A 72,089-nucleotide genomic window follows, 5' to 3' on the forward strand; every position below is an offset into this window, starting at 1 on the left:
AAGATGTAATACTGAGAGAATGATGCATCATTCAGTAGGAAAATGATCCAAAGCACAAGGCCAGAGCTACAATGTTGTGGTTTAATAGAAACAAAGTGAAAGCCTTCTGTTAGTTCAAACAATCAATCAAATCAATCAATCCAAGTTTATTTATCAAATGCACAACAATAAAGAGTGCAGCAGTAGTTGCTGGCAATGAAATGTCTTCTCTATGAACTTACAAAATTAGGTTACGTAATAATAGATAAGAATGCAATAGAAATTGAATAAAATAAACTCAGACAAAACTCTATATAAATAAAGCTGCTATGTGTCCAGGGTGTATGCAATATATTGTAACGCATATGGCCATCAGGGTGTGTAACAGCCGGCTTACCAGAGCGGTGACGTCACCGCCCTTCCCTGTAATAGCAGGACTACAGCCACTGGGCTGTAGAGAAATCTCTCTTTAGCTCACCGGGCTGGGTCCCTGTTGAGTGACGCGGGAGTCCCGGGTTCGAGCCCCCGACGGTGCGGGGCCGACCTAATGCGGCAAGGGCGCCCGCCTGAGCCCCGTTGTGTTACAATATTATGTCCAAGTCGTAACTTCAGTCAAAGTCCTGCCTTGAATCCTATTGAGAATACTTGAAAAATATGAATACTGCTTTCCACCAAGACGCTTGAAAGACTCAAAAACATTTGAGACTGTAATTGCTGCCAAAGGTATTTTCACCAAATATTGAGTACTTGGATCTGAATACGTACAAGTATGCAATCAACATATTTCACCATGTTTATTTTTAGTTTTTGTTGACATTGATTGTAACGTATTTCACCCTTAGCCGTCTTCAGTCTGATCATGAGTGTTTTGAATAAAATATTTAGCTTAAAAATGTGTTGATTACTTTTGCAGCTTCACAAAATGGGATGCTATAGGAAGTATTAGAATACTTTTGCAAGGCACTGTACATGTACCGCATAATGCCCCAATATCACCGTAAGTTAGATAAAACACATCTTGAACACAACCTGAATGTGATCTGAATATCAGTAAAGCAAACTCTATACAAGTACATCTATGACCAGTATCTCATTTGCATTAAATTACCCATCAGTCCAATATGAAGTCTGTTGTAACTGCACCTGTCGCTCACAGTATAATGTTAATTCACTGCTGAGTCACTTTTGGTCACAAGCCAATGCCAAGTCACTGGTCAATGTCAGACACCTCTGCAAAAGCATCAGTCCACAATAAACCATTTATTCTTCATGATTTTACATATCTACCTTAGCTAGAAATGAGGAGGCATACATTTTTCGACTACATTTTTACTATTTTCGTTTTTTTTAAATTAAGAGTATGCTGTGCGGAAAGATCAGAATAGAACACAATCATGGAGTGCACACATGCCTGCTACATGTTGGAATTCTGCATGTTTGGTTGAACAGCATGGTCTTCATATTCGTGACTGTTCGGTGCAGAGAACCATCCAAAATAGCCAAAACAAAGTCCACCTCCATACCTTCATACTGTATAATGTACAGCAGTCTATACGGTAATATGTATTGTTAAAAGACAATACTGTCCTGTATATGATACCTAAAGTACTAAAGCATTGGCTTTAATTAAAATAAATTAAAATTTAATTAAAATAACATTAATCAATAAAATAAAAAGAGCAGTAATCACAAACTTATAGCAATCAGCTAAAGTAAATAACATGTATCTCTCTTCTGTAGATGCCTGTGTTATGTTGCACACAGTTTCTGCTTGTGTTTACGACACTGCTGCACGTATGTTTGGGGTTTGCTGCATTATGGCACTTAGGTGCCTTCGCGGGTTTTTGCTATTCTCTGTTAGTTCTAAATCCCTGGTTTTCCACAGTGCAACAGCCTGAAGTTTCTCTCTGCTTTCGCAGCTATTTCCCTGCTTTGTGATTAGCTGTTCTGTAATGAAAAAAGCAATAAAACAGTCAAGGAGCCTGTAAGGTTGTCTCCGGCCTGTCATTTACCACACAACTGACAGAACTAAGAGCGTTTGTTACAATACAGAAAGACCACGTTGAGAAGTGAATTTTGAGTGGATACTTGGTACTTGGGCAGGGGACAGGGAGAGGCTCACTCAATAGTTACAGAAGGTTTTTCTCAAGGTCCTAGTATGCTATACAGTTAATTTGAAAGTCGCACTTTACAACCTTCAGCTTGGTTTCAGCCCACTCTGCTCTTCTGCCATCCTAGACCCTGTCAGCCAGACCAAATCACAAATAAGCAAAACAACTAATGTTAAATTTGCAGATGTCAAGACTCTGCTGTAAAACAGTAAATCATAGAAGGCAGTGAGTGTATTGCACAATTAAGCTGTATTTGCAACACTTGCTCATGCAAGATCTCCGTGAGATGCCCTAGTGTTTCTTACTTACATCACCTCATCCACCACCATAAATACATGCTTTGGTGGAAAATCAATACCACCTGCTCATAATTAGGAACACTTACCAACGGATATTTAAGACCAGTTTACTCTGGTGCTTTACTATGTGATCACCTGGTTTCTGAATTCACCTGGCTTTGTACCTGCTACTGGAATTTCTTTTGATTTTTTTTCTTGTGCTTCTCTCAGCTGCACCTAGGCTCAATCTACTACATGGACTTCTGCTCTACTTAAGGTAAGGGAAGCACATTCCAGCAATATCACTTAAATTAACACATTATTTGAGTGGAAAATAACATGCTTTAAAGCATTGTTACTAAACTACAGTAGTTCACAAAAGCTCTCGTTTTTAGACTTTTATTTCATACACATTGATATTATGTTTCATTTTAAGGTCTTACTACAGTACCTCAACTCCAAATATATATATATACCTGTATTTAATCTCTGCTTCTTTGTTCACAAAGAACAATGTTGCAATCAATTAATATCAATCAATCATTTATAGTAGAGTATAGTATAGTAAGACTTTCTTTACATGTCCCTTAGAATGTCTTGCAAAGCACAGATCACATTGACTGCAATGCATTTCTTCTGGCCTGCTAAGGGATTCTCAATGTGAACATACAGCGTGGTGATGGAAGTAAATTAAAAGTCAGAGTAATAACACTGCCATGTGCATTTGCTATTTCCCCACATACTTGCCTATTGCAAGCAAGGGTGCTTCACTATTCAAAGGTTCCAATGCTGTTTTTTTCAGCTAGATTAGTTCAGTTACAATAATTCAGTGATATGCTTGGTCTGAGCGGTATCTGCTACAGTAACCATTCTTCTGTTTTCATGCCCGTTTCAGTTAATATGCCTTTGAATCTAGGAATATCTACATTCCTCATTCATACAACACCAGGATGTGTTTTTTTTCAGAAGCCCAGAAAGGTCACAGAGGAGAGAAGACCATTCAGCCTATCAAGCTCATCTGGTTCCTTTTTTCTATTGTATCTTAGACAGTATTGATCGCACTGGGAACATAGCTGCCCAAGAAAGAAAGAAACAACCCCTTTCTTCTGCAAGAAAGTAAATGCTAAAGGACTGGATCAGGGACTCAGCGCTAGTTGTTAACAATGGTAGAAAATATTGCCATCTTTTAGAAAAGGATGAAATCCTTTGATTGATAAATTAATAGTCAACAAATGATCATGATGGGTAGAATGTCTTAGTTAAGATGCAACAAGGGCTTAAAATAAACTAAATACTATTGGGTACTCATCATATATGTCTTTATATCTATATTTGTATACAGTATGTATATTCTATTGTTTTTTCAATTCAATTCAAAATACTTTAGAATCCCCTATTACTAATACTAATTCACCCCTGTAAGATAAACTATGACAATGATACAGTGATAAGCCTCACAGATCATTGAACCTCTTTTAATATATCTATCCATTTTTTCACTGCTTTATCCAATTCAGGGTTCAGAAGGGAGCTCGAGCTTATCTCGGCAAGTGACGGACACAAGGCAGGATACAGATACGCCAGTCCATTGAAGGGCAGGCACATAGATTCAAACACACATCCAATTGCTGGTTTTCTTGCCAGTCCTGGATTATCAAGATGCGCTGTGCAGAACTGTTAGTCCTGTGTCAAGTTAAACACAACCAAAACAGCTTGCATGTGAGAAACATCCATCAAGTGCTTATCTAGTTGGTTGGTCCTTCTTTCTCCCAGGTGAGACAGCTTTTAAATAAGCAAGCAGAACAAAGTAAAATTAACTGCTAGAGTGAAACATAGCCAATTGACTTAAAAGTGATTTTATCACAAACATTTTTGCTGTTTTGGTCTTGTTTTGTGTTTTTTGTGATGTGCTTTACTTGCGAGAGCTTACAGTAGCTAGCATTTCACCAATGAGTCATATACTATTAAAAGCACATCTTTCAGGATTGCTTCTTTCTACCAGCAAATGATGTATTAAGTTACAGCATTAAAAATGTATAACTGAAAAACAGCACTTTTATAATCATAATGTTTCTTGAACCAGATGGCGTATTAAATTGCTTTCAGCAAAAGGTTCCCTTAAGAAAGTCACCAGAAATCTAACAAAGAAAACTACATGTTGTTAATTTGCTATATGGTACAGATGTACTTTGATCAACATAAATTGTTGTTGTTTTTTGAGTTAATACTTCAAATAACTTCCTTATTCTCTATCGTATTTGGTCTGATTTTCTTTTTTGATTTATTCTTGGAACGGTAGATTCCATACAGACAAAGTACTAATAGCTGAATAGGGGCAGGGCATGTGAATCCATCTGTATCCCAGTTTAGTTGGCTATTTTAAAGTATATACTTGATAGACACTATAATGAGGAGCTGGGATGGAGATAATGGAAATACAGAGGGACTTAAATAATATTCAGTATTAGGCACACACTTCCTGGCAATCAAATCTTTTCTTAATCTCTTTTGCTGAAATAGATCATTAGCATAGCAAATAATCTAAACACTAGGCACAAACAGAAAACCCCACAGAACATATAAATGTATAATAGACTATTCTGTTAATTAGGAATGAAACACTAAGCAAAAGCAAATGAAAGCACATCTTTACAAAACCTGCTGTATTAAGAAGTATGCCTTGATTAATGGACCAAGCTGGCTTTGGCACTTCTGTAGGTCTAATAGATTTCTTTCTCTCTTAATAACATTGTTCACCTCCAGTCACCAAAGCCCAGAGATGAGCCCAGTCGTCTGTATCTTCTTTCTTTATCTGAAAAATTCTAGGAGCTGAAACATTTACTTGAAACTCAAAGATGACTTTTATAGGATATTGGTCTATTTTTATTTTAGTTCCAATGGATCCTTCCTGTTTTTTAAGTGGTCCAATTATTTCATGAAGTGGAAAAACACAATACTTTTCTCCAGGGCTTGGAAGGGGTTACAGCCCATACTGGGTTTTTCGTATATCATCACAATTGAATTCAACTGAATAAAACTAGCTGAAAGTTTAAATTGCTAGCAAAAGCAGAAGATTCCCAGCATCTCTGGACACGGGATTTGAGACACTGACTTAAATTTTACAAAATTAAATCTTTGCTCCTATGAAATGAGGAATCTTTCCTTTTTTCTTTAATTCCACTGCACTGAGCACCACACTTCTCTTCTGTCTCCCAGGAGCATGACTGTTACTTCATGCTAACCATGCATGAGAAAGCTCATGTGCAATTTAAGCAAGGTACAGATATCTTGAAAGCCAGGCAGGAGTGCTTCTTAATGCAGTGTGACAGGAGAGGGTGTTGTTCAACTGCTGTGAAGCACTCAGTGTCTTTGCTCCTTGCTTTTATCTAGGATCAAATCCCATATATCCTTAAGTCTTGTTGTACAATTTATTAAGACTGGTGTGAAATAACATGTGAGGAGAAAGAGAGAAGAGGTATATGTCAGCTTGCAAAATTAGCATTGTATTGAGGTTTGAAAATATAAATGTGAATGAGTGAGTGGCCCATTTCTGATGTCATTTGCAGCATTAACACTATACAGTTTGATGAGTTTGATGTGTTCCTTAACGTTTTGAAATGTTTACAGATTACTTTCTTCCCATTTTTGGGAACAATCACCTTTGGTTAAGGTTGTAATGAGGTAATGGAGTGTGGTATTGAACCGCAGATTAAATGGGTTATACCTGCTTTCTACAGTACTGAGATTTGGGGGTAGCAATGACCAGGTTAGGTGTTGGAAGACTATTTCATGCTCTGCAAGCCTTCCTTTGTCTGCCACTGAGAATTTCTATTCATTTAGGGGGAGTTCCTGATCATTTTGCCTGAGTATATCAAAGGTCTATTTAAAAAGCAAGAGGGGAGCATCGCTTTTGTTTTACAGTTTAGAAGAGATTTAATAGTGTTTCTTTTTTTCCTGTATAAATGCCAGGGAATCACTATACTGTACCTACAAAAGGGTATTTCTGAAACAGTGAAGAAAAAAGTTTTAAAAGTTTGCTTAAGGAAAAAGATCATATAGGAAAAATCAGTATAAATAATTAAGAATGAATAACTTAACATTACAAAAGAAATTGGTCTGGGGAACTGTTCAGTAACCTCAATATATTCAATAAAGTGCAATAAAGTGTTCAAACATAAGTCTCATTTTAAAATGGATTTTAAATCTCAGGACATCTGTTTCTTTCCACATTTACACTCCATTATCCATTTCTGTCTTATTTTGAAGGAATCTCAATTAGTACTACTACTTGTAATTATTATTATTGGCTCCAAATACATAACTTTATGGCAGTGGAATCATTAATTTCTTCTACGTGTGAAGTGATTGTTTCCTCTCAAGGTTAATGTACTGGGTTGTTTCGGATCCAAGAGAAAGCTCAATGCCTCAGCTGGTCACACATCTCTGAAAGGGAGAGTCAGCTAGCCTGAGGCCAGCCCTATGCTTTATTAAAGAAACAGTGACAGAAAACCTTATGTTTTTACCTCTGCAGAAATTGGTTTCAGTTTCTTAATGGCAAGGGGATATTGAGTTTAAATACTCAAATGGATTTCTTGTTATTCCAAGTTTGAGAAGTTGATCAAAACTTTACCACTTTCAATTCACTGCAAATTCAAAATGAACATTTCAACAGCGCAGAGAAAACCCTGAGCTCCTAATTTACTGTACTTATTTGAGTTCTAAAGTTCTTTAAAGGTATAGGCATTAGTAGTAGAGTTGTTGTTAAAATGAATGAAAACAATATGTACAGTAGTACATACTATCAACATCAAATGTCAAGTGAAAGAATATACGATAAGATACTCAAGTGTCTGTCCTTTGGTATTTGGTTAGAAAATTTATCATGTCTAAGGAATTAAATAATGGGAAATATATTGAGGTTTATATTAAATTCTTCAGACTTTAGGAATTTCAAATTAATGTGATCCGATATCAGTGAGAGTAAGGAACAGGCTGTCCATGAAATAGCATGAGATTCTACTATATAATAAAGTCAGCATTCTGCTTGTCTGCATTTCAAAACACTATGGAAATGATTGTCAATAACCAATGTGTGAAAGATTCCCCTTTCTGATAGCTCGGCAAGGGCTTCTACACATGAGCCACAATAATAATCCGTATAGCAGTGGCAGGAGCCTCACTTGGTCAATCCCAGTTAACCAGGTCATTAACCATTTTCCTGACCCAGAAAACAACCCAGGCTACTAACAATATTGCCCAGCTATGACCCTTCTGCAATTTGATGTACAAGATCTCACTAAGCACTGCATCTTCGTTTAAATACTCACTGTTTTTTCTTAACTACTAGGCCTGTGTAAAGACAACTTCTTACTGCTTCAGAAACTGCTTTTATAGGACGCTAGAGACTCCAGGTGCGGCCAATTCAGTGATTTCCTCATGAGAATTTGAAGAATGTAGCTCACCTAAATAAGATGACCCCACCTCTTGTTGATTTGCCTGTGTTCCTAACACATGTTCTTCTACACAATGTAAGCAAACCTAAATGTGCCCATAAAAGTAGCTCCACAGTGTAGGCCTTGTTGCCACTATGAAATGTCCACAGTAGCCATTTTAATATCATAAAAACAGAGAAGAATCTAGTAAAATGTAAAGAGTTTCTCAATTTGCAAGTTGTAAGGGGCATTCAGAGCTTGCATTTCACATAGCTCTTTGAGGACATATGGTAAGTTACAGCCCACAAAATGGAGTGAGATGAAGGAGTCTGCCTACACTTTCTCATGTCCCCAAGTGAGCAGACATGAAAACACGTGTGGCTATTCTGAAATCAGTTGGGTATACCAAAAACAAATGTTGATTCTACTGTACATTCATCCAATGTGACACCAAGCATTTACAGTAGTTTATTTCATCTATGTTCTCCACTGTGGGAAAATTGACAGTTAATACTGTATATTCTATGATCTTAAAGAGTGCACATAAAAACACATGACTATTTCTTCACCAATACCATAAGTAAGAAAAGGAGGAGAAAAACAAATAAGACAGGGATCCAGAGTGACTGGTCTGACTTAGCAATGCTAATCATTGCGCCACTATGCTTTATATTTAGTATACAGTACAGTGTGTAAGACCCATGTGTGCTTTAATGCATACAGTATCACCAAGTACTCACACTCCTCGAAGGCTTTAAAATACTGAGTTAAACCATTTCCTTCATAACTACTAAGAATTCAAACAATTTAAGGCAGGTTACAAATAGAAGGAGCCACATGGTCCTTCTACCCTGCTTGGTAGCTAGAGATCTGAGGATCTCATCCAGCTGCATCTTAGAAGAACCTAATTTGACAACATGACAAGCACCAGTAAAAGGCAGTTGATAATGAGCATCATATATGTCATTGTGTTAATGACTCATCTTTCTGTATGTTTATATAACTGGTAAATCCTAACTGTGTTTAATACATAACTCTGAGTATTAAATTCAGTATTAAACTCAGAGTTCAAGAACATCTTTGCTCTATGAGCTGTGTGCGATAGGCTTTCCTTACAACATGTCTTGTAAATAGGACCATGATGGTGCTTTTTCCCCTCTGTCAATACCAGCTATCAGATCTGATGTCCTCTCCCATCATTGGGAGCAGAGCAGATTGTAATCTGTGTAAACAATCCCCTTGAGAGGTATTTGTTGAGATTTTGGTTGGGGAAGTCTGCAGTGAAGCTAAGAGATCTAGATGTATTGTTGAGACTGTTGAGATTGGTGGTCTGTTACAATATTCCCCAAGGGAAGTGACAAGGCAGAAAGTAGACTGCACTGTTCATGGAAGAATGCTATGCTGTTTTTCTTGACACTCTGGAATGCATATTGCAAAAACAAATAGACATGCAAGCTGTGAACAGAATTTGCAATACAAGCTGCATGGACCTTTCTGAAGATCTGATATTTTTATTTTATGGTCAGTTAAAAATGTGGTTACAGGACCATACTATACTAGCACACACCTGAAGAAGGCTCCACGGCCAAAACGTTGTGTTTTCTTTCTTCTTTTTTTTCAGCATGGAATAAACCTATTACTTGTTCCTATATAAGTTGTGATTTATATGCTGCTTCCATCACTAACCTCAAACTTCAAACACACAACTGACTTTTTATTATATGTTCTCTTTTTTCATCTCAGGTTTTTATGAAAACCAATTGTTCATCAGCACAGCTCACTGTTGCATCACCTGTATTGTCCCCGGAGAGAAGAAAACAGGAAACACAGATCTGCCCAGCCTCTTGGGTTACCCATTTCTTTTCATGCCAAACCCTGCGCAATGTAGTATGAAAGAGCTAGTGTTCAACATGGAGGACTGATTCAGAAACCAGAACCGATAAAACTGCAAATCTGTAGGCCAGCCAGCAACAGGAGATACGTGACAAAATGTGGATTTCCATCTCCAAGCCCATCCATTCTCACTGCTGCTCTACGACCTGTGTCGATCAGTGACAGAGCTATATGTCGAGATATTGTTATAGGACTCTGTCCAGAATATAAAGCACCAAATGGAGGCATTTACTAAATGTGTTATGAGTGAGCCAGTATTGGCTGTCTTTAACAGAACAGGCAATGTTATGAGGTAATGAATGATGTGACAGCTCAGGTCCAGCACAGATCATTCAGCTTGATTAAACTCCTTCATTCTATGGCGCTTTTGATACAGTAAGTAGAATACAGTTTTAGCCGTTTTTTTATTTCCTTATTTTTTTAAATAAGAGAAGTGTTCAATATGACCTTTTTCCACCATTATATGACTTGCCTGCATAGAACATTATATACACTGAACCATGTATCTAATTAGAAGTTTCTTCATTTCAGTATTTACAATGGAATATTGTTAAACTCTTAACACACATTCCCATTCTGCATTTCAAGGAAACACTTGTTGGGGAATGATTACTTTAGGTTTCATTCAATCAGTTGTCTAGATCTTCTGTCAGGAAAAAAATGGTATGTTGTATTGTGCATTGTTATCTTTAAATCTGTGGTGTTGTTCTGATTGTATGAACAGTAATGCTGCTGGAATGTACTTTAACTTTTATTCTAGTACAATATTCTTTCTAAATGCATGTACTGTACCTGTACAGCTGGGGCTGCAAATTGTAGGCACTGATTTACAGTAACAGTTTTCAGTATCAGTTTAAAAAACCAAGTTATGTTGACTAGGGTATGTCAGTTATAGTATGTGATTTTGTCATTGAGTTGGTCCTGGAGAGAGTTTTAACATTTTTTAGTGGATGCAGGTCAAGAAACCTTAATTATCCATATCAAAATTTCATTAATGCCGTAACATGTCTGAATGTAATCTGTGTACTCATGTGAAACAAGGGCAACACTGAGCCAGAATGAGCTATGAAATAACCACACTTTTCATTTAAGAGTTATGATATTGTGCCATGTTTTATAAATACTCAGGGTTATAACATTAATATTTGTTTTAATAATGTGAGTAGGAAGAACTGGATTTATAACTGTCAAAAAGTGTAGAGTATTATTGCTGCTTAGTATGCATAATTCAGAAGAATGGCTGTCAGAACCTGTCTGAATTATTCCAATGACAAATGTTAGCTAAAACTGTCAAATTATGTGATTGAATATTTTTTAAATCTGTCTGCAATGTAGCATTGAATAAGCTAATCAGCAGTAATACGTAATGATTAGACAACAGTGTCAGCAGATTTCTTCATTTCTGATCTTTTTAAAAGAGGTGTCTGCAATTATGGCTTGTATTTCACCATTACACATTACAGATGACTGCTTCTATCTGATAGAACTTGCAATTACAGAAGTCTGGGAGCTTCTCTGTTTGCTTGCAGTCATTACCCTGTGATAAAAAAAAGATTAAAGCTAAATCACAGAAAGTAAAAACACAATTAGAAAAATTTGATTCAAATGATCAGAGATAATGTCACACCAATTTTCTGAATCTAGCTGTTGGTGAAGATGTCCTGCAACACAACATCTACAACACAAAGTGAGTATAAAATGATCAATGACTTTAAAGCACTGTGGCCCTCATCAGGGTAATAATAATAATAATAATAATAATTGCTTACACTTATATAGCGCTTTTCTGGACACTCCACTCAAAGCGCTTTACAGGTAATGGGGTCTCCCCTCCACCACCACCAATGTGCAGCATCCACCTGGATGATGCGACGGCAGCCATAGTGCGCCAGAACGCTCACCATACATCAGCTATTAGTGGGGAGGAGAGCAGAGAGTAATTAAGCCAATTCATAGATGGGGATTATTAGGAGGCCATGATTGGTAAAGGCCAATGGGAAATTTGGCCAGGACGCCGGGGTTACACCCCTACTCTTTTCAAGAAACGCCCTGGGATTTTTAATGACCACAGAGAGTCAGGACCTCGGTTTTACGTCTCATCCGAAGGACGGCACCTGTTTACAGTATAGTGTCCCCATCACTATACTGGGGCATTAGGACCCACATGGACCACAGGGTGAGCGCCCCCTGCTGGCCCCACTAACACCTCTTCCAGCAGCAACCTTAGTTTTTCCCAGGAGGTCTCCCATCCAGGTACTGACCAGGCTCACACCTGCTTAGCTTCAGTGGGTTGCCAGTTGTGAGTTGCAGGGTGACATGGCTGCTGGTAAGTAAACTAAAAAAAGAAGTGTGGATTTACTAGCGTAATGTACTATTCTAAAATAGTTACACTGTGTATCTTGCATAAATCTGGCCAACTTCTGCAGCACTATGAGAAGCAGCAAAACACGGCTTAGATTTCAGTGTGAATTAGTCTCAAACTGGCATCTTTTCTTTGCAAATTTGAAACTGTGCTTAAAATAATTTTTAAACCCATGTTTGTTTGGTAGAACCAAGAAATATGGATAAAAAATTGTACATCCTTTAGTTTTATTGCTCCAACTCAGTGTAACATCCCAAAGGCAAATTTTGTGTTCCTGTCATGCAGAATAAAAGAGACATAAAAACGAAAAGGAAGCATACAGAGACAATGGGAAGGAATTTCACTTAAAGGCAGGAAATGAACATGCAAGTCAGGCCAAAGAAAAATTTTTTGAAAGGGGATGAGGGATTTTTCCATGATGGCTGATATTTACAGGCAAAGGAGAAGATGAAATGTAAATTTCACTTTCAAACCTGTAGAAGAATGTTAGTGATTTGTAAACCAAACACAGCAGTATCCAAGAGAAGATAAATAATTAAGCATATTCTACATTTGACATCAAACAAACAATATACAGTATGCTCAAAGACTGAAGAAAGAAATAAGTTAAATTGCATCAAAATATTTTAACAGTGAGCACCTGAATGCTAGTTTCTCTCAACTCTGTTGTTCCCCTCATTGGTTGAACTAAAACAAAAAAAAAAGCTTCTGTGGTTTTCAAACAAGGTATACAATACACAAACAAACTTTTTTAAACCCATTTCTTCATCTATGCCTTCCATCCCAATGTAAGGGCATTTTACTGAGAACACTGAATATGCAGCATAAACTGTAGTGTGGATGGCCTTTAAAATAACATGCTTTGGAATCAGTATTAAAATTATTTTAGAGTTAACAGTGATCATAATCTGAACACACTCACTTGGATAAAAAAATATTCTATTTAGGCCTTTTTGGAAGGGAAAAGTGGGAATTTCCCTGTGATGCACACTTGGAAATAATATTAATTTATCACCACAAAGTGCAACCAAACTGGGTGAATGTGAAAAGCTTTGTGCTCTGTAATATTTATTGTGTACACAGGATCCAAGTATTGTGCCTCCCGGTTTTCATTTCACAGTTTAGTTATTAACTTCACTTGAAAGGCAAATCTTAGTAATCCACCATAAAATAAACCAGAGGTCCTTCTGCCACTGACAAATGAATGACATGCCAATTGCAGACCTGGACAGCAAATATATTACCTTTTTTAGGAGGGACTGACAAAGTGCACTTTTTCCAGCAGTTTTCCATTGTTTGTCAGACCACATTAAAGGTTGCAGGGGGAAAGGGGAGAAGAAAAGGAAAAAGTGACAGGTACAGAAAGTTATTGACTTCTAGCTGGATTAAATTTGAGGAACAACAAAACTGCTGTCAAAGGCCAGCACCTGTTTGCTCTGCCATTTCTCGCTTGTGCCTCAACAGAGCTGTGGTCACTGTGTTGGAGCCACACCATTATTAACCAGCCTCATCTGTCATCTGCCACTCATTCTGGGATGTGGAATTTATATTGTACAACAAACAGGATAATGATATTTGTCTAGGAGACAACTACTTTTATTGTTAAACTTTACTGATGGGTAGATTTTTTCATTAATTTTGCTGTATATCCAGAATAGAAAACCTGTAAATCAGATATTTATTTTTATTTTCTGTATTTACAGAGGGAACGAGTGGCTCCTGTTATACTAACTCATTTGAACTCTTTGTTCTTTCTCTTCATTGCTAACTACTTTACTTGATACGTGATTATAGACATATACAGTACTATCATGGGATGAGTTAATTTCTGGAAAAATCCTACTTTAAAAAATACATAAAGTGTCTGAAATGTCAGAAGTTTCTAATTAGTGTGTAGTGGGTCCTATAGTTTAGAAAACACTAGATCATTTCTTGGCTGTACAATAAGCCTGCTGTTACCCAGCAATGAATCTCTCAAATGAAGAGAAACTATATATTTGGATACTCTATTATAAATTTTGATTAACACTGCTGAATTCAGATGCACCCCTTCCTTCACAATACAAATTTAGAATTTGTCAGTTATTGTTTGTGATACCCATCTAATTTGAAACATCCAGGAGTGTGTTATTTTTTCAAATCAATAATGTCTTGGTTGCCATCAATATTAACATCAATAAAGTGTTTCCAGCTATGAACCCAGTGACTACACACTGGGGAGATAAGGAAATCTATTGAGAAATTCCACCAAACCCACCCACCTTCGAGCTATACATACATCTTTTAACGTCACAGGCACGTGGCGAGTCACATTGCCAGAAGCAATGCATACAAAGAAGCCCAGGTCACTGTGTTGATAAGAGTTCAGACAGACTCGGCTGACTAATATTAGCCTAACCTTGGCAACACTCAAGTACTGGCTTGAACGAGCAAACATAGAACTCAGATACACCTTTTACCAACTGAGGCACTGGGGAGGCCCCTCAAGTGTATTTCAATTGTCTTCTGCTCAGGAGCCCCATGCCAAGCACATGTTAAAACTTCTTAATAATACTTCACCCTTTTCAGTGGGTCTTTTTTTCTTTGATTTCCTTTTAACGCTGTCAATGAAGTTTAAATTAAACATCTGATCCTGCACTTCACACCTCTCTTCCAGTTCATCCATGAGTGTCGATACTCCTTTCCCACTTCCGCCTTTACTCAACTCCCATCTTTTGTTCTCCCACACTTTATCAACTGCCGGTTTTCCCCTCTCCCTCACACTTGAAGAAGGCACCACAGCCAAAAAGTTGTGTCTCCTCTTTTCTTTTCAGCATGTTCCTTTGCAGTCTACGCATGCTGATGCAGCTACCTACAGTACCTACAGTACTTGGATGTGATCGTGCAGACTCACAGAATTGCTTAAGGCGTTGTCTTCTGAAAGTTTGAGAAAAAAAGGCATACTTGATTAAAATTAACCAGTGGACAAAGGTGAAAGATGAGTGAAGCAGTCGCTAATGAGACAGTATGATAGGAATGAAAAAAGGCTGCTGTAATTCTAAACATGATGAACAACTTCAGACAGTGACTCCAAAATGCTGTTTATTAATTAAATTTATTTAACAATTCCCCAACAAAAAATAAAAATTAACATTACAGAGTTTATTTATAAGCAGCTGACCTCTTTCTGTATTCAAAGAGGCCCCCTTTGCAATTTCATGGGCTGATTACTGTATAGTATCTTTGTTTTAAGTTTTAGTATTCCCTTTTCCTTGAAACAAAGGTAATAATGGCATGCATATGAATGCACATGAGATTTTGTGTCATTCCAATTAGGTTTTCATTAATTCATGTCTTCTGGTTGTGAAGGTTAAAGGTCTTTCACGGATCGAAAGGAAGTGGAAGAGCTAAAGAGGTATCGTGTAAAGCAGTGGCTTTTTCTCAAGATATTTCTGCCTTAAAAAAATTCTGAACACCTTACTTAATTACAGTTCAACACATCAGTCTCACTCCATTAGATTTTATTTTGCACTCCCAAGAGCATAAATAGCAACATTCTCAAAAGGTTTTTTCTCATTTGTGACTGCATACAGCCAGTAAAGATAGCAACTGTCTGGCCATATATTAATGTCTTGAAAAGAGCAGGTTTACAGTGATACTGTACACTTGGATAACCTCTTAAACAGAGCTCATACAGTATAGGTATTATTGATAATGATAATGATAATAATTATTGATAATTCCAAGACTGGAACCACTCTTGGGCTCATGTTAGTGTCAGTGTGTTCCTTTCGATGGACAGGAGACCCATACAGGGTGTAACCTGCCTTGTGCCCATGGCTTGCTGGGATGAACTCCCCTGCAACCCTGTATTGGATAAAGTGGGTAGAAAACGGATGCATGGAGTCCCAGGTATTGGGGTTGGTAAACCCTTGGCTAATGAGCAGCAGTGACTCATCATCAGAAGTGCTGCCATTTTGAGCCTCAATGTACTTTCTACTTTTTTAAATGGAGTGTAGGATCTTCTTGTGTATTTCTTGCTTGGGTCAGGGGGATTATTTTTGCATATATTTAGTTTTTTTAGGAGAATCTGGGGCCAAGGCATCAGTGTCCCCCCCCCACTCTCTTGCATCTCACAGCGAGCCCCCATCTAGGCTGGGCTAGGCTGTAGCAGCCAGCCTCCATCCTGAATAAATCCACTCCCAGCCCTACTTGAGATTAGTCTTTTAACATGGTGGGTATGGCCCTCATTTCGTTTTATTGATTAGGTCTTCAGAGGTTTTTCTCTGTGACAGCAGTTTGAACCCAGAGTTTGAATGTGCCGCACTCTATCCACTTTAACCTGCAGTGGGAACAGTGGCTGTCATCTCCAGTGCTGAAGTGTGATTACTTTTCCTGGACCCTATTCCGGGATTACAAAGGCAAGTGAGTGACAAATAAAAGTCACCATCATCTAGGTCAGATATAAAACAAAGAGCGTTATAAAATGAGAATTTAAAATTGCCTATTGAACTTTAAATTTGACTAATGGACCTCAATCAGGTCCATTAATAAATGTCACAAAGTGATATTTACAAAAAATTCAGGAAGACACCTTCCTTGAGCTTAAACAGAAGAAGACTTTCCACTAAGGAGCGTTCTTGGGTGATGTACAGTATATGCCAAAAAGGAAAATGGTCCTTTACTGTCCTTGGTTCTTTTGGCCAGGATTTCTCACTCACAGAAATCAAATTCCTTATCAAGGTCCTGATATTTCTCTCAGTTTTCTTTATGTACTGTATGCCATCACTACCTTTGTTATAAATTGTTATTTTTTAGCTTATAGTGTTAAGGACTGGTAAGTAAAAACTACAAAAGTCAATTCTTGATTCCATATTCCATATCACATTAAGGTGTGTTGTGTAGGTAATAGAAGAGTTACACCACATGTAAACTACCATAAAACTGATACAGTAGTCCATAATCCTTACTGGAAAGACAGAGCTGGGAAAAGGAATGCTGTCCAACCAGGTGATTTCCCCTTCTGAGCGACAAACATACAGAAAAAGTGGGCAGCTCAATATTGTTTTCTTTAAGACATGTCCTGCATCAACAACAGGCTCAAATAGCGGTTTGTGCTTACAGAAGACATCACATTCAGCAAAAAACTTCAATGACTGCATAGCCACCAGATGAAACTGTGTCCTATGCAAAAAATCAAAACAGCTTGTTAGAGAATGTCAGCATTTCTTTAAGGGGGCTTCAACCTTACTGTTGCTTAACTTTAAGGTTGAACCCTTTCCATTCCTCAATCAGATACTGTTGCCCCAACCACCAAATACATCTTTATTATGATTAAAAGAAATCAAGGACAGGGACGTACTGTAGGAGCAAGTGATTTTTTTCACAATATGTTCTACCTGTTTTGGACAAAGGAAAACTGTTGGACAAGTATGGGGTGGGAAGAGATGAAGATTCTTAAACATCAATCAAGCGTGAATCGGAACACCACAGTCCTTATTTGGGAGGCTGGCTTTTTAACGTAGTAGTCCTAGAAGCTCTGGTTAATGGTGTGACTCACTTCTTTTAAAACCCCATTGTGGTAGTCAGTGTCGTACAGGCCACCCCAGCACCCTCACAATGAAGCAGAGTTTGATTTAGAGAGAGAAAAACAGAGAGAAGCAGAGAAGAAGCACTCGTCTTGAGCCTCCCTCCCCTACCAATTCTTCCCCTTCAGTCGGCATAGATGATGAACCCAGAAAAGGTGCTGTACTTGTTGTTATTGCCCCCATGGGCTTTGCCTCCATCTAGCTTGATATAAACCTCGTCTCCCGCGTCCAGATGCAAGATGACACTGTTGCTGGCGTAGTCGTAGTTCTGGTCTGCATCCTGGGCGATGGCACTGGCTCGTACCTGAGGAGGAGAAAAGACTCAGTCAAGAGTCAAAGAAATTTCCTAGTATGCTGGGGGTGTAAAGTACTTTTTGCACTGGTGCCCTATTCATCCAAATGTGATAGATTTAGTGAATTTTCTTTGCTCACCAGCTTAAATATTTGACAATCCTATTTCCTGTATTTTACTAGTAACTCATAGTATCATAGTATCATAGCATGACTCATTTCAGTCTTTACTTTGTACTCTTTACTTAGGTATTATGCAATTTCTGGACCTTGGAACTGTGGTTAAATCAATGTCAATGAAAACTGTTCATAAAATCTGTTAAAATTAATTAGCTATTTTAGGGAATGCAAATCACACATTAAAAATTCATAAATGTTTAAGACTGCTGTAGCCATTAATAAAAAATTCATACATTACTTTTTAAATTAGTGTTACCTACTATAAAACAAGATATTTGGCACAATATTACTGTTTTCATCAGCATTATTGGTTATAATGGGCTTATACAACACCCATTTTGAAGTGTTACAGGAATTTGAAAACACCATGGGGAATTTGCCTGTAAAATTCTATATACATTTTTACCTCTGTCTAATCAGCAGGCTTCTCCATCTTCCTTTATTTTGGAATCTAGTATGCATGAAGTATCAAAGGTCAAATAATTATTATTTATGAAGCTACTGTACAGCGTCCAAGCAATGTGATGCCATACAACTCTATTTTTTTCATGCTGTAGAAAAATGAAAGCAATTGCATCGACAGTGGTTATATTTACTGTCAATTAATTTTAGAACATACAGTAAGCTTATCATAGAGCATAAATCAGTTAAACATCAATTAAACCCTTTTTATCTCCTTTAAAATAGCTTTCACAACTTTTTGATCTTTCAAATAATGCACAATTGTTACTACAAGACTGACAATTTTTTTTAAATCTCCTGTACTGTTTAGATTGTGTTCCAAAGTGTTCCACTGGGTTACCTTTGTTGATGTATTGCCTCTAACTTTCCATGTGAGCGAACTATGGGCAAAATGCCTAATTCATTTCTAAAGGAGTAGACAGTTTGCCCACAAGGGGGAAAAAGGCCATTGTCTCTTTTCTTTCTCACCTTATTTCAACATGCGGAACCTGTGCTGAATATGCATTTACCTCTTTTGGGTATTCTTTGCATATATACAGTGCAATAACTCTATATAAAGAAATCAAAGACTATTTTCTGTTCGTCTCTCATTTTGTAAATTTTTTAAAGTACACCAAAAAGTTTTTTTTTCCTTTAAAGACAACAAAGTTTGTGAATGATAGGATCGCATCTTCTTCGTTTGGTTTATAATTGTTCTGAGGATCTCATTCAGTCATTCAGGAGCAAAGATACTGTCTTCAACTATGGGACAGAGTACAGTACATGGTTCCACACTCACACAACCAGTTGAGCAAAAAAAATGCCTTGTTCCTGTGTTCTCTGTTGAGTTACACAATAAACAGCATTGTTTTTCTTTACTATATTATGTGAGGTGCAAAGACTAACCATACAATTTGTTTTGCATTTCTCTAACTGAACCTATGCATCATCAATTTCTAAATAACATGAGCTTCATGAGGCAAAAGTTACTCTATAAAATTTATATACAGTATATATACTGTACATATGTAACTATCAGACAAGACAAGCTTGCAGTTTGTGAGTATCTCATGATTGTTATGCAGATGAGAAGTGTGAAAGGAAGGGATCTCACAGTTATTTTTTTTCAGAACCTGAGAAATTGGTTATTTTTGGGCTGCATGATCTTGGTGTTTTTCCCTGACACTTATACTCTTTTGTAACAATTCGGCTCATCTACAGTACATTTTTCAATTGTGTTTTAATGTTAAAGCACAAGGTAAGACTAGGCTGAATTTACAGAAAAAAATGTGTTTAACATATTAAGATGTTTCATAGTTGTAACTGAGATATACAAAAGTATTAAATATGCATTAAAGGAATTATTTGAGCAGAAAACCTTCAGTTGCCACTGTTTGCTTCCTTTTTATAGTTCACTTCCAAAGAGCAACATTTTATTGAATTGATTTGATCATTATCTGATGATACCATGTACCAAATACCATGAAAAAAATTTGTGAAGTAAAATAAATATTTGTATGGGACTTTATTAAACCCAGCATGGCTAATCTAAGAACTCATGATAATATAATGCATTTTGTTTTATCCCCAATCACCTCAGAGAGTCACAAAAAATGAAAATACTCTTTTAAATTGATCTTTCTGTATTAATTGTATCACTAAACAAATAAAAATGAGCTAACAGATATCAATTCAGTGTACCTGAAGCCCAATCTACACATTAAACTATGATTAAGCGAACACTTTGCATTGGACTATGTTCAATTTCATGGCTTTAATCATTTCCACTATAAGGCACAGACGCCGATATTGAGGTGGAACATGATAAATATGCATCTTTATAAAGGGAGCATCAAGTAAAACATTTGCATATTGCATGTGATGAAGGGCTTCTGCTTCTATACAACCTATTTACCTTGTCCTAGTAATGATGACTTTGCCCACATTAATTTTGGCAAGCACACTCCATCATAGGAAAAGCATGAGTGCATGCAGGCACTCATATTTGGCATCCCTTCTTTTGCATAATTATTCTTGATCCCACCTCCCTATACACTCTTTTATTAAAACCTACATTTTCTCAGCTTCTCCTATAAAGATTACCCCCCTACTTTCTCTACCTTATTTACTATTTTAGTTTTTTTTTAAAGTTGTTTTTCGGTTGATTGTATTTGTTCCCAGTGATCAACGTTTCGCAGCTCACTGAGTTGTTGTTGTTTCCAGAAATAGATTCAAGAGGAAAGCAGGAGAGGTCTATGGAAAGGTCCACAGAGGTCAACAAAGAGGAAGGGAAAGAGATGTTTGGCTTATTATGTGGCATCCACTCTCTTTCCATATGCTAATTCTCATTCATCTTAATCCTCTCTTTTTGTGACTGATCCTGTTTGGGTCAAGGACACTCATCTGCAACATCTGCATCTGTGACATACAGTAGCAACAGCCAGTTCGCTGATTACTTATCTTGTCTCTGTCTTTGAGACCTCCCATTTGTCTGCAGCTCTTAAGACACAGGGTGCACTTATGAGTCACTTTGTGCTGCCTAGACTCCTTCTCTCTCATCTGTGATGAAAAGCCACATTGCTACCTTGCCAGGCAATGCCCTACTCCTCCAGTTGCATATACCTCCTGTCAGCCCTGGTCCAGCAGACCATCCCTGTAGCTCAGCAGTGTACATCTACACTGGTAGCCTGGGGGAGATTTTCACGTGTCCAGACTTGTTACTGTATGTACCTCACCATTTACAGTATCGTCTTCGAATCATCCCAACTTGTGCAGTACCATACTCTTGTTTGACAGCCCAATCTGTGTCTAGGGAGTCCTCATTGACTCAATGGCTGGAGCACAGATGAAAACTAATTTCCTTTCTCCCTGACTGGTCAGATAGACCCATGGGAAGGGATCAGAAGGAAGTTGAAGAAAGAATAGTAGGGAACCAAGGACAGAACTTTGGGGGACACCAGCTTGGAATGATTAAGCAGAAAAGTGTGCTCGGAGGCCTAATGTGTGAATCATTGAGGTAGCAGCTGGTAGTGTTCCATAGCATCAGCCTCATGATGCGCAGTTGAGGAATTAATAAATCAGTTCAGACTATAAACCTTTATTTTCTGCTCCCAAAGGCAGAATTCTCTCCCTTGTGATGTACCCAAACCGTTGCAATCTAAAGGGGGGGGGGGGCAATACCTGTTAAGACATCGTGCGTGGATAAAAGGGTCTGAGAGTTCCCTGGATTTTTAAATTTTATGCAGCTTAGATGCCTTTCAGTCTTTTTTTCCTTCAGTGTACCATGGGCGTCACCTTGCCCTCCCATCCATTGCTGATCGAGTCACCAAAAAGTTGTCTAATCTCTCTTTGATATTACTTTTGTTGTTTGAAAATAATCCCACACTGGAGGAATCTACCTCTACATTTGACAAAGAGCTACATAGATAGTTGGATGGTAGTCCTCACTGGGATGCAGTCTTGGACAATACAGTTGGTTTTCTTCTCCAATAGTATTTTTGGATGTGAATGGTGTTTCTGTGCCTCTAAACAAGCAAATATTCAGCGACGAATCCCAAGTTGTCATCAAAATTAAGGCACAGCTGTTTTTGTCACAGGTTTTTCAAAATGAAAAGATGTATTCACTGTCTTCTATGTGAACTTATTTTTACAGGATGTCCTTATTCCTAGTCATTTAAGCAACACAGAACATTTGCTCTACTGTCATATGAATGATAGAAATTTTATACACAATCTGATGCTATCATTGCTCTTAAGAAGAGTCATCAAAGGCTACAACATTGTTTATATGGGGTCCTACCTATCTTGGGGGTTTTAACATTTTTGTACTTGAGGCCGGTATATTGTTGCCTCAAAAAGTGGGTTAAACTGTCTGTCTTTTTTTTTACCTCATTCCATCCCATCATAACCCTTTCTTCAACTCTTTAGATCATTCTGCCTAGAAAACAGAAAGGTTCTTATTGCTTTAACCCTATGGCTGGGTTGTGGTTGCCTCAACATTGAGTAATGACAATGTATACAATGCAACACGTTGTACATATATAAGTGATTCCAATATTATTTGGTTTGAAAGAAGCCACACCACAACCTACTTGTTATGCACTTTTAATTAAAAAATGTTTATTAGGAGTTGTTAAAGGTTGTAAAGGAAGCTATTTAGAAACATTTACCCTAAGCCAGTACCTAATGTGACAGGTAATCCCTATAACACACAGTCACAAAGAGGGCCTAATATTTTATGGTATGTTTTATTCTGTGGGATTTATAGCATAAGTAATTTAGGCACAATCCCAAGGGCAAGAGAGACCACATATGCAAGTCTCAGTAAGTACTGCCAGACTATCCACCACTTATCATCCAGCATGCCTATTGCACTAACTGGATCTTAAAAGGGATAATTTTGGGAAGCTCTCATTACAATTAGTGCTCATAGCCATAGGCTGGTTACAGGAGTCACTATAGCATGGAAAGCCCAGTAAAACCTGGCAAACTTTAAATTGCCTGTCTCCTGGCAATATTTTACTGCCAGTTGGGAGCTTCTGGTTATAGTTGGCTATTGCTATAATATAGCTCTGCACCAGCTGGCTGTAAAAATCTGTATTCTGAGTGCTTGAACCACTTGGGAGTCCAGTGTCACAAAACATTTCTCACACTGTTATGAGTCAGAAGCTTATCTTTAACTATTTCAGTGGAAAATCATTTTTTTCCTCTTTTAATTCAGATGCAGATGGAAAATGACAGAGCTATTATGAATTTAACAGTTTGCATAAGTCACGAGATCTAGCAATAAATCACTAGGACTGACAATCTAACAGGTTTTGATTACTGGTAACACTTTTGCCCTCCAAGCCCTCAGTCAAGGGAGAATCACCATATAAATGGTGCAGCATTATTTCTCTTTGAAGAGGCTATTTACTGTATATGAAATAAAAAACTGACAGGAACAATTAATAGGTATTTTCGCTCTTTGTAACTGTTTTTTTCATGAAATTTCAACCTGAATAATTAAAAAGCATTGCTAAGGAAAGTTGAGTACTCTGTTGTGAATACACCTGCATACACCTGTGCTGCAGCAGGATCACCGTTAACTGACTCTATTCTATTTACAGGTAGCCCCAGATTAAATCAAAGCCTTGAACTCATACGTTCTACATGAGGTACTATGTATTCACTTTATAGGCAGGGAACGTTGTGATTTAACCTGGGTCTTCATTCACACATTTCACACCTTTCCCAAAGCCCTCATGTACTTCATATTGAGACCCAAGTAATTGTGTGGTATTTACAGTTGACAAATGACTCCATATTCACTGGACACTTTGAGAGGGGATTGGTTTTGCATATTCCTTCCAAATTAAACTCAATTATCATGGCAAATGAGAACAATTAAATAATTTACTCTGTTTTCTACAAGAGAGCTAACACCTGTTAAAAGCTCTGAACAAAATATCTATGTTAATTAGGAAGATGTGCAGTTTACAGTATATCAAATAATAGAGAACAACACTGAATTCCTAATATTTATAAATAAATAGAACAAATGCAAAATTGATTATTCAGCTTTGAATTAAAGTAATGAGCTTCTCCTGTCTGCTTGCTGGTTAAACAGAACCAAGCATTGTTGAGTAGAGTGGAATTTTCTATGCCTGGTAACAAGACTCAGCAGGACGAATCTAGATACAATCAGAACACATACAAAAGGAGTGCGAAAAACAAATGACAATAAAGAAAATCATGTATAAAATGTGTCTTAAACCATTAAACTTTTATAGAACTAAAGCATTTTACATGTAACTAACTTTCTTGGCTTTATGTCACACCATTATTTTGTATGCCAGTTTCTTGGCATCTTGGTGCAGTCAAAAAAATCCATGACCAGCATACGAAACAACACAACCCTAGCGGCATAACCATACTGTATAGATAAACCATCCTGGAATTGTTTGTTTTGGAGAACAAAATGCAAAAAACAAGTTAAACAAGTTAATTGCACTTATAAATCTCAGGAGAACATCATAGTCTTATGACTTTATTATATCATGTAAGTCACAGCCATGGGCAATGTTACAACGTAGCTGTTGTCCTTTGTGTATGAGTGTACAACATCTGCAGTTCCAGCTGAATGCACATTCCATGTTTTCCTTGATGCAGGACCCAGAGTTGCAGCCTCATCAGTGTGGTTCAAGTTAAGAATAAAACCCCAGCAAATACTTGTTTAACCTATTCGCTGAAGAAGAGTGTATCATTTAAACTTTATGATATTATTAAATATGAATGGGAAACCGTCCATGGCTCTGTGAAATCCATTTTGAATTAGATGTTAGATGGTATTATTAATTTAGTTTTGGAGATTCTGCTAAAGTTTTCTGAAAAGAGCCAGGGCAAGTGCTGTAGTAAGATATTACATATTAAATTTAGACATGTTGGCCGATTTTCAAAACTGCTTTTTTATAGGATTTTATGTTTCTCATGAAACATAATGGTGTAATGAAGAGTGTCAGAGTGAGGTTATCACTATTTGTTTGTGCTGACCCAGACTATTTGTACATTCCTTTGCATTGACTGATGATAATAATAACGCAACTGTATTTCTGTAAGCTTTTCAAGAAAATGAAAGCACTGAACGATATTGTAAGCTCTATACACATGAGAGGGAAAAAGAGAAATATCAACATTACATAGAAAAAAAACTATGAGTAAAACTAAAAATATATTAACAGATATAGAGATAGGACAGGCTTTTTAACTGAGAATTAAAAACTTTGACAGTTGCAGAGTGTGTAATGGCTTTGAGCTACAGTACCACAGAATACAGCTGCACGTGAGATTACTCATTTTGAGAGCCTGCTCCTTAGCAATGATTACATCTGAATTCCAAACAATATACTTACAGTACATGGACATTTACTGTTCATTTACAATGCTATTGTGCAAATAATAGTTTGAACATAAAGTTGTTTCCAAAAAATCTTAATATCAAACTGCTATGGTATGCTTTTTTTTCCCAACTGGTCACATACACAAGAAACACATCTGCCCACGGCAACGTTTACTGTCTTATCATTTTCTAATTTTTGTTTGCCCTGAAGGTAGGACATAGGCATACAGATATGGGAGTGCCATCAACAGGATGGAAGCCACTCTCACTGATGCTTTGTGCTGACAAGTGACAGAGGTTGTTATTGCACAGCTAGTCAAGGGTCTTCCATCATGTATCTGATGAAGCATTGCAATACTTGGCTGGAGTTGGGTTTCTTAGTGACCCCTGACAATGAGGACTTGAACTACTTGAATTGGAACCAGTGAGATCCATGATAAACGACTCATCATGATTTCCAGGCAGAGGCCTTTAATGTATGAGCTGTACACTAACCCCGTAGGCACTTCATCTGCACTTCTTTCAAGAGAATTTTTTATTCCTAATGAAGAAATAGGAGACAATATACATTAGATTTAAATCTAAGCAACATACATTTATAGTGGTTTAATGTTTCCTGACAATATGCAGTCATCTGTTCATTATGACTATAATTTCCAGCTGTGTTATAATAAGTTCAAACAGTAATTAATTTTATTTTGGGTGACACAACCTAATCTGTCTGCTCTAGAAAGAATCTTTGGGTGATAAAATAGGCAATTAAGAGCAGAGCATTTCTTCATTTTAATGTCTGCCTCACAGGCTTACATATTTGCTGTAAAGCAGATATTTGGGCGGAGCAGTGGCTCTGTGGCTCAGGATCTGCACCTGTGACTGGAAGGTTGCCAGTTCAAATCCCGCGGCTGATAAATCCTACTCCGTTGGGCCCCTGAGCAAGGCCCTTAACCCTGACTGCTCCAGGGCCGCCGTACAATGGCAGATCCTGCGCTCTGACCCCAAGCTTCTCTCCCTGTCTGTGTCTCCATGGAGAAAAGCTGGGGTATGTGAAAAGATGAAATCCTAATGCAAGAAATTGTACATTGTAAAGAAACATTAACATTAATGGAGCAGATCAAAGTGATGTTACCTATATACTATATGTACAGTATGTGCTGACCAATCATTTGTCTAAATTGTTTTATATTGATTGATGATAGCTGTACTTCATTTTAAAATTGATCACACTACAGTGTTAGACCCGCTGGGATTCAACTAGGATATTAAGTTAAGTTCCCATTTTTTCTGTGGCATTTAATCCTTGAGCAAAAGGGTGATGTCTGCACCAGGAATAATTTTTAAATCTTAATATGGAGTGTAAATAATTGATAAATATGTTATGATTTTTCAAATGAGTTTAGGAATGAATTGTTTCAAAGAAAACATCATAAATCTCTTCAGGGTGTCAATCTTTAATGAGGATGGATTGCTCAAGTGGAGAGTCCCCTGTGATTGTTTTTTAATAGGAGCAATGCAATGTGTAAACAAAGCATTGTGCTTAGTGCGCAATAAAATCAATTAAATCAAAGCAAAAGATTTCAACACAGTTATCTTTCTTGCTAAGCAAAATGCAAAATACCTTTTTTATTTTTCAGAGGGCGTTGAAATCAAGAGGGCGGTGGAGCACTTCACCGTAATGTATGGTGGGAAGAGTTTATAAGGATGGATATGGACAAAGACTGGAGATGAATATTTAGTTTCCTACCCCCAGGATGACAGTCTGAGTTTTAGAATGGTATAGGACTTCTAACTACAGCCTAAAAACAAAAACTACTGCTGCAATTTGAAATGTCTCCAAGATTGTGCACATGAACAGTGAACCAGTGAACAGCTGTGCTAATGGCTGAACAGTTGTACTAATGTATCTAGCACTTTGGGCTATCGACAGTGCAGTCCTGATGTGTGTATTAATTAAACACACAAAAGAAAAGGCCCGAAACTCTTGAACTGCATCCAAGCACCTTGTGGAGTCAATGCCTTGTAGTGTTTTGGCTGTGATGAGGTAAGAAGTAAAGCAGCCAAAACATTTGGTATGATACCCATTCAGCTACTGTTTGTTAGCCAGAATGTACAGTGCCTCCCAAAAGTATTGAGACCTTATTTTTGCTTTACAGTTAAGGATTTTTTTGTTTGTGATTGTTATATAAATTATAAGTATATGTTATATATGTGTTATATAACTTTATGTTTAGTTATGCTCCTTCTGTCTGAAGCATTTTCTTTTTCTTTACTCCTTTCCATCATTTTGTTATTATTTTATCTCAGTCTCATTTGCCCATTAAACTTTTTTTTCCCCAAAACTCTCCTGGCACATTTTGTACTTCAGAATTTATTTTTATCTGTCTTTTTTTGTTACTGGAGCTTTAAATCTTGCTGTGTAGCCTTGGTAATTTGCTATCTCATCCATGAACTGTGGATTTTGATACCTTCCCTCTACACTTTGGAGGTTGTGGGCAATTTCACTGACAGTTGTATTAAGGTTTTTTTGGCAGTTCCAATCATATACAGTATACTGTATGTATACTGTGTTATCAATTGCAGATATTTATATTTCTAAGAGCTTTTTGGGTGTACACCCAAGAGCCTATTTCAAACAGTAAAATCAAAGCAAGAGCTTGATTGGATGTACACAGTTCTTTTATGAGCCTAATAACCCAACAACAAACATGTGTCCATCAATATACACCTGTCACCTAATTGTTCCAATACTTTTTCTCCTACAAAATAGGCTTAGCACTATCAATGCGTTTAATTGACCTAAGAGGATAAAATGGATTTTTTTTGTCTAAATAAGCATTATAATTAATAGCTAGGTTTTTCTTTGAGAAATAATAAAATTAGAGTTTATAGTGAAAATCTTAATTTAGACTTTACTGCCCCAATACTTTTGGAAGGCACTGCAATATATTGTTTTTTTAGAAACATATTTCTATGCAGTGTATTTTTCCCCTACAAAGGTCTCTCTAGCTCTCTACCAATGAATTTGTCTTTTCTGTTGTAGTTGAGAATGAGCACATATCCACCCTGTAGTTAAAAATAATTAAGGTTACAAAGCTCTGACAGTTTCTTTGCCTTTGGTACACTAGTTCTGATCATTATCCTGATTTATATCAGCTCCCGAGACGGTGACTCAGAACCTTCATTTGCTGGGGAGGGTCTGATTTCACATCCTATACCACTCCCTTCATCTGCCTTATTAGAAATGCCCTGACATCTTGATACACTAGAGAAGAAAAGACATTCATTAGAATAAACCCTTGTATAGCACAGCACAGGAGTCCTTACCAAGAGAAAGCAGTGGGACACATGTGCAAGACACACAAAAACTGTAGGTGCAAAATAAGGTTACAAAGTGTGTAGAATTAAATGGGCTATTGTACATGTTCCTGGAACTCTGGAAAGTCAGAAATAACATATAGAAAAACAATATGAAGCAATATGTGAAAGCAAAAATGTGTGAGAAGCCAGCTTACTTAATTTATAAATGTTACTAGTCCCATCACAAGTGTGCATTTCCTATAACTGATAGGTAGAGAAAAGACAGGTACTTTGTCATTACAAATTAATGGGCTATGGAATGTTCCATATGTTCCTACAGCCTTGGGCATAATTTTGCATATTGTCAACAAATCATAAGAAACAATAAAAAAAGTTTATAACTGGATTCTAAGCTTGCATAAAACAATGCAAAATGTTTTATCAAAGCACAACAGCCATTATAATAGTTCTGAAACAGCTAAGGCTCATTATCCTTATATAACTGTGAAATGGAAGACAGTTTTCATACCCTTTTTGTCCAAAATATTTCTTCATTACTTTATACTGTACACAGTGTTGTCTTTTTTATATGTTGTGGAGGGGTTGTTTGGACTATTGTTTTGCTGCCTACAACTTTTAAAACTATAATTGTTAGTTCAAGAAGCCTATTAAAATTTACACAGACAAAAAAGATGAGAGAAGTTCATTTTTTTCTAAACTGCTGTTTGTCTGAATCCAAATTCATGTCAACTACGGTTGCCTTATATAACGTTCCCTCAGTTTAGAGAATACATCCAACCCGTTTGTTACCTAATACGGAAATTGTATATGGCTAATAAAGTGATCTTAATATAGGTCTCAAATGAATTTGTTTGAAAAGTTTAATATTATTCATATACAATAACTTCAGTAAGCCATATGATTTCTACTAGTAATTATATCATTATTTTGAAGCTATGTATAGAATAGTTAGATTTGAATTCATGGAAAGGGTAAGTACTGTATGCATGAGTACTATATATCCTTATTTTTCATTATCATATTGTTTTAACAAATTGGTACGCTACACAAAAAGTACTGAGTGAACCTGACTGAAAAAGCGGGTGGTTTAGGGAAATTGTGGAAAGAAACAGTGACCTTAAAGTAAACCTGGGAAAAAGCAGAGTGAGCTTCTTCTGTTTACCATCCTGATTAAATCTTGCAGTCTAATATCAGCAGGCAAACAAACCCTGATATTCTTAGCAATATCTCAAGGCAATGGGTGCATATTAATTTTAATATCAATATTAACAAGCCAATAAGTACACCGCATCATGGCACTTTCATTATAACATGTCCCTGCGCGCGTAGAGGCTTCAGTTTCTTTAAATCAAACTTCAAACAGCAACAACAACACAATTATGACTTTAGAGCACAAGTGCTATAGCATTCCCAAACATTTCCCAATAAAGCCCCACTTTAGACAGGCAGTGGAGGCTTTTCAGTTCTAATGAGAAGACTGACACCCATCCTGAACTTGCAAAGCTAAATAATGTCATTTGAAAGGTTTAAGTCAGTGAAATGCCGTAGAATTTAGGATAAAAGGAAACTGAGTACCCCACGGAAAAAAACAATCCCAACAGAAATTGACAAAAGACAGAAAGAAGCTCAGAGAGTGGCACTTTTGCTTTGGATTGAAAACCCAGAGTCTTGGTGAGGGAAATTCCATGAGTTCCACTCAAGCACTGACTCACTGACACCTGCTTCCATGCTTGAGTTTATGTGTTCTGGACACGAGGTGCACAAATAGTTACAAATAGCACTACGTTTTAGATCAGGAAAAGTGTTGATCCCTAGTCCCTATCTTTGAGGACTCTTGGAGTCCTGTCTCAGGTGGTTCAGACTACTTGAGGTTTCCCAATACACTGAGCTTTGTTATAGAGTTTGCACTGAATCTCAGCTCTAACTTTGCAGACTCTTGATCCTGCTTTGTCCCGACCACGACTTTTGGATTTTCCCTTTGAGCTTCACTATAGTGCATTTTTTCGATTACAGGCATACCTGCTTGCCTCGACATTTACTGTGGATTCCACTTTGTGCTGTGACTCTGTGTTCTCTGCCTGGCTGCAGACTCGGATTGCCCACATGACTTCACCTGGGATTCCTTCGATGCCTTATTACAGTGTCTACATGGTCACTTTGCTTTGCCCCTTGCCTGCACCAAACCTGTCTGCAGCTCAACACTGAGCTGCCTGCTGCTTTCCTGTTTTGTCTCTCCTGCCCCACACTTGGGTTCACCTTATGACCCATGGCCACTACTTGGCTCCAACTTGAGCAGTGGGTGGCTCAATGTGACAATAGGATAACGAAAAAGAAAACACTTTTCTGTCCAGGTGTTAGTTCTGAAATCAGAACTATTAGGCCAATTTATATGACCTCTGCCCCCAAACATGACAAAGTTTTTAGCCACTCATAACAACATTTACCTTCAGCCAAAGCCACATTACTTGTATTATACATGCTGTAGCAACAATATACTGTATAAATGCAGAAGCTTTGTGATTAAACAAGATTTTAATTAAAAAATTAAATTTACTCAAAAGTGAGTAAGAAACAGTACATAATGACCTTGATATAAATAATAAGTTAAACTTAGCGGGAGACTAGAAAGTGTTATCAAACCGGAATAAAGACGTAAATGACAGCTTTAGTTGATGCATCAGCTCATTGCTTGCTGACACACAGGCCACGATTCATACAGCCTCCGGACCCTGTCATCTCCTGTAAACATGTCTAACAACCTATTTCGCTGCAGGTGATGAATATATTGTGATGTACTGTTAAATGTTAAGCACGAGCACAAAAACAAAATGTACATGCTTTCCAAATATGACCTTTCAGCTCATTCGTGTTTTTTTTAAATGATGTTTGCATTTTGTCTTTCCCTGAATTTCTCCAGGCTTTTAACAAGTATCACCATCTGTTAGATTTTAACAGGAATTAACAGAAAAAATATTAATTAGTAATTCAGCGGATGTAAATTAAGAACTGCTGCTGCTGGATTCTCTTACAACCTTGGATGACTGTCTTATCCAAACATCAGAGCACAAAGAGGTTGAGTAAGTGAGGTAAACGCACAGTGAGTCGGGGTCCGAGCTTAAAGCTGAACTACAAAGAAACAATCTGGTAAAAAAGCCATAACCAGCACACCACCTTTTCTTTGATTTACCACAGCCTGGGCACTGGCAAGCACAAAGAGTGGTCTCACCACAATTTACAAAAATACATTGGTACTACCTGGGGAGACTTCACTCCCTCTCTTCTCTCTGCTGGAATCACTGCCTCCTCTCCTATTTGGACATCGTTTATTGGGAGATTTCAGCCTCAGGGGGGTGAGGGTAGGGACAGGGAAGGTTTGGACTGCCAGAGCTAGAATGGTAAGATCTTTATACCAAAATGCCTCTTGGGCTCAGTTATCTGGGTGGATTCCTGGAGAGGGTAACCAATTTTGTTATAGCATGAGTGTTGTGTTATCCTGTTCTGTGCTTATTTGGTTCTATTTCCAAACATTTAGAATGAATAGAAATTAGGTCCCCTCAGAAATACAAAAGCACTCTAAATATTGCTTGTTTGATGGACTATTTAAAGAGACTGAGTCACATTACAGCCTTATATTACAAAAGCTCTAGTGGTATCATTAACACAAGGCTGTTTTGGCACACATACCTTGTCTAATAGTAATAACCATTTAGCAGGAAAAAAGTGGAGCAAACTATAAAACAGGTCGATTTCCTCCTGTAGCACCATCTGCTTTTTAGTGTTAGAGAATCAATAAAGTGAGAAGAAACCTAGATGTTGTCAGAAAACACATAGCCAAAGAAGAAGCACATTCATTAGCTGTTCTCTGGTCATTAACTTGTTTTTTTTTGTCTTGACTTGATTCTACAGAAACTTTTGTTTCATTCTTTTTCTTAGATTTGTGCTTTTCAGTTCTTTTCTTGTTGGATATTCAGAAGTCAATAACATCCATCTCTCAACTGCTGATCCATTAATTAAAAAAAATGAAAATGCAGCAATTACTGCATAGAAAGTGCGAGCTCAATTAAGGAAGAAATTTCCACCATCTGCTTGACAGTCGAAGGAGAGAATTAACCTTCAGTTTTTAACTAGTTTAGAGACTAAAATGCAAGAAACATTAAAACGCAAGAGTAGAGTGACTTAATTGTGTTTGAACAAAAATCTGTCTAATGCATACAGAGAGGGCTCACTGGTGTTCATTATTTATCACATTAGCGGTGAATCTTCCCCAGTGTTTATTTAATTGAAGAACAAAAATGTCTGACCTATACTGGTGCTTATTTTCCAATGTTTTGACACCTCAACTGTATTACTATTTCAACTGGGGTTTATTGACAGCGCTAAAACCTTAAAAGGCAAGTAAAGGATGTTCTCAAAAATCCATCGCTAGTCATCATTAATTTGCTGCACCTGCTTCAGAAAGTCGCTGATTTTTTTTTACTGGTTACATCCTTTCTGGTGTTTAGAGACCACCATGCCTGCATAAAAACGTGCATTTTTGGAGTTGTGTCCTATAAGCTTGTTGTACCATTCTTTCAGTTTTTTCATTTAAGAGAAATACTTAATTCCTCTTTTTCCCATTTACTTGTAGTGATGTGTGATAAACCCTGACATTATATGACTGCCATCCTTCTATCCATCTCGGTGGAGGTGGGGGGGGGGCAGAAGCCTATCTTGGCGAGCAATAGGTAGAAGGTGGTGTACATCTTGAACAGGATGCTTCAGTGCACCGCAGATCACACACAGACAGAGGCACAAGCATGCACACACATCAGCTTTCCCAGAAGCCAATTAACCTACAAGTACTGTATGTCTTTGGACAGTGGGAGGAAACTGAATCACCCAGCACTGTCAGGCTGCATTGCTAACCACTGCACCACTGTGCTGCCCATATGACTGCCATGTCCCTTCAATATTTGAATTTATTGTGGCTTAACTGAGAATACACAACATTTAATTAAAGAGTAATGTGTTATTCTGTTTGCTACTTCAATAAAATAATATTGTTCCAAGTGTGAAAAACTGTTGTAGATTACATATGAAATTTAAGTATTCTACAAAAATATATGATCACCTTCAGAGATTTTCCACATATTAAAATATGGTAAAAACACACAAACCGTAAATAAATTATAGTTGTTGCTCAATTGGTTCAATTATTATACAAATACAATCTTCACTATCACATCTACTGTACAGTATGTGAACTATTATTTTCAGTGTTGCACCAAGATTCTTGTGAGTTTTCCTTAAAACAGCCTGCTGGAATTGGAGATAGAGGAACCAATAGAGAGGAACACAGTGCTGGAGGGATATGCACCTCTGAGGTCTGTGCAGAACTGATAAACTTCTCCTTCTCTTTTCTTCACATACAGCCTAGAGGAAGCTTTTCACAGGTGATCTGGTCTGAAAAATGCACAAGACTGGAACATCTTAGAATCATCAAGAACACCCACAAAACAAGACAGCACTGTTAAGACTTGACAGAAGATTTTTGTTTTCAAATTGCATTTTTCAAGTTGACTATTTTTTCAGCCTAAGGAGAAGCTGAGCCCCAGAGAGAAACTTTTCACACCTGACTGGTCTCTAAACTCAAAGGCCAACACTGTCTCCTGTGATTCACAGAGGTCATGGCCTGACTGCTGACAGCACAATACCTGTCTATCAGCATGAAAATATGACTCTTCTTCATTCTACACCTGTTATGTTTCTCATGTTTCTTAGCGCCTAGGAAGTTGAAAGAGCAGTTTACATCACCTGCATTTTCCATTATTTCATTTCTTTTTAGCTGAATGTGTAATGTGTGATCTAATGTTGTTTCCTCTCACGTTATTGTTTGCCATGCTTAGTAACTATTGCAACTAAAGACACCTCTTGAACAGAATTGTACTGCTTATTAACAAGCTGTATAACTTACAGAGGAAGCAAATTAGTATGATTTCATTCTCAGTAATTTCCTGTTATTCACCTTGGGGAAATGTTTGTAGAAGCTTCATGAGTATCTTGGTAAGCCTGGCAAACACAATGTACAATCCTAGCAGAAACAACAAAAAAGAGTACATACTACAGAATGCTATATTGTAGTACCATCAAAGGAAATGCAAAAAGGATTTGGTGGATTCCAAGTAAATTATGTAGGCAACTGAAAATTATTACATGCAGGCAGAAAGAATGTACTTTGAAATGTCAAATACATGAACTTGAAGTATAGAGTCTGATATGGGACTTGTGTATTAATGTGGATTTTGCCTGTTCTTTGGTAAATCTTAATTTCATATCGATTAGAATAATTAAAAACGTGATCATTATAACTAAAATTAAATTATACATGAGCAGCCAGTGTGAGCTGTTGTAATGCCATTTCCATCACAATAACCAGTCAAATCTCATTTACTTCAGATTCACTCTTTGTCAGGTGCTCTTCTTGCTCCTCTCTACACATCCATGCAGCTAAAAGACTACCTTTTGTGCCTTTCAATGGTAATGATAATGATGGCAAATGACTTTTACCATCATTTAAATTATCACATATTCAGCCTATACCTACATGTAAATAGCCTTATGAATGAGAAAACTTTAAGGTTGTTCTCTTCCTTTCCTGCATAATATGTAAGTCACTGTCTGTGTTTGTTGCAGCAATGTAGTAAAATCTGGGAGTAATCTTCATTTAATAAAGATTATTACCATCTGTACAAATGGTACCATAGGTACAAATCTGTTTGACTGCAATAGCTAGCAAAGGATGTTTTCAGGACAAAGGGGATTTGTCAAAATATTCTGCTAGATTATGTCGTCCAACCTTTAAACTACAAAATTATAAAGCCTGTTTCTCTCTTTCTGATCATGACACAAGAACATCAGCTCATAGTGCTCAACAGAGAAATAAAGAACAAATCCTTGTGGAATTGTACAGCTCCTGTTCTTGCAAAATTACACTGAATCATTACATTAATGTGTGGGATTAAGCACACATTCTGGGATAAGTATATTGCTAATGGTTTGTATTAAGATTTTATGTTTTTAATGCTTAAGTGATAGAGTTTGCCATCTGACTTTATTAAGAAGCTGGGTATTAGCTATATAGCTATTTGCTCTTTCAACTTTATTAATTTATATTTTAATATTGCTTATAGCTGAGAATAACTTTCAAAAGTGTTCTTTGAAATCTATCATACAATGACTGGTTTATTATGCAGCAGTGGTGTCCAAGGTGTATGGATTCTGCTAAACCTCTGTGCTGAAGACGCTTGCTTATATTTTTCTATAGCTACAATCCCTGCTTTAGGACTGAAGAATACCGCTGTCTTTACTGCAGCAGCCCATGCTATAGTGTAGACTGTATATTTTTGTCTTCCTATCCTCAGGGCTTAAGGACAGCATTGATACTACAACAGCTGCTACACCACAGAGCAGACTCTTTATTTTCAATCCAACCCCTTGGCTGTTTTTCCTTGGACATCCTTGGACAGGATGACCTTATACAGTATGTGCTGTGTCACATATAAGCCAGATTCTATACGTTTCAACCAATAAAACAGTGATCAACTTTAAAATTTGTGCATGGGATGAGTCTGTCTTTGGGGCCTCATCTAGATCCTGTTACCACTCCATGTGGCATCACAGATATTTTAAATGAATAATATGCGGGGGAAACCACAACAGGTTTAAGGTCAAATAAAAGCAAGGAGAGTGGTATGATCTAGCAGAGAAAAAGAAGAACGATAATTATCCAGGAAGGAATGCTTATTTCTCCACTTTTAGGAAGGATGCCACTGATTATTAAACACAGAGATACTGTGATAATTCATTCTTGGACCCTTGGGGACATTGCAGCTGAAGTCAAGGGTTTTAATTAAGTCTGAAACAACTTTTGGATTAATAATATTAAAAAAAAAAACAGAAAAAAGAAGCAAGAACACAAACATGTTTTGGGTCACATTCAAGATTTTTAATTAAGCTTTAAGCAGCTTTTTGGCTTTGTATGACTTCTGTGCATGAAAACAAACTTGCTTTTATTGCATTGACATTTCCCTCGAGTTTTCTACACTGGAAAGGCAAGGTGAATTGAAATAAAAACCAACTGGGGCCATGGAAATTGTCAAAATACAGTCAAACAGCTGAGGGAAAAGAATGAGAGGCTTAAGTGTGCCTGTGCTGTGGTTAAAGAGACATGCTGGTTTATAAGAAAAAAACACTCAAGATTTGTGGTAAAATTCTAAGTTAATGTAATACCCAGAGCTCCTAATCCAGACTCTTGCAGTGGATTGCAAAGATGAAAAAGACTTGTGTTTTTATCACTGTAAAAGAAATCACTCAAAATGCAAACACTGGGGAAACTTAAAAGAGTTTTAGTTCAGTTCATGATTTTCTGTCAGGTTTGCATATTTTGCTGTATTTTGCTGTTTCTTTCTCCTCACTTTTTAAATATTTGACAGATTTAGATTTTCTCAACACACAATCAAATGTACTGTATAATAAATATAGGATGGTTTAGTTCCTTTTAATGTTAGGAAACCAAACCTTTTGTTACCCCCCATCAACATAAAACATTCTCTCCTCAGGAAGTACAGGATGCCTTGAGGAACCTGGGACTGATTTCCACCAACAATCTCTACATCCTAATATTATCAAATACTGTTGGAACTGGTGGAATGTGAAGTTCCACACACTTTTACCCTAATTTTAATCTTAATTGAGGGAAATTCTGGCAGCAAACACGTCAGAAACTGAACCCAGCAGTTACCAGTTATATACCCAGTATTTTATAGTTTCTTTTCTACATTCATTCAATAGAAACATATTATCAAGTACACGGTTTGTAATATTGGTATTTGGATTGAGTCTTAATCTGCCTCCTAATGTCTGGACCGTTCCAGTTGCTCAGCTTTCAGAGAACTAAACTTAACATGAGTAAACTCCTCTTGCCTTTCTGAAACACAAGGTCTCCTTTGATTGTGTTACTGTGTCACTGAGAATCTGTCATGATTTTCTAATTAAAATCAAACCATTTTCTTTCTGAATATGCTAATCTAACCTGATCTGTCACAAACTAATTCCATTCATCTTTTTTTTAGATTCCTAAGTCACACTCCTTTTCCCCAAACTTAAAAAAATGTACCAATCAAATCAAATCAAAGTTTATTTATCAAATTCACAACAATACAGCGTGCAGCAGTAGTTGCTGGCAATGAAATGTCTTTTCTGCGAGCTCACAATCACTTTTGAGGGATAATTATTTTTCATATTCTTCTTGTTTAAAATGTACCTAATCAATATATTCGTCATACATTTTGATTCCCATACTTTTCGAGTTTAATTAGGAAAATGTCTAATTTTCAACAATGTCCTGGATTCCCATTTATAGAGAAGGAATTTACTGAGGCAATTTGCATGAAGTACCTTGCTCAAGGGTATAACTGCAGCATCCCACCCACGATTTGATCCCACAACCCTCCATTGTAGAGACAGGAGCCTCTGATCACTACCCCGCTCTGCTGTCTAAATCCTTAGGTTTCCATTATATCAGTTTCCCATTCCTTTAGACTGCCACCATTTTATTATTTACAAGAGAAAACTCTCAGCAGCAGAGGTCACATTTACAATGCTGGAGCTGGCTAAGGAATAAAACAATACCGTTTTTATATACTGTATATAGATATTGTGGTTAAATATTGTTACTGTTGTGCAGAATCTGGATTATGATATTAGATTGTAAAACAGAATTATATAAAGCTGCAACAAAAAGAACACGGAGGACTGTCAATTCTTCAGTCAGGATCATATAATTAAGGAACACTGTATTTATTAAAATAAATCATTAAAAGACACATTAGATAAATAAATACATTATGTAATTAAACATAGAAACCAGTCAACAATAACCATACTTCCCGATACAAGTGTGTAAAATAAAATATTGCTTTAGAATGGATTTTCATCGCAACATACTTTATCATGACTCGAGACACTCCCTGTCTCAACGCACCTGTATCGCCACACAGATCCCATATTAGAACAGATTATTAATTATTTCAGGATCTGAAACTGTGCGTCTTTTTCAAATTGTACAGTAGGCAATGTTGTGATAGCAAGCAACCTTATTAGAAAACTCGAAAATTTGCTATTTATAGTTTTGCCCAAAACATTAGTTAGTTACACTTTTGTTGGAAAATCCCTCCTGTAAGAAAATAATTGAGGAAACTAAAACCACAATATACAGTATGTTGCTTGAAAGCTGGTTATGTATTGTCTGCGTCTGGTAAAAGCCCAGTCAGCTTGTTGCCACATGTGATTGCGTCTTAGATGTAAGTTCTGATCCCACTCAGTATTACGTATTTTGTGTTGTCATTCTGTGAAATATGTAGTATTAGCTTAAAGAAAGGTAGAATCTACTTCTCTATGTTACTGTGACAGACAGTCAACTGATTTACCATCTGAGAGCAGGCAGCTGTTAATACTTATGACCCTGATGCCTGACAGATGCGCTCCTCTCTATTTAAACATGTGCTCCCTAGCCAGCAGGTGTATGAGGTAACCTGGAAGACTGAGGGGCCATGCGTAAGAGCACCAGGTTTGAGGAGAAGGAGAGTGACTGGACAATAAGACTTACAATCGTTGCTATGGAAACATACTGTACAGACACACCTAGAATTTTGGGGGGTTTTGTAAGAATATAAAGTTCTTCCATTCTGTTGAAGGACCACCTCGCATTGTCATTATTCTCTACAAAAAAGTGTGCATTTCAGGTGATGTTTCACAGTACATCTTACCTTTCTACATGTTTGAATGTACAGTATTATCTTCTAATGAATAATATAATGATAATAATGAAGTAAAGTGCATACTGATCCATGATTCCAGCTGTTTTGTGTCGGTAACTGACTTCAGTGTTACAAGAAAGCCATGCATTTTACTGTTTGTAATTTCACTGTCTTCAAACAAATGATTGATAGCATGATACAGAAAATTGTTCATTTTTACCTGTTCTGACAGTACTCTAAGATTTTCAGTTCTGAATGGCATATTGCCTGCTCTCAAAAATTGGGGTCACCTTCACAATATGGTTAATGGGTATGGATTGTCCCAATTTGAAGAGCACACAGAAAGTGCTGAAAAGTGGTACCATATTCTGGCTCTGAAGGACCCCTGTGTCAATTTGTAGTTTTCATTCCAACTATGGATAATTAAGGAACAAGTAAAGGTTTATTCCATCCTGAAAAGAGAAGTAAAGAGACAGCGTTTTGGCTGTGAAACCTTCTTCATGTGTCACACAAGAAGGCTCCACAGCCGAAACGTTGTGTTTCTTGTCTTCTCTTTTCAGCTTGGAATAAACCTTTACTTGTTTGTTTGCAGCCTACACATACTGATGCAGCTTCCTACTTGAACTACTATGCATAATTAAACTCTTTTCTAACTTAATTAAACCCTTAAATGGCTCTCAAGAAGATCAATAAAATTAGTAATTAATGTTAACACTATATCAACGCAAGGTTTCAGAGCATTTCTCAGTTAAGTATGTTATTTCAGTGACCAGATGTTTGGAACTGAAGCAACTGGATCCATGAAGAATTGACAATGCTTGTTACAGTGCAATTCCCACCAGTGTCTGTAAGTTGTTAATTGGTAGTCTACTGAGAATAACTTTGACAGCAATAAGGAAGCAGTAATTTGTTTAAATTTGTGGATTCTCGGCATAGTGTATGATCTGCTAAATTTCTTGGCCTCAGTGCACCTAAAACAGACAAGATATTTGTAATGGGTGTATAAATCAGTTCTGAAAGGTCTAATTGTAAATAGTCTAATTAAAGGGCTTAATTTGCCTAAGTAATTAAGTGCTCAATAATAATGAAAAACAGAAGACACAGAGGTAGTCAATGACCAGGGGTGTGAATCACTGCTGTAGATATGCTGAATAAAGGTCATTGTACTACTATGAAACCAAACAACAATTGCTCTCTGTCATATTGCTACAGCCTGTATTGGCATAAAGACAAAGATTAGACCTTTAACTTGTATTTCATTCTGAAGGTCATTTAAACACCTTTCAAGAGATATTCAATGTTTTTACTTTTGCAAGTTGCCATTGACAGTATATACTGTACGAATAGCCCAATATTTGTTTAAGTGTAAATATAAATAATATTCTGATTATGACATAATTATTATATATTGTCTGTAATTGCTTGGGGGGGGGCTTGAATGAAGTATTAGAGCTTAGCAGCTCAGAACTTAATCATAGTTACCTACAGTACTGGCTTAATAGCACGCTGGAACATAACCTTCAAAACAGTTCCTACAGTACAGTAAATAAGAAAATATCAAGAGAGAATATCATCTTAATTTAAAACAATAATGACAGTTCAAATAATTAAATATCTTATTGTTTCACTTTGTTCACATTGTTTGCTTAACAGTCTGTATCATGCTATAACACTAAACTGAACCACTGGTCTTTCCTTAAAGTATTCACAATTCTGAAGCATATTGACAAACCCAGTCTAGAGGACATCTTAGAAAAGCAACATTGACACACAGACATGGAGACAGGTAAATTTTAGCATTTACGACAGAGAATGAGTTTAAATGTGTGGATCAGATTCCCTATCCATGTTACTAAAGCTGAAACCAGGGCATCCTTCAAGAAATAACATGATGGGATTCTTGGATCAGTAAGCTGCTGGCAATCAAAAAAGAAGGATTTGCCAAAGAGCTTTCTCTCTTTGGAAGCATCCTCAACCTTTTAGTCTTTTTTACTTTTCTAAATTAAAATACAAAAAAAGGTGTCCTACTCTTGCTACAGATCTCTCTATAGAAAGATACCTCTCTATTCTAGGCCCTTCACCTGATGCCACTAGAAGACATCATCAATGGAACACTACTTTGCTGTTGATAGTCACCTCTCCATGTCTTTTTGGTTTGATATGTATTATTCTTCCAGCTTCATGTTTGTTTTTCTTGGTTATTCTAATAAGAAAATCTTTAAAAATCTTATTTTTGTTTTATTTTTCCCTGAAATGTTAAGACAAAACGAATCCAAGGGATTATGAGTCTCAGCTCATTCCCTTGGGGACAGAGTTAGGCATAAACATATGGCATTTTATGTTAATATACAGTACAGTATGTACATTTTCATCCACAATTTATAAATAGTTTTATACCTCTTGTAAATATTATTTCAAAGAAGCTCTATTGTTAGAAAAGTCTATGCTATCAGTGTGTTACACTATATCTCAAGCAAGGAATCCTAGAACTAAGTGGTGGGCAAGAGTCTATGACAGTCGGACTGGTCTACATTAGCAAATATTCGACTTTTTAGAAAAAAGAACTTAGAACGTGCAATTGATTTTTTCTTCTTGCACCAGATGTGGTATGACAAATTCATTACTCAAGGATTTAAGAATGAGCTTTACTTACAGTAAATAGTGTGCAACCAGCCAATCATCACAATTATACATGTAATGAAGTAAGACAGTAACAGGCATTTGTACAGTATGCATATTCTGTGAGATAAGGACAGGGCTTCTTCTGTTAGAGGTGCATATACTAAATGTAAACCAATTTTAAAGCACAACGCAGCAATGATTTCAGCAGCTATCTCATCTGCACTCACAAACCCTAAACCTTAAACAAACCCTCATCTACAACCCTATACCTAAGACTTTCAATAGGCACATGCCTAAATTACAATTATTCCATACCAAAATATCGGTGCGCTAAAGGCTGAAATGTTTTTATTCTTAACAGAAGAGGCACAGCCCCCAAACTGCAACCATTATACTGTACTTATAAAATTGCACAGATCAGATGGCACAACTTCCGTCCAACAGTACCTTACACTTTTCATGCCAACAATGAACGTAAATTCATTACCATTTCTTAATTCACAAGATGTTGTTTGTTAACAAGATTATGGCCTACTAATCTTGAGCTATTTTTTCTATTCTAGTGTCCCACTGGATCAACTGTTTTTCCATGGAAATTCAGACAACTCTGTGGTGTAATGCTGATGAATGTCACTCACTGCCCAGAGATCTAGAAGCACATACTGTACAAGAGCAAGGAAAATCTGAAAAAAAAACAAAACAAATAGGCAAACATGTCGTGTTAGAAAAAAAAACAACTAATAAAACTTTACTGCTGCAATTTACACAAAAGTATTTTATTTTTTGTACTTTTTGTGTTACTTGCAGTAACATTTTCCAACAGTTATGAAATTGGAACATAATTTGCAAGTGAAGTGCAAACCTTTATTCACAGCTGTTTCTAAAGGGAACTATTTAGGGAAGGAGTAAAGCCACATGAGGGATAAGAGAGATAAAGGAGGGGGGTAACTAATGAAGACATCAGCAGCTAAGGACAAGAATCTCAAATTGTGACTGCAATAAGAAAGATAGCATAGTAGGACTGAGGCAAAGAGAAGACTTGAAAAACTACAGTATTTTAAAACAGCACAAAGTCAAGTCTCTAAAGCAGAGCAGCTGAAGGAGAAATGCTGTCATTTATTCTAGAGGAAATAAGAGCTTGGAACAGGATATTATAAAATAAGTCTAATTAACAGTTGATATTAAGACAAGATAGACCTTCTAGATGTTAGAACAATGATACTCACTCATGGGCCTGGAGTGCCACAGTCCATCAGACTTTATAAATAGCTTATAATCCTGTATGAGTAATGACCAGCAGATAGTATAAAAGACAGACCAATTAAGCTTATAATTAATTCAAATAATGTCATCAAGAGTCCAGGATAAAATGAAAAAAACAAAACAAAAAACAAGGCAGTTTGCCGAAACTATGAGTAAACAGCAAATAGGAGAGTATATTAGAAAATATGAATGATCTGAAAGAGGTAGTAGGAAAATATTAAAATACAAAAGTGCTGATGTAAAAAAATTTAACTCATAGTTTGAAAAAACAAAACAAAAAGAAAAACAGGGCATAGTGAGTTGCACAGGCACAGTGTGGTGTAGGAGAAAGTTCTACTGCCAATTGACCACAAATGATAGATCTCAGATTACTACTGTATATATAGTAGACTAGAGTCATGCAAGAAGTCCATAGCCTGGACCAAGCCTAGATAATACCTACTTTGGAACTAATACTTTGGGAACAGTGTTGCCATCAGTAGCCTGATCCTGTCAGATCTCATAACCTAAGGCAGACTTGACCTGGTACAGTGCAGGGAGTCTACAAGGAAATCCAGCCTGCTGTTAGTGGTGGTGGTGTCACTCTACACTCTTGACGAGATTTTCAAAAAAAAGATTCAGTGACTAGGATCAATGTTCTACAGGAGGTGCCATTGTTTGGATGACACTATAATCCGAGGCACTGGCCACTTGGTCATTACCTTATTTAATTCCCATTCCCTTGGCACTTTTCCAGTGAGTAGAGTTGTTAACACTCATGTGTTAGTTCGATGACATTTTATTTAAAACGTTAAAGTCCACTCTAAATTTCATGTAGAACCAGTACAACATAAATAAGACAGAAGTTATTTGCTGATGCAGAATACTTTTAGGAAGCACATGAACTACAGAATTATACATATATTGATTCAGTATGTGTCCAGAAATTTAGAAAACACCCCAGTAAATAAGGCTTTACAGCAATCTAATCTTGATATAATAAAGCTGTACAGGCATCAGACAGACAGAGCAATAGCCTTAACCAAGCAATGTTATGCAGGTGGAATAAATACACTTCTCATATGGCATTCAAACCATATTCTTGAATAACACAGTGTCAAAAGTAGCACCAATCAAGGGTTTTAATTTAGGGTTTTATTTCAGCACTGTCAACAACGACGCTGAAATTACTAGTTCTGTAAAGCTGAAAGCTCTGTAAAGCCCAGAAGTATAACTTCAGTCTTCAATCACAATTTAGCTAAAGAAAGTTTGCTTGCGTCCATATCTTAATATCTGTCAGAGACCTGAAAAGTCCAGATACAGTACTGTACTGCAATATCTGGTTAGTTCTGTAAATAAATCTGAGATGAGCAATTATGTTATCAATCAATATGCAGACTAGTTGTGCCACTATAATGACATTTTTCATCTCAATACAATATGCAAGACTCCAGTACTCTGTAACCATTAATAATGTATCTGTTGTTTTAGAGTATTACATATGTTCAAACATGTATAATAATCTTAATAAAAACACTTAAAACTATTTAACAAACATACTGATTTATGATGCTCAGACATCTCCATCCTTTCAGCAGTTATTTCTTTTGAGGAAGGTGGACAAGGGTCTGTAGACAAAAGTTAAGAAAACCATTCATCTTTCACTTGCAGTATTTGAAAACGAAATCCAAATTCTGTGAGAGATTCACTAAGATTTCTCAGCTGTCTCATATTGTTATAGTCACTTCTGGTGTAATCCTAACAATAACAATCCTGAACTGTATATTTATACTGTATACAATCTACATTCTTGTACAGCCTGAGGACATACAGAACAGTAGAGAAGCTATGATAAATAAAGATGTTGTTGACTGTGCGATTGTTTAGAGGGAATAAATGTGTAATTAAATACAACAGGGTCTTGATATTTGCAAGGGTTTGGTGCAGAGAACTGTCACGAATAGCCAAATTCACATTTAATCAATTTCACCCACCTTTGCATAATGTACTACAGTGCAGTATATAAAGTAGTATGTATATACAATATAATATAAAAATAATATTAATCAACTAAAAGAAATAATAGTAATCCCAAACTTTCAGTAAGCAATTAAAATAAATAACATGAATACCTTTTTCTCTCTCTGCCCCCATGATTAGCACTCCCCAATGTAATGAAACGGGCAATAAAGCCATCAGTAAGCCTGTAGAATCACCTGTTATTCCCCACACCACTGACACAGAACCTTGAGCACTCTTTACAATATATTAACAAAACCAGTTAATAGTTACAGTATATTATTTTAGTAGTAGTATCATCATGACACAAACAACACTCCATAGTTTTGCTTGTATCTGGGGTACTGTTGAATAGTGGAAAGTATTATCCTGAGGGAGGCCAATCTATCCAGAAAGCAAAGCTGCTTTTGTGCTTAAGACCAAGGCAGCCCAGAGCCTATCCAATAATAATAATTGCTTACACTTATATAGTGCTTTTTCTGGACACTCCACTCAAAGCACTTTACAGGTAATGGGGACTCCCTTCCACCACCACCAGTGTGCAGCCCCACCTGGATGATGCAACGGCAGCCATAGTGCACCAGAACGCTCCCCACACACCAGCTATTAGTGGGGAAGAGAACAGAGTAATGAAGCCAATTCATAGATGGGGATTATTAGGATGCCATGATTGGTAAGGGCCAATGGGAAATATGGTTTCTCGAGAAACGCCCTGGGATTTTTAATGACCACAGAGAGTCAGGACCTTGGTTTTACGTCTCATCCAAAGGATGGTGCTTTTTACTGTACAGTGTCCCCATCACTATACTGGGGTATTAGGACCTACGTGGACTGCAGCGTGAGCGCCCCCTGCTGGCCCCACTAACACCTCTTCCAGCTGCAACGTTAGTGTTTCCCAGGAGGTCTCTCATCCAGGTACTGACCAGACTCACACCTGATTCCGTGGGTTGCCAGTTGTGAGCTGCAGGGTGATGTGTCTGCTGGCACTGGGTAGAAGGTGAGACTGACAGCACATGACTGCAGTCACCCTGGACAGTCCTCAGCAGGCCACAGAGAAAGGGATCATTTTGAGTAGTTAATCAAACCTGGCCAGCCTGCCTTCAGAAGGCCAGGGAGAACTGGGGTGCCACTGCAGACCCCTGGAGCTGTGAGACTGTCGCATCACAGTGCAGCCTAGAAGGAAGGAAGACCACTTCACTAAAATACAATCTCAATTTGGTTAAACTGAAGGTGAATTGACCACGTAAATGACAGGCGGAGCTTTCAGTACCTTTTTAAAATCCTTTTTAAAACTGCTTTGAATTCTACATACTGTACAATATAAGAGATATTTACAATTGTTTATCTCCGGCTAATATTAAAAATTAAATTGGTTTGCTACATTAAAAATTGTTATATAAAATTGATTTGTTTTAAGCTAATGAAAACTTCGTAAATGTCATCTTTTAAGAATTTCACTCTACTTCGAAACAGGGAATAAATTAATCGCAACACATAACCACAGCTGTACACTGATGAATGTTTTAGATCATTCACCGTTTTAGTTCTTTTTTACAGAACCTGCTTTAAAGAACAAAAGTAGTGGGCGTACAAAAAGCGGTTAATGGCATCCAAAGTTACTTTGGTCACAGTTTAGAATTATTTAAATGTGTATGTATGAATTAATTAAACATTTCACCACATTATTACTGAATTACATAGACTTTCGGCTGCAGGGTTAGGCGTTCTAGGGCAGTAAGAGAAAGACTGGGAACATTTTTTTTTTAGAGAGTTCACCTTCTCTAAACTCCTTCAAATCCAGACTCAAAACCCTCCTTTTCAGAAAAGCCTTTACTTAACTGGTTCCATTCTTCACCCCTCTGCTCTTCTTAATACCATCTTCCACGGTCTCCTCTATTGTTATTGTTGTATTGCTGTAATTATAATTGTGTCCTGTCTTGTGAAATTTTTCTTATTTATTGTTGTAGTCTTCTTATTTATTGTTAATGTCATCCTGTAAAGCGCTTTGAGAAGCCACCTTTAAAGGCGCTATATAAAATTAAGTTTATTATTATTATTATAACATTTTTTTTTACTTTTCCTGTACTGTGTAAAAAGAATCTATAACGTCCATGACATTAATAATTGCCAGAAGCTCGAATACAATTTCACTAACAGAATTTATACCCCTTCTTGCTGCATTTGCAAAACTGATATTGTTATAATCAAATGTCAAACGCAAAGTATTCAAGAAATTTGGCTACTTAAATATACCTTAATAGTTTGTTCATTTTTATTCCTTGCACTGAGAGTTTGCTTTTCTATCCATTTTATCTATAGAAGAAAGCAAAGGAAAAAAGTGCTGCTTACGTAGCATGGTGCAAATATGATATTTATACAGTATGGTCATATCTTGAACAGTATGAATACTGTAGTATTTCCTTTGAAAAAAGTTTAGTTTTTCCTTTTTCACAAATTACTTCAGAATAACTTACAAAGCTCTCTGTACAGTATATGACCTTACATAATTTATGTATGCAATACTGAACTTTCCCTATGGACATATATTAAATAAACGGAATTGATATATTTGAGGAGGAGGACTATAAAGTTCACTCTAAATTTCACAGAGAACCAGTGCAATTTACAGAGGACAGACTTAAGGTACCTGTACTTGTGCACAGCACTTTTAGGAAACACACGAGCAACAGAATTGTAGACTTGTCAATTTAGAATTTTAGAAGAAAAGAAGGTAAGGTTTTACAGCTGTAATCTTGATATAAAGGATTATATCAATACATTTGCATCACAGCGAGTTTCATAATCAAACAATGTTAACCAGAGTTAAGAAAGATACCTTTTCGGTATTTAAACCATGCTCATTAATTACATTTCATTATGAAATCATTTCATACTGAGATTTTTCCTACAGCGGTTTACATGAAAGTGTACGGAACAGGTTTGCGCATTTGGAGACAAGGAGGGCATATCCAGTTTCCTAAACATCCGTTTTGTTTCTTTGTTAATTATTTATATACATTGTTTTGTACTCTTACAGCGTGCTTCTCCAAACTGCTGTGTACTGTTTCTCCTCGTGGCATTATGACAATGAGCTCTCTTTCGACACGTTTGCGTCATCGCAGAAAAACGCTGGAAGCGAATGAAACCCCACATGCCACTGAAGCAGTTGTTTTTTTAAATGATTCGTCTGATACATCTGGATACAATTCATAAAGAGAGTATCCTACATTTACTTAGGTAATACTTCCTAATTTGAGTCTTGTAAACCTTAAATCTCGAGAGGCAACAGCCAACCACCTAAAGTGACGACCAAACTGACAGTACCTCGATATGAAATGTCGCCTGGCATGAGTATTATCTGGTTTTGAATTCCACAATAGCAAAAATGTTTTTTCATTCATTGGCTAACCTCTGTATCCAGCGTACGGTCGCGGGATATCCGGGATACACTCTGGACTGGACGCCAGTCCATCGCAGGACACACACAGACACAGATATGCACACCCTCACACCAGGGCCAATTTCCCTAAACACCAATTGACCTAGCAGGGCGTCTTTGGACAGGGGGAGAAAAACAGTATTCACTCCATCATAATCTGGAGGAGACCCATGAGGGCACGAGAAAAAAACAGACATATTGTACTCCACGCAGAGAGCGCCCCAGATCCAGACCAGAATTGAACCCAGGGACCCAGCACTGTGGGGCATCAATACTATCCACTACGTCCCTGTCGCCACCAATGGTTTTATTTTTTAAAAGGATGATTTATAATGTACAGTATTAATATTATAACGTGCTTTTTTATACAGCGCTGCAATACGCGTAGCAGGAAACAAGAATGTTCTCTTCAATTATACTGTAAACTTATGAATGTAGAGTATGATGTCCCACCTAATGTTTGAACCCTTTTAAGCTTTACTGTATATTAATTCTTTGATTTACTTATTTAACACAGTTAAACTTACATGCTAATAGTATGTCACAGCACTTTTTGTAATTTTATATGACTTCATCATGCAAATTGGCTTGAATTTCACAAAGCTCCCGCTGCGATATTGCGAAGTGTTAAATACGCATTATATAGTACTCCAAAAAGATGTTATGCACACAATACAGAAATAAACGCCATTTTATTCTTATATGTAAATATGATGTATGATACTTTCTAGTCCAAGTCTAAGCAAGACTTATTTTAAATATACGCATAACCTGTTCATTTCAAATATGAACTGTGAATTGAATTTCAAACCGTTGTAATATTTACTTGGCTTAAGAAACTATGTTTTACTCCGGCTGTTCAACAATCCTTTATCCTGCTTGTCAGAGCTTGCTACTGTACTTGCTACTTTGATTTTAATTGTGAAGTTTAGCTTTCCAAAAGAGGGCTCGCAGTTGTTACATTCAAGCAAGCAGTGACTGGAATTACGAGATGTCAGGGACGTGCTGAATTGGAACAGAATTGGTCAACTGGCAGGGACTCTGAATACCGTCGCGTCGTATTTCTTTCGCCCGAGTAACTGGTAAGAGAATAAAAAACAAAACTAAAACAAAGGACAAAAAACAACCCTCTGACTAAATCGCTCAAGGTCTATTGAAATAGTCCAGCTATTAAAAATGCAGGGACATTTCGTTATGGAGAAGTAAATCTATGTTTTAAGTTGTTTTCAGGTTTATTTACTAATAGAGCAATCCCACGCACCCCTTTAAACAGGATTAAATTACAATTTAAGGAGTGTATTTTAATCACCAACGGACATTGTTGTTGGTGTTGAGTTTTTCCAAGTTTCTAGAAAGGACGGTTTTACCAGTAATAAGTTTACCAGTAGTTTATTCCGGTAATATTGTACTTGAGGCAAACCAACCTCATTACGCATCTAGCAATGAGGCTTTTGTTTTAAATGTCAGGGAAAGGACGATAAACAATCGGTTCTTCTATCTGACCTTTTGTTTTCCGAAGAGTGCCGTTTGTTTCCTCTGCTTTCGCATTAATTACAGATCTTCTACACCTGTGCTCACCGGCACCTTTCCGCAGGACTTGCTTTCTTAAACCGGCAAAAATAGAAGTAACCTTTTCATCAATTTCTTTCCAGTTGGTAAAATTCCTTGTTTCATTAATATAAAAACAATTACAACAGTACATGTTTTTTTTTTACAGTAAATACAGTAACTCGCGTTTTATCTTCCGTCTTATATCACAAAGTACTGTCGCAAAGAAGTACTACATACAGCGTACTGTATGACTACAGTACTGAAAGGGATATTTTACTGAATACCAAACACCGTGTCCTTGCTGGACAGTTTTTCTTTCCCTAGAAATTGACAGAAATGGCTTGCAGACCATGATTTTTTTAGCCAAGCACTACAGCTTAATAAGATAGCATTCACAGAGTCACAACCTGTCTCGCGTAATTGCGCTAATATTTACATAGATATCCATCAAGATGCAGTATGTTTTTGTTTTAATTCAATAAGCTGTTAACAGATGCCAACATTAATACTTTTCCGACATAGACGATTTAAAGAATAACAACAACAACAACAACAACAACAACGATGAATAAGTAATTAGAAACAGAATCTTGACGCTTCGCCTAAAACTTTTACTTCGGCTACATTATTTCACTCGCAGTTTCTCCCAATTCATTTGTTTAGTAAGTGCAAGTTCAAACACACAACATATAAACAAACCCTTAATGATACATGGGATTATTCTGGTTTTGTTTTGTCTTTTACTCTTTTTCTCTTCAGTTCTTAAAAAGCAAAGAGCATCTTGCCCAACAAACGACCGTAAATCCTATCTCAAATCGCACTTGTTAACATCAATTTGAATGAAGGAACGTTAAAGTTTGGAAAGGCTTAACGCCAGCACCCAGCCCACTACCATTCATCAAAGTAACACGTTAGAAAGAGACTATAAAGAAATCTTTGTAAAGCCAGAGCACTGTTCCCTACAGTCAAGGAAGGAAGGGGTTTGCCACCCACCTGGCCGTTTTTGCAAAGATCTGCCCACATGCTGGTGCCATCGCCGCCCCTCATGAGAACATGGTAGATGAAGAAGTAAGTGCCAGGGATGTTGCAGATGAATTTGCCAGTGGTGCCATCGTAGTTGTTGCCCAGGTTGGTGACCACGTCGTCAAACTTGAGGATCTCATAGCCCTCGTGGGGGTTCTTAAGCCCAGCGTAAAAAGCCACTCTGGGGATGGTGGAGTAAGTGGCTGTGCTGATAGCTCCGTTGCCCCCGAAGCCCAGTATCCCAGTCCTACCGGGCTCCCCCTTTTCTCCTGGAGGTCCAACGGGACCCGGTGGCCCTGGTTCTCCAGGAGGCCCCGGGGGACCAGGTTTTCCGGGCCTTCCTGGTTTCCCCTGTGGCCCCTGGACAAGAGTAGAAGGCGGGGGCACAATGCTGTGGTCACTCAGGGCTTCGGCTTCAGCCCGGATGCTGGCACTGGTGGTGGTGCCCTTGGTCAAGTAAGGGTCGCAGACCATGCGGCAGGTGCCCAGCATCTCATAGTGCCCAGCATCTGTGCCCACGGAGCTCACCAGCACGGGTATGAGGATGACCAGCACCAAGACCAGCATGACCCCTACGGCAGCCGCCACAAGGGTCTTCCTCCCGATGCTGAGCCGGGGAAGAGGCTGCGCTGCCACGGTGGCTCTCCCGGGGGCGGAAATGGTGACTGCTGGGTGTGGGGAGCCTGCCACCGGCGAAGGGGGTCCGGAGATCCCAACAGGGAAAGAGGGAGAGAGAGAGAGACACGCACACAGAGACAGACACAGTCAGAGGAAGGAAAGGAGTGGGAGGAGAGGACACTTATTAGAAAGGAAGAGAGAGAGGAGAGAGGACGAAGAGATAGTGAGAGAGAAAGAGAACCCGAGGAATCACAGAGCCAGTTTTGTGTTGATTGATTCACAGGCAGTCGTTTTATATTGCAGCAGCTGTGCCACCCCCCCTCAGGCTGTGAGCTTGCATGGAAATACATGGAAATGAAGAGGGCTCCTGCCTTTCAGTCTGACAAGAGGCGGACTGAGGAGGAGTTTCCTCATCACATCACATTATATTATATTGCATTACAGCACTTGCAGGCTCCGGAGTGAAGAGTGAGCAGCTCCCCTGAACATTTTTCAGTATATTTTGGCCGTCCCTCTTCCTCTTTCTTTTTGTATTTCAGTGTTTATTATTCATCTATTTTTTTCCGTGGGGAAGAATAAAGCAGTCAACAGGGAGGTGCGGTCATCTTCTTTATTTCTCCAGAGAGAGAGGAAAGATCTGTGGTGAGAAGGCACGCTCTCTCTTTCACACACACACTCGTGCTGGCTTAAAGCACAGTGCGGAACCAGCACATCCCAGACTGAAGAATTTAGGAGTTCAAGAAAGGGTCTGTTTCTCAGGATGCACAAATTACAAAAGGAGTATTTTTTCCAATATAAAAAAGATTAAAAAGGAACTGTATATTTCACTGCAGACTATGTCCATACTTTCTGCCGCTTGCTCCTAATGACAGTTTAGTTTGGGCAATTGTACAATCACAATAACATGCAGTAGTAATACGTGATGATTGTATGTTAAAGTTTATTCTTTCGTGAGGTTGACACATTTGAGCATACCCTAATAAAGCCTGTTGCAAAGCCAAGATAAATATATAGTTTATGTGATATAGTGATATAGTATAGAACGCATGGTATAGGGTGCAAAATTGCCATTTCAATAAATGGTTTTACCACACATAATAATAATAATAATTGCTTACACTTATATAGCGCTTTTCTGGACACTCCACTCAAAGCGCTTTACAGGTAATGGGGATCCCCTCCACCACCACCAATGATTCTCTTTCACTGTTATTGCCCCCTACTTTCTAGCCTTGACATAGTCGCTAAACATTTTTCTTTATCACCAGTATCGCACTGTTGATTTCTTACTTTTATTGAATGAAATTGGATCACATTTGTTGGCAAGGATAGCATATAATCTCTTTGAACTCTGCTCTACAGAGTAATCTAAAAACTGCTATAGGAAAAGAGTTCTTTAGTTTAGTTGTTTAGTTCTTTAGGCAATTATTTTATACAACTACACACAAGAAACACAATGTTTGGAACTAAATGATTAAAACAAATAATGTAGGAGTGCTTGCCAAACCAAATCACAGAAAATATGATTAAGAACACAGATTAAAGAATCATGACACATCTTCTGTAGTAAATCTGACACAATTTACAAAGTTAATATCGATATCACCTCCCTTGACATGACCCTGACAGCATTGATGGACCGACCTGATCAGCCACTGGACAGACTGCTGTAGGTTGTTCTGGCTTGTGAGTTGTCTCTTGTTAATGTCTCTGCCATGCTCATTTCATATTATGTTTTTAATGAATAGCATTGTCTTTGCTCAGCCTAGAGTATATGGTCAATTACTTTCTTGGTAAATACTGGGGTGAAATATTAATTCAATATTCAAATTCAATATATTAGCAATTTTTCATTCAACATCTAAGTTTCCTCTTTGTATCTCAGATACACTTAATATTTTACACTTTGCTTTTTACTGCTGTTATACTGAAAAAATATACTGGTTATACTGGTTTCCTTGCTCAGAAAGAGAGATACCTAGGGCATGTGTATTGAGACATCAATTAAACTATCTCCTCAGTAAATGTGTGAGAAATCATGAAATAATTACACATTATTTTGCTGTTCAAGCCAAACAATGCCTCTAACAAACTTATATTCCAGACCTTGTGCCCTTTAACATTAGATGACAAACCTGTTCAGCTGGCCTGCCCTCACTTCAATTCATACTTAACATAATATAAAACAATTGAAGAACAGCTATATATAAACATGCTAATTTGACGATTAGATTAAATATGGAAGTCAAAATGTGGGTTTCTATTCTTATGAGTCTGCACACTCCACAAAGTCAACCTACAATATATACTGTATATGTTAAGATTACTATATACTGTAATAAGTATATACAGCAAGCATTAATAGAACATGGGAGAATCTGAATGCGTCTATTGTGTTACTTTATTTGACTATACCAGATGTAATAGAAATGGTGTTCAGTGCATTGAGATTTAGTTTAACAGCAAAGCTCAAAGATTTCAGTTTTCTTTTTTAATAATTAATTTATTTTGCAGATGCCAGTGTCTGTTTATTTGTCTGCTTTGTTCCTTACTGTGCACTTCAATCATTGCTCTGTGGAGGTGGGGGAAATGTTACACTAGCATTAAAAAAGTGACGTTCATACCAGGTAGGGGCCTTTTATGCTGGTACTCTTATTTCCTTTTGATGTTTTGAGTGACAGGGATGCTTAGGCTGTAAAGTACATGAATCCACTCGAAAGGAACCCCTGATAATATACAGTATGTCTTATGAGCTTTGAGAAAACTACATTTATACTGTGTATCCTTGTGTTTGTATGTTTGTACAGTATGTGTGTAAATGTGCTTGTGTTGTATGTGAATATGAAACTATACTGTACAATGATCTATTAACTCAGAGCACTCTGCTGTGTCTCTCTGCAAGAGCTCTCACAAATATGCATGTCTCTATCAAGCAAATGAATGTGATGGTATATTAAAGGTCTCCTCAGCTTGCTCATGCTGAGGCTTTTACCTTGATGGGAAAGAAATCTTCCTGATGGAAGGTCTAACACTTCTTTTTCCTTTGGTCATAGTGTTGGATTTTAGCTACAGCAGAGAGCGAATCCGAATGTCCTAATTCTCTTAAGTACCTTGTATTCAACTACTTCAGATACAGTAACTCGGCTACTATAGATTTCCAGGACTTCTGGGGATAGGCCTATAAATATTTTGCATTTGGGCATTCTTTTTTATTTTCTGTCCAAGAAAATGTTGAACTGTGATGGATAGTCCATATTTTGGAGAATATTTTGTATATTCTGTATATATGTTGCCTGCAGAATTCAGAAAAGCACAGATGAACTTGCTGTAATACAATAAACTCACTGTACCTTCATGCTAGATGGAATAATTTGCTTTGGTAATTTTTCCTTCTGTTTTTGAGAGATTCCCAACAGCAGTAATCTATCCTTTATTTACAGTATGTGAACCATGCTTAACGGTAGGGATTACACATTCTTCTGACAAACGTTCACCAGTTGTTATGTGTGCATATCTAAATTGTTTGCCTATTCTTTTTTATTACTGGGCTGAAGTACTGTTCTTTCATATCCGAACAGATAACCCAGCAGCTCTCAAATGTATTGTTACTATTGAATCAGTGACAAGACTGTCTAGCTGCATTCAACTAAGCTGTAATTTCTGTGGCTGCAAGTTTTCTGTTACACTTGCTAAGCAGTGTTATACAGTATATGGTTCTTTTGATGCTTGTGCACATGATTGATACCTATACAAAAATTCCCTCTTTTTCATTTTTATGGTGGCTGTCATCTTGTGGTGGGGCTGAAAACAGCTTGCTGTTGCTAATACTGTATGTATGTTTTCAAGCATTTTATTGTTTTTGTTCAGTGGTTGTTATACACATTAAAACTTCTTAAGTTTAATATACTCTTTTATTATGTTTATGTATTCCTATTTATTTTTTTCTAATCTTTTGATTTTAAGTGTACCAATGTTTACAGTATGTACTGTATAGGGGGAGCCATTTATAAGCTACTGTAAGTCGATTAGATACAATTAGATACAGTAACTTACTAAATTTAAAGAAGACACATTAACATTAATGTAAAGTGCCATGCATTATACTTCATCAGGTACAAGTGGAGTATTTGTGTAATATAATCACTAAAATGCTAACTTACCTGTTTTATTTGATATCATTTGAATTGCTGACTTATATCTTATGCCTCAACTTTAGTTCTTCAATAAAAAGGTTAACGTTTGACTAAAAACAGAATCCCTTACAAAAATTAACCACAGTAATAATAATAATAATAATATTTACAAGCTACTAAAAACCACAATAATGCAATCACATTACATAGCCCATTACTCACCTACAATGTACTGTATTAGGGTTTTTAATCATTAAATGTTAATCGTAATGCCTACACAAGAAAAAAATAAAATCTTTGGGCAAGGGATTAAATGCATGTAATATATCTAGCACATCCAGATCAGATTACAATTTCTCAGTACTCTGGATGCCAGAGACTGGCCGTTCATCTCCTTCGATTTCAATGTGTCAAGCATATGATTCATGACAGCATTCCCATCTGCACTCAGAATCCCATCAAACTCAGTGAGTTCCTGTAGGAATTTAGTGGGGAGATTAAAGTGATCTTCTCTGAACATTTTAGAGGTATAAATTGAAACAAAATCATTTCTTACACCTGAAATATTCATTTTCAAATATGAAGTTCTGAGATTAATTCAGATCTTACTTTGTTTCAATTTACAGGTAATTCCCTCTGTAAAAGTCATATTGTGGATGTTGCTGTGACTGTGTGAGCATTCAAAATTCCTTTTTTCTCCTCCAAACCAAATCCTTTTTAAAAAACTGTTGTTGTATATTTGACATGTGAGTGTTTAAATGCATGTCTGTTGCAAAAATCCATGAGCTCACTGCCTATGTTAGCTTTGAGAAGGAAGGCCTGCTATTCTGTTGCAAGAGAAGGTTGGCCATCGCAGTTAATTCAAGAGAATTCGAGGTTTTCAGTTTCTGTTTATCTTGGGGAAGAGATGGGCGAAGTATCAGTCTTCTTACTGTATATATCTCCACATTGTAGATGGCACACCATTTCAAATATGAAACGTTTTAACTGATATAAAGTATATATGCACAAGGATAAAGTCCACTTTCTGGTTCACCAGTGCCACTGATCGCTGAGGTACACAGGGGATGCTTTATTTAACTCTTGGGTTCTAATCTCATCAGTCTCCAGGGCAATGTGGCTACTGCCTGTGCAAAATTCCATGGGAGCAGAGCCATTAAAACTTTGCTATCTTTGCAAGAAACATAGACTAGATATTTTAAGTAGCCCATGTGTTAGATGCCATCTTTATCCACCATATCCTTCTGACCCTGTTGCACAAATTATGGTTTGATGTTTGTATTAACCTGAAACCCTTTGTCGTCAAGCTTAAGGAAAATCAATTCACAGCCCAGAGGCTAAATAAAGAAGGGAGAGCATTGTATCTCACTGTGGTGGGGCTTTTGCAGAGGATGAGAATGGAAGAAAATCAATGAATAATCTTGTCATAGTTTTATTGCTATTGATCTCTCAGTAAAACCGATGTATTGTAATATGGTGATGTTGTTTAGATGTAAGTGGCAGTAAATGCTCAATTCTTATCTATAGAGAGCTTTCACTTTACGCCTTAGTGACAATACTTAAAAAATTTTACACCCCAATTTAGCATTGCTTACCACTGACTGACTTGTTATTCCTGAAGCAAAAAAGAAAGAGTAATGGTTTCAATGTCTGTTTTAGCCAGTTGTAATGACAAAATAATCCTGATTTATTGATGTTTAGGAAAGGGATTACCAGAATGCTTTAAAAAAACGAAGTGCATAGGAAAATGAATTGACCGTTGTCTCTCCAAGTTTCATACTCAATAATACACAGCAATATTGACATTTCCGGTAACATACGATTGTGAGAATCATCAAATCATTAGCTCACTTTAAGACAAATCAGTTTGAAAAAATAGTCCTGAATGTATTCACTAGATTTTGACTCTCGGTGACTACAAATTTGTGATAAACTGCATTATAAACCTGTATTTATGGTATTCTTGTACTTTTACTCTGAAGTTTATTATATTGATTTTAAACTTAAGTCAGGTGATTAAAATAGAGCTCATCGATAGTACATTATTTTCAATCAAGAGGGATTGCAGTATCAATAAGTTACGAAGATGTAGTCACTCTCTATATACAACAGACAGATTTGCAAGTCTGATAGTTTTACCACAGCAAGTACCGTATGTCCAGTACCTGTTTTTTAACAGATTATTTATGCATTAAAAAGGTAGTTTTACCATGTCATAAAATATCACTCACATCTAAGATATTCCATTCATTCAGCATCCGTGACCTCTCTGTGAGGCTACTTATCATCTGAAAGTCTACGAGTTTTTTCGGATGTATAATTTCTAACACAGAACTGCAATTTTGCCAGACACTATAGCTTGTCCTTAATATTTTCCATAATTTTAGCTTCCAGCTATTGCTACTTCCACAGGATTCAACGAGAAATTGACACTCTTAGAAGGAAGCCAAACTAAGAGACATAATGGTACAGTATAGCAGCCGAAGTCTCTTGATGCTAATATTATGATGCTCATATTAAATGCATTAAATTAATGAACAAGGTTTGCTTGTGTTTCCTAGAATTCAATTGATGTCAATGCAAATAAAACAGTGAAGGCCACATTATGGTAGAATCACTAGTTTTATACTGGTGCTTATTTCCATCCATTCATTTTCTAACCACATTATCCAATAAAGATTCATGGGGGACACTGTAGTCAAAGCCACCAAGCAATGGGTGCAAGGCATGATTCACCCTGCACAGGATACTGGTCAATCACTGGGTACAGACAGCCACAAAATATACACACATACTGTACACACTGTAGTTGTACATATTTCTACTGTTGTAAAGGGAGCTGGTCTTGACTCCTGGTGAAGTGCATAGTTTAAGACCCTATGCAGATGGTATAATCTGGAAGACACTGGAGAAGGGATACAGGGAAAACACGGTGAGGGAAGGACTGGATGACGAACAGGGGGCAGTGCCGACAGTGATCCAGGTGCATGGGGGGAGCTTAGGCAAACAAGTCCAAACGAGGGAGGTCCAAATGGGAAACCAGGGTGCAGTCTAGGGTCCAAGTGCCAGGAGATCCATCCAAGACAAACGATTAAATCCAGGAACGGGATCAGGGACAGGATTAGGAACAAAGAAGTTATTCAAGATAAACAAGAAAATGAGGCCAGTCACTCCGAGCTCCAGACTCAGCTGGTCAGGACGCCGTTAGGAAGCCAATGAACTCAAACCGCGGATGTGGGGCGACTTGATGCTAGGCGGGCCTCCAGGCCTCCGTCTTCCAATGCAGAGCCAATATATCACTTTATACAAGAAAAAGGATTATGTACAAGAGATAAAACCAGAGGATAGTATTTACAAAAGGCAGGGTTGTCCACTCCCAACATAGTTGCAGGGGAAAAAAAAGACCAGGGGAAAAAAAGGGCAGTCCAGGAAAAAAAACAAACAAAGACAAGACAAATCTGAAAAAAAAATCCAAAGAAAAAATCGACAAGAAAAAAAAAAATTACCTTGTCCAGCGAAACTGCAATGAATCTTGACAGCAAAACAGGAAGGGTGTCTTAATGAAGTGGGAAAAAAAATCCAGGTAAGGGTCCGATTTTTCCAGATTATCGTTTGCGGGGTCTAGCGTTGGCTCAGCATTCTGTTACGGACAGGGTCTGAAGTCCGTGTCGGGTTTTGTAGTAGACCCTATGCGACCCTAAAAGGTAGATGGGCTTGAGTCAGTTGAGGTGTCTTCTGTTTGCTATGAGCAGCCATCCTCAAAACCCATGGTGACTTTTGGTGACACGAACTCTGCCATTTCTCCAACTGGCTCTGCTGTAGTCTCTCTGTGAAAGGGTGCATAAAGAAAATAGCAGTTGGTCCTCTAAGTCCACAATTCTGGGGAAAGAGTGCAGAAGTACTCATCCCTGCTGATTGGCTGCTTAAAAAACTGTGATTCCAAAAGAAGAGTGCATAAAAAAGGTAATTCTTGGTAATTGCACAAAAAAACATGTCTTTTAAAGTTTTTTTTTTTTGCTGTGTTGTTGACTCAATTACAATCTGGCTTCATATTTCCTTAGAGGAGATTGGGGGTTAGTAGATTGTCACAGGGTCCCTTCAAGAACTCTTCATTGTGTGTGGAGGGGAAAAAGCAGTTATTCAGCTTTTACAAACTGCTCTTTTTCATCAGCCTGACAGACGAGATGGATCTTGTGAGATTTTGTGGGATGAAAGGCCGATGGCAGGCCATAAGAAGACCGATTAGCAAGATAAAATATCACCTGTGCTGCTGTAAATGGCAGTAAAGGACATCTACCTTATTGCCTTCTGAATGCTGCACTCTCTCTTAGCTGCATTAAATCCTGGTACAGATAAACAAAAATACTTTGTGAATTTGATGGTAAAAGCATTTATGATCTGCTAAAAATAATGTTTTATATTTTGACAGTGAGTACTCTTCTTTCATTAAAACCGTATTTCACAGAATTTGCATTCAGTGAACACAATAGGTGCAATGTATGACTTTATGTGACACACTTGAGATGAAACAGGTGTACAAGAAAAATGCATACAGTATGTTAGTCTCAGGACAGTATACGATATTATGAAGGCATTAATATATCATATTGAAAAAATAAATACACAAAAATACAATTTTGGATCCTAAGTAAAAAAACAAAGCAAAATAATAATACTGAGGATATTTCTAATGTAGCACATTTGGCAAAATCCTAGAATTGTTAAGACGATTAAAAAATGATAAGTTCTATGAATAAGTGTTAAATATGTGATAAGTGGTGGCTTTAGATACATTTCATAACAACACAAAGATAATTAAATGTTTATGAAGTGTTAATATTCATGCTGTTATTTTGTTTCCTGGACAAAACATTTTGAGATTCAGATTCACCTCAACATTAAAAAAAGAAATGGTTTGTTTCTTTTTGTACCTTTTTGCAGTACAAATGGATACAGCAGTTTACAGGAACAAGACATTCCCTTAAACAAATCCGATCCTCATTTTGAACCTTGAGCAATAGTGAGTTACTGTGCTCTGCATGGACAAGGTAGTTTCAGGTCAACAGGCACCTGCTCTGCTGGAGGTATTGAAGAGGAGTGACAGATAAAGACCCATGCTGATCTGAGCACGAGAAAGGTTACAAGCAAGAGGAGGCCATTTTGCCCGTCTTGCGTATATGATTATCTAGTACATTATCGATCCAAGAATTTCATCCAGTGATTCTTTGAAGGAACCCTTGGAATCAGCTCCCACAGCATGGCAGCATCCCCTGACATTCAATATTGCACAGCTGACCAAAGAAAAGAAAACTTACAGGGCTCTGACAGTTTTAAGGTTTGTGAAAAGTAAAGTTAATACTGAATATAGTTTTGGAAACTGTTCGGGTTATGTGAATTTGAATTCACTGAATTTGAATTTTAACTGAATTTAAAGAAACATCACAACAAGCAGCAGAGAATAAAAGCGAGAAAAGCTAAGGAAGAATTCAGTTTTGAACCTGGATCATTAAACAGTCCTAGAGTTCATTTAGGGCAAAAATATTGGTTTGGTATTTAAAAAAAGTAAGATATCTACATGTATACAGTATGTCTGTTATTGTCAAGGATGGTGTTAGGAGCACCTGATTGACCCTATGCAGCGCTGAGACTGTAGGTGGTACAGTAGCTAGTGCAGACTACTAAATTGTTTGCAGTCAGTTACTGTAGTAGTAGTGTGGTGCCTTTCCTGAATGAGGCCAGCTTAAAAATCAGCATTCAGAACAGAACTGAACCACTAGCAGGAAGAATAGTTCAGCCTCGTGGAGCTGTCCAATGGACAGAATAGATGCTGAAAGTTTATTCACTGCTGTTTCTCATAACATGCTACCTGTACTGCAAAGTCAAGTCCCCCAGCCCTACTTTGTGCAGCATTTAACTACCTACTGTACCTGTACCAAGTTAGTGAGCCTCTTTTGCCTGGGCAATATATGGTCTGAGGAAAATCCTCTTGTCTTGCTTTTAAGTGCTGCTCTGACCTTGACCTCTATCCCTGCTTTGTCCAGAATATTGCTTGTTGAATGAATGAAAACCTTTTGGCCTTAACCACTGTGAGTCTGAGGAGAATATGAACCGGATGGAAAAAAGAAAACTATCACCTTTTTGACTTCTTGTCACCAGATGAAAAACGTTTCCTGGCAACCTGCAAAGAAGACGCCCAAAACATGCCTAATTCTATAGCACACTGTCAGTACACTGAGGGGCAAATGCTGTGAGGTTCCTTCTGATATTCCTCAGTAACTGTACTTCTTCATAATTTAGTAGAGAATCATGTGACCACTAAGGTAAAGAAGAAATATTTTGCAATTTGAGCATGAAAGTACTATAAATGATTTATTACTAGATTAGGTTTCTGGAAGTTTGGGTCTGGGACATATTTTCATGTTCCAGGAATCTCTCATGGGGAGGCACAGAGGAGCAGTGGTTAGCGTTGCTGCCTTGCAGTGCTAGTGCCCTGGGATCAATTCCAGATCTGGGTTGCTATCCGCATGGAGATTTTATATTCTCCCATTCTTTCCAGGTAGTCTGGGTTCTTCCCACAGTCCAGAAACACACAGGTAGGCTAATAGGCTTCTGGGAATATTGTCCCTAGGTGTGAGTCTGTGTGTGTTTGTGTCTGTGTGTATCCGATGATGGACTGGTGATCTGTCCAGTGTGTATCCTGCCTTGCTCCTGCTTGCCGGGATAGGCTCCAACTCTGCCATGACCCCGAATTGGAAAAAGCGATTAGAAAGGGATGGATGGACAGACAGACTGTGACATGACATAGTTACATGACAGACTGTGATTGAGTTGTTGTTGTTTCCTGAGGTTATTTATATTAAAGGCTTTCCCGAAATAGTCTACTATTTATATATGGTTCTTTGAAACAGAATGGTGAAACCCTGCTTGACTGAAGAAATGCTGGTTTTAATTGAGGGAAGCAAAAGTCTGCATCCCCTTGCTTGACCCGTATAAATAGGCCTGTGTTTGTTACTGGAACAAAAAAACATTAACTTCAGTAGAGAAGGGAACACTCTAAAGGATAAGTTACATCAAATTCTACTGTATAGTGTTCCTAAAGACACATGAGTTATTTCAAAAAGTGGCTAAAAAATAAAATGTAAAATATGTGTCATTGTAACTGTGAGATTATGCCAGTAGGTTTTCTTCTAGTAATCATTGTAATTGCCAGATAATTTTACGGCTTAGAAGAAAATGTATGACCAATATTTATTTGCAATCTCACTGAGAACCACCAATGGTTAGAATCCCAAGGTCAATGGTTTAATGGACTATATAGAGAGATTGACATTTTAAAGGTTCCATCTTGCCTCAGGCCACATGGTAACGATTCAGAGACTCATACACAGAATCTACCTGAATCTTTATTTTCTATCCTTTTTGTAGTTGTTGTACTTTTCTGTCTTTTAATTATTTTTTTGTCTGTCCACTCTATAGGGAATGAACTAAAAAAGCATTTTAACAAATGGGAGATCAGGCTCCTGGTCATGTAGTTAAAGGACAGTTTGACACAGGTCAGAGTTTGTAATATTCATAAACCACTATGGACTATTCAACCTGAAGTCAGCTGTGTTCCAAAGGGATGCTTATTCATTTTATATTCATGTTTTGTCATTCTATGCTTAAAGTGTCCTGCTTTGTGAAATACCTAAGAAAACTTCTGTAATTTTAGTGGCTGGAAGCTATGCACTGAAAGTCCCCAATGCATTATTTGAAAGACTGGCATCTAGCTTTCAGAACAAATGGTGGCTGCAGATATTACTGTGCTGTGGCTTATCACAGGGGATCTTTACACACACTTCTTCAATGGAAACAAAAAGGAGTAATATACAGATCACCAAAGCTTCAATATTCCTTGTAAAAACCTTGCACAACAGGCTTTTTAGATTGTTTTCATGTTTTCACCTCAACTGTTATTAAGAAAGATGGCTTTTTATATACAGTACTTGTTGACAAGATTGTTATTAGCAATACAATAGCGAAGCAACTACTGTACTCTTTTTTAACTCATGTACTGTACAGTAGTTGGGTTCTCTGTGTTTTCTTGCCATTTGTTTCACTATGTCCTTCCTCTTTCCATTACTTTTAATTTTACAATTATTATTTAGCTTAGCAGAGGCTTTCAATCTCCAGTGGTGAGACTGAGTTGCTTATGTAAGGCATCAAGATTAATATCTTCAGTAGTAATGAAAACCAGCTGGACTCTGTGTTTTGCAAAACATACTGGTTAATAGTTCTAAATTTCATTCTAGTCATTTTTTTAATGATCCTGAAATTCAAATCTTGCCATCCCCACAAGTGATGTATTTAACGTTAATAAATCCAAAAGTAAAACTGTCACCTTTATCTTTTTTTTTGTATTTCATAAGTACATACTGTAAATCACAAAGAAGTGTGTGCTGGACACTTCTTAGGCTGGAATATTGCGCCCTGCTAAGTCAGATCAAGCCTGCCACCAGAACTACTGCATTCCTGGTCCTTTTATATTTCTTAAATGTCGTTCGTATGTCTGTATTCCTTTGTATTTTTACTTTATTGTCCTAAGAAAATGTAGCATTAAAAAACTCTTCAAAGGATTTTTCAAAGCTATTGTAGAGCTGGGGGCACAGGGGAAATTGTCACCTTGCTCGCAGATGGAAAAAAAATTGTTAAAATAAGACTCTTCAAGCTGCAGTTCTGTGGACAAAAAGTGGGTGAGAGCACTTGTTACTGAAACTAAATATCCATACTTCCTCTAATACCTTTTCACCTGCGTCCAAGACAAACATACATCCCTTGCAGCAAATTCCCTAATTGCCCCATCGATTCTGGATGTTTTAGTCTTTCCTCACGAGATATTGCTGCAGCTTCTAAAATCAGCTGTGCCTCATCAACATAACTAATGTCTGTCTGAGACTATTTGCTCTGGATTTTACCTAAGTATTTTTCACCTTCTTTTTTTGCTGAGAATGACATAATTTGCATACAATGCAATGTAGACAAGGTAACTGTTGAGTCAGCAGTTACATTTACCAGCTAACTTTGGTAGTACTTCCATTTCTTATATTTTAAAGTTCACAAATCCAGCCTTACTGTACGCATGTCTTGAAGAAGCAGAACTTCTTTCAATCACACAGAAACTGTATACAGTATATTGTCTATTGTAACTATTTTTAACCAGTTTAAGAGGGTACAGACTCAAAACATAAATATCCATTCATCTGGTTTCTAATTGGTTAATTCAATACAGTGTCACGGGGGAGCCAGAGTTCTGGTTCAGCAAGCAATGGGACGCAAGGCAGGGTACACCTTGGATGGGACGCAAGGCAGGGTACACCTTGGATGGGACGCAAGGCAGGGTACACCCTGGATGGGACCCCAGTTATCTAGAGGTAACTCACATGAACAAGGGGAGAACATACAAACTTTAAGCAGGAGGAATTGAACCCAGGGCTCCAGAGCTAACCACTGAGCCATTACCCCATCCAAAATTCAGTATAAATATTTACTTTATTAATACATTTATTTTTTTTACCACTTGTATGGATTGTATTATCTAATTCGTCTAATCATTATAATCAGAATTAGAGTGTTAGAGACATTTTGGGGGTAAAAATTAAAATGTATCCATTAAAGAATGGTGCTATTAATTTATTATGTTTTATTAATAGAATTAATAAAATATATAGGGTAAGATACTGTATCTTCCATCCTGGGGTAACACAAGAAACATGGGAAAGTAATGTTACAAATATGCTATTACTGGTTTTAATGTATTTAAAGAATAAAATAAATATTCATGCTATACAATTATAAAATAGGAGACTCGTGTCCTTTTACATCATAAGAAAGACTGATTTTTAAGTGCAATTTTCCCAACAAAAAAGTTTTAATTCACAGATTCCGTACAGTAACCAAAACCTAGATTTATGTAACTTCAGCTGTGGAGGAGAAGTCAGGACTCCAGGAGGTTTTAAAGGTCAGATCATGGGATGGGGGCACTGCTCTTGTCTTCTTGAACAAGGAACTTCATTCAGGTTGCTCCGAAAAAAGAGATGGCTGTATAAACAGATGACGGATAAACAGATAAACAGATGACTGTTGACAAGTTATCATTAATTAGGTTGTAGGAGTAAGGCACAAGCTACAAACCCATGTTGTTGAAGCCGATGTCCTGGCTTCTTTTAAAAAGTGCAAGGATGAAATCCTTGGATCAGGAAGGTACTGTACTATCAAACAGGCTTGATGGGCCAAATGGCTTCCAGTCCTTTGTAACTGTTCTTATGTTCTACAAAAAGTAATAATACACTTAAATAAAAAACACAGAAAACTGCTAGTCAGGAAATTGATCTTGTCTTTCTACGTCTCAGAGTCCCTTTATTAAAAACGCTAGAGCAATCTAAGAGCATGGAGTGAAAGCAATCTGATTTTGAACAGACTTTATGTATCTGACCACTGTAATTAATGACTAGTGACAATAAAGCCCACTGTCCATTGGGAGGCCTCTCAAAGCTAGAAGTGCACCTGATTCAGTATATACAGTATGTACTGTATGTGTTACATATATACTGTATAATGTTTAGCAGCATATACTGTACGTATATATTGTAGCATAACTATAGTATATATTTGATGTGAGGCATTAAAAACACAAAACTGTTGTTGGTTCCAATATGGATTTCTTGCATATTGTAGCAACAAGGTTCTCTTTAGGCACAGTGGGGAGTAAAAAATCAAGTAGACTGCTTGCAGGCACACAAGGAAGCTTTATTGCCCTTTTTATTTGCAATGGGTAGTGCTCATCACAGGAGGTAAGTGAGACCATGAAGGGATGGTGAGACGGATGCCGGGAGTGACAACCCGAGGAAAGCCAGGTATTCATTCCGCTGAATGACCCGCTCACAGGCACGGATGTCGGGAGTGGCATCCCGCGACTAGAATAGGAGAGCTGGAAAAAAAGGCCTAAAGCGATGCGAGAAAACAAAACATAGAAAACATGCCTCTCGCGGGGTCAAGGTATGGCTCAGCATTCTGTCACGGATGTCGGGAAGCCATGCCATGGAATGGCCAAGAGAGCAAAAAAGACCCTACGTGTAGTGGCAAAAAGCGGGTTAGCCCCGGGTTAGCAGGTCAGACGATGTCGGGTAGAAAGCTATGCCCTCAGGAGGAAATGACCTGGTGTTGAGCAGGTCTCAAGACATCTGTACCCGCGATGCTGAGCCAGGAGCAAAGTGTGACCGGGAAATAAATAGCCCCACACAAAGACACACCGGTAGGACAAGAAAAACACAGGGAAACTAGGAACAGGACAGAGAAGGATGTAGGGTGTGAACATTTTTCAGTGAAAGTTTGTACTGTAGTTAACCTTTGCAATGCAAAACAGAAATAAACGCATTTTAAATCCATATTGCATGCAATGTGTAAAAGAATACACCCTGACAGGCATTTGCTACTATTTCTACCATGCACAATAAAGTAAAGCCGACTACACCTACTGATTCTGCTCAACTATTGTGTATAAAAAATTTACAATATTCAAAAACATATATTAAATGTAAGTAATTTAAGCACCTGAAATTATATAACCTTCTGTTTAATAAATCTGCTCCTGTTATAAGAAAATAAACTTCAGGTCCATGGATGAGTAGGACTGCTTCTTTAACAAAATTCCATCACTAATTAGGAGGTTAAGTAAATTTACTTTCTTCAATCTTCTGTAGTGGGAATATCGATGTCGCCTAGCTACTGACCCATTTAATATAGTGATATGCATTTCTTCGGCATTGCTTTGCTTTTCCTAGCAGTGTGAATCCCCACTCCACTTACCATATTAGTGCAAGTTCCAGGGGATGTCATGTTGTGGAAGTTTGTGTGTGTTTTCTTTTATTTGTATGAGAGAGAGGTTAAGAGAGAGGTTTTGCTACTAGCAAAACCATCATATTTCTAATTCCTTCCATAATACAGCACAGGATAAAGCTTTACAAAACATTACAAAATAATTCAAGAACATGTGTTAAGGAGGGGAGTGGGGGGACCAATTATTTTAGTATGCAAAGACACTAAGTGTTTGGATAGCGCAGGACAGATGAAAAGTTGGAGGTCTTTGGAAGATAGGGGGTCACTGTTATAGAAAGGGATGGCATTCCATTGAGCCGGAGTTACTGCCTCAATCTGCTGTGCAATTGGTGTCCAGGTTAACACAGTAGTACAGAAACGTTATGGAGGAGGTTTATGAGCTTGCTTTGAGTAAGAGAACAAGGGTGACATTAGAACTGGTTTAATACAGCCAAGCTTGACGTGCAACAAAGAGGCTCAAACCCTTAGAATCAAGAATGATCACTAGAGGCCAAAAGGAAGGAAATTGTCTACATTTTCTCCTCACTGAAGGGGAGTGAGGCTCCTCTGCTGGCAAAGCTGGAGTTTCATGGCTTATCGAGTCAGTGGACGTAAATGGAGGTTTTAATTTTCTTTTGAAGCAAGAAGAAGAAAGAGAGAAATCACAGAGAAGGGAATGGTGAGGTCTTTTTCTGGCAAGAACGAATGCCAAATGTGAAAAGGAAACTCGCAAGCAAGTAAGCAAGAAACGTGATGTTTTTTTATGTAGGTAGGCAGAAGTGGGTGAGTTTAATCTTAACTGTTTTTGACCTCCTCCTGAACCTGTATTTTAATCTCCATATGGTGCTTATATTATCTGAAATAATTTTGAAAAGGCATGTTTTTTTTACAAAGCTGCATAATAATTGCATTGTTCTTAGAATATTAGTCATGATATTTTTCAAACATGATTTCACATGCATATTTACAAAAAAGGTCATCATTAAAATTGTATGTGGGCCTTGACTAACTCAAAACTTTAGCTTAATCCTAAATTAATCCAATCCCTTATAATGGCTTTTATTCTGGAAATGTCTTCTTCCACTTGATGGAAATACAGAATCAATAAAATACAATGGGATTATGATTTCATTTGGACTGTAGATTTCCTCTTAAAAATTAAATGGACAGAAACAATATTTTTATTGCATAAAATCAGTCATTTGTCATTTGCTATAAAATCAGGAAGAGACTGATTTCAAAATGAAGAAGAAAGGAGCTTGTGAAACACATTAAATTCAAAAATAGGATGTATAAAGGTATAATGCAAATATTATAAGGGATTTATACAATTATTTTATTAAATGTTTTTCAGAGTCTAAAAAACTAGATCACTGGTACAACAGTACCTTGGCAAACTAGATAGATATGGATACAGGTTGAGCAATGAGCTTCTTCTGAAGAAAGCACACACTGAAATGGAAAAACCATTCAAAATACGTCACAAATACGTAAACTTAAAAAAAGGTACAAGAATACAATTTTGGTTAACAGCAGCTGTCTCTCTAAAAGATCTCTATTGGTTCGAGCTGCGGGTGTGAGGCTTAATGCAGCCATTCACACAAGGTTGCAAGAGTGAAATCAGCAGCATCTGATACATCAGACATCTCTTTAAATAGGTAGAAACCACAGATGTTGTCTAATTGTCTCATCATGAAGTTAGGATAGGCACAGTGAGACCAGTCTAAGGATGATTAAATCTAGACCAGAGAATAAGGAGGGCAGTCAAGAGCAAAGGTGATTCATTGCTCACCTGCTTACTGATTTCTATACTGTAGCTTAGAAGAGGAGTGGAATTTGCACAAGTATTGCTGGTCTCCTCTAAAGCTAAGAGGGGTGAAGCAGAGTTTGCACTCCCATGGGCTTAAGAGTGTGGTAGAGGGCTCAACTGGACTATGTAGTGAATGGAGTGGTAATGTGAGATCCAGACAGATAGCAGAAGCAAGCAGATCAGAGATCAAGGCACAGAAACTAAAAGATTAATCAATACAAATCTTATGACCTTACCAACCTTAAGAAATGTAGCTCTAGTAGGTGTTCATGGAAACAAGAAATGTATTTAAGCTCTAGAAAACGTGTTCTGTAGCTCTTGTACTGCTCTAACATAAAAACCATGAGGTTTGGGGGCAGTTTGCTCTACACCCCACATGAAGATTAAATGGTGAATGCCAGTTCTGTTACTTCTTCAACAGCTCCACTTAATTCAGACTCGAAATTGTTCAAGTTATCTTCCCCATCACAAGAGTTAGAAGGGAAGAAGCACGGTTCAATCTTCCATCACATCTGGACAAGCAATAAAGCTAACAGACCAAGCTAGGATAGAACAGTTCTTACACCAGGGTTGATACAGCTTCAGGTCTGACTTTGTAAATCCAAGCAGTTTTATAATGTGGATATACTGTACAGTAGAATGTAGATCCCAAGCAATTAAAGTGGGTTAAGCAATTAAAGCATGTACTGTACAGTATGTTGCAGGAGACGAAACACAAGCCATTGAAAAGGTGGCATCACTAGCAGCTGCTATCTTGAGACTGTGGAGGGCAGCAGAAGACCCAAGAAGAGCAGCCTGATGTAGACGTAAGAAGGAACTGGTAGAGAGCTACTGTTTGCTGAGGTTCAGTAGAAATGAATAAAAAGAGGATGTATTCCAGGCAGAAAACCCAAAAAAGAAGAAACATCAGCTACGTTTGTTAAGGGTAGCTTTGGGTGGGGGAGAGCAAGGGCCAACACCTCACCTGGCCGGACACCTACAGAGGGAGGGGGTAAAGGGGTGGAGGAAAACTCTGACAATAGCAGTCAAGGCTGAAACTAGGGTGAGGGCACCAGAGACAACAAGAAGTACAAAATGGGAGGCCTAGATTCAGTGCAGACTGATTCTATGCAGTCTCACCCAGTCTCACACGACGGAGTGCGCATCAGTGAGCTGGGAAGAGAGCTCCTAAGGACAGTGAAACGTAGGACTGGGAAAAGGGAAGAAGAAACTCGACTCGAGAGCTGAGAATCAAGTCTACCCCAATTGTATTTTGTCATTTCTCATCTCTCCACTTTTAATGGATGGAGTCTTTTTGGAAATTGGCAATTTTGTCACACTCATAATATTTTCAATATATATACAATATATATATATAGGAAGAAAAGAAATACAAGTATGGCAGTAAGTTTTTAACCTCTTAACATCTGGATACCTACTGTATATTTGATTTTTAATGTCTACCGAACCCCTTTTATCATTTACATACATCTTGTGCATGTGAAATTTCCAAAAAGTATTACCCAACTTATGATATTAATAGCCATCACATGCAATTAGTTTAAGATAGCAAGAAAAAGGGAAATTAAATGAGCAATTTTAAAATGAAGGGTGATTTTAAGTTTCTTCAATCATCTTTACAAAAAAAGATTAGATTAATACATTTCAGTCCTTCATATTGCTCTATCAGCATGGTCAACATGAGGTGTCATGAAACTCAGTTATTAAGGTATTACTAATCTCCCCATTACGCACAAGCTGCTAGGGGAAAAGGCAGCTTGTTTCACAGCTTTGTGTTTTTTTAGTATTTTCCAAGAACTACCACTCACTTCTATGCCAAGAGGCAGCAACAAGATGTCATGTAACTTCAGCCTCATCTAACAATCATCTCTAGAAAGATTTAGGGAGTTCATACAGTCTCACCAAAGAACATAATGCTGTTACTCCTCGGGGCTTACAGAGCTCAGTTTGGCTGGTTATTTAATAATGTATTTGCTTGTTTTTCTTTGGGTAAATTTTGAAAGCATAACAACAGAATACAATAAACAGAAATGTATACAAAAATACAGGCTTGTATTTTTTAATTAGCAGGGCCTAATATAATGATGATGATGATTAATTGCTCTTTATGAAATTTTTATCATTATTAATATGTATATGGAAATACACCCCCTGCTGACTTCAGTTGGCTAAATCCATACTAAAAAAACATATTTTTCAAAAACACTTAAGGCATAATTGATGTTATCTAAAAAACTGTCACTGTTACTTAAATCAG

The 72,089-nt window shown here is 37.4% G+C and overlaps 1 protein-coding gene across 1 annotated transcript; it reads right to left on the bottom strand.

The window, feature by feature from the left end:
- Positions 1-15,130: 15,130 nt before the first annotated feature.
- On the bottom strand, positions 15,131-52,399 carry LOC148638559 (C1q-related factor-like). Its single transcript, XM_088622786.1, has 2 exons — positions 51,389-52,399; positions 15,131-17,926 (listed from the first exon to the last, which is right to left on the bottom strand). Exons 1-2 carry the CDS (start codon positions 51,983-51,985, stop codon positions 17,747-17,749), a joined length of 777 nt encoding a protein of 258 aa, XP_088478912.1. The 5' UTR covers positions 51,986-52,399; the 3' UTR covers positions 15,131-17,746.
- Positions 52,400-72,089: the final 19,690 nt, after the last annotated feature.

The sequence above is a fragment of the Lepisosteus platostomus genome, chromosome 28, assembly GCF_059453375.1.
Source record: "Lepisosteus platostomus isolate fLepPlt1 chromosome 28, fLepPlt1.hap1, whole genome shotgun sequence".
NCBI lineage: Eukaryota > Metazoa > Chordata > Actinopteri > Semionotiformes > Lepisosteidae > Lepisosteus > Lepisosteus platostomus.

Excerpts from the sequence above, each read along its gene's own strand:
- LOC148638559 (XM_088622786.1), bottom strand. The coding sequence starts at position 51,985 with ATGCTGGTCTTGGTGCTGGTCATCCTCATACCCGTGCTGGTGAGCTCC. Across the intron at positions 17,927-51,388 it reads ATCTTTGCAAAAACGGCCAG|GTACGAGCCAGTGCCATCGC; the intron begins GTGGGTGGCAAA and ends TCTCCTCCTCAG.